General features: G+C 44.3%; 10 protein-coding genes across 10 annotated transcripts; 6 read left to right on the forward strand and 4 right to left on the reverse strand.

Moving 5' to 3' along the window:
• The first annotated feature begins 4,550 nt into the window (after positions 1–4,550).
• LOC117851691 (cationic amino acid transporter 8, vacuolar) lies at positions 4,551–7,011 on the forward strand. The gene has a single exon (XM_034733560.2). It carries the CDS (start codon positions 4,944–4,946, stop codon positions 6,741–6,743), a length of 1,800 nt encoding a protein of 599 aa, XP_034589451.1. The 5' UTR covers positions 4,551–4,943; the 3' UTR covers positions 6,744–7,011.
• A 1,609-nt stretch (positions 7,012–8,620) lies between these two features.
• On the reverse strand, positions 8,621–9,638 carry LOC117853919 (non-specific lipid-transfer protein 1). Its single transcript, XM_034736196.2, has 2 exons — positions 9,165–9,638; positions 8,621–8,886 (listed from the first exon to the last, which is right to left on the reverse strand). Exons 1-2 carry the CDS (start codon positions 9,614–9,616, stop codon positions 8,877–8,879), a joined length of 462 nt encoding a protein of 153 aa, XP_034592087.2. The 5' UTR covers positions 9,617–9,638; the 3' UTR covers positions 8,621–8,876.
• Positions 9,639–11,610: 1,972 nt separating this feature from the next.
• LOC117853876 (non-specific lipid-transfer protein 1) lies at positions 11,611–12,438 on the reverse strand. The gene is made up of 2 exons (XM_034736156.2): positions 11,921–12,438; positions 11,611–11,820 (listed from the first exon to the last, which is right to left on the reverse strand). The coding sequence occupies exons 1-2, from the start codon at positions 12,259–12,261 to the stop codon at positions 11,811–11,813; spliced, it is 351 nt and encodes a 116-aa protein (XP_034592047.1). The 5' UTR covers positions 12,262–12,438; the 3' UTR covers positions 11,611–11,810.
• A 3,195-nt stretch (positions 12,439–15,633) lies between these two features.
• On the forward strand, positions 15,634–16,957 carry LOC117853812 (uncharacterized). The gene has a single exon (XM_034736099.2). It carries the CDS (start codon positions 16,004–16,006, stop codon positions 16,430–16,432), a length of 429 nt encoding a protein of 142 aa, XP_034591990.1. The 5' UTR covers positions 15,634–16,003; the 3' UTR covers positions 16,433–16,957.
• A 3,049-nt stretch (positions 16,958–20,006) lies between these two features.
• Positions 20,007–22,356, forward strand: LOC117853764 (nuclear intron maturase 1, mitochondrial). Its single transcript, XM_034736052.2, has one exon. The coding sequence runs from the start codon at positions 20,022–20,024 to the stop codon at positions 22,143–22,145; it is 2,124 nt and encodes a 707-aa protein (XP_034591943.1). The 5' UTR covers positions 20,007–20,021; the 3' UTR covers positions 22,146–22,356.
• A 6,596-nt stretch (positions 22,357–28,952) lies between these two features.
• LOC117852307 (polyadenylate-binding protein-interacting protein 8) lies at positions 28,953–35,486 on the forward strand. The gene is made up of 10 exons (XM_034734334.2): positions 28,953–29,531; positions 30,005–30,118; positions 30,226–30,270; positions 31,535–31,607; positions 31,693–31,805; positions 31,884–31,943; positions 32,942–32,989; positions 33,094–33,162; positions 34,941–35,002; positions 35,104–35,486. The coding sequence occupies exons 1-10, from the start codon at positions 29,094–29,096 to the stop codon at positions 35,159–35,161; spliced, it is 1,080 nt and encodes a 359-aa protein (XP_034590225.1). The 5' UTR covers positions 28,953–29,093; the 3' UTR covers positions 35,162–35,486.
• Positions 35,487–46,863: 11,377 nt separating this feature from the next.
• On the reverse strand, positions 46,864–48,439 carry LOC117853967 (uncharacterized). The gene is made up of 2 exons (XM_034736244.2): positions 48,104–48,439; positions 46,864–47,313 (listed from the first exon to the last, which is right to left on the reverse strand). The coding sequence occupies exons 1-2, from the start codon at positions 48,437–48,439 to the stop codon at positions 46,864–46,866; spliced, it is 786 nt and encodes a 261-aa protein (XP_034592135.2).
• Positions 48,440–48,987: 548 nt separating this feature from the next.
• LOC117853018 (probable transcriptional regulator SLK2) lies at positions 48,988–50,460 on the forward strand. Its single transcript, XM_034735363.2, has 5 exons — positions 48,988–49,059; positions 49,618–49,718; positions 49,863–49,956; positions 50,041–50,110; positions 50,240–50,460. Exons 1-5 carry the CDS (start codon positions 48,988–48,990, stop codon positions 50,458–50,460), a joined length of 558 nt encoding a protein of 185 aa, XP_034591254.2.
• A 1,812-nt stretch (positions 50,461–52,272) lies between these two features.
• LOC117851355 (arogenate dehydrogenase 2, chloroplastic) lies at positions 52,273–54,785 on the forward strand. The gene is made up of 6 exons (XM_034733157.2): positions 52,273–52,956; positions 53,360–53,527; positions 53,663–53,745; positions 53,829–53,898; positions 53,980–54,054; positions 54,193–54,785. The coding sequence occupies exons 1-6, from the start codon at positions 52,366–52,368 to the stop codon at positions 54,361–54,363; spliced, it is 1,158 nt and encodes a 385-aa protein (XP_034589048.1). The 5' UTR covers positions 52,273–52,365; the 3' UTR covers positions 54,364–54,785.
• An 811-nt stretch (positions 54,786–55,596) lies between these two features.
• On the reverse strand, positions 55,597–56,864 carry LOC117851356 (heavy metal-associated isoprenylated plant protein 28). The gene is made up of 3 exons (XM_034733158.2): positions 56,698–56,864; positions 56,512–56,587; positions 55,597–56,422 (listed from the first exon to the last, which is right to left on the reverse strand). The coding sequence occupies exons 1-3, from the start codon at positions 56,701–56,703 to the stop codon at positions 55,974–55,976; spliced, it is 531 nt and encodes a 176-aa protein (XP_034589049.1). The 5' UTR covers positions 56,704–56,864; the 3' UTR covers positions 55,597–55,973.
• Positions 56,865–68,947: the final 12,083 nt, after the last annotated feature.

Here is a 68,947-nt window from a genome sequence, read left to right on the forward strand (position 1 = left end):
CTGACTAACCAATATAATAGCCTTTCCTGGAACTATATGATAGCTTTTTGGGTGTACTGGCTAACACACTTTTTGCCAAAAGAGCTTACTACAAGTGCGTCCTTAACTTTATCTTTTATTCTAATTAAGTTATTACCTAACCATTTTGAATGATGACAAAAATGATTATTTACAAGCAACAAGGTATTAAGTCATACACCAAAACATTAGTGGAAAGATGTTGCATTCATGAATTTATACTACGATGCTCAACAGTGATCAAGTGCATTCATAACCGAGAATTGTGGCGATCCGGATCAAATTATATCCTGAAGGAGAGTACCTTGATTACCAGTTATGTACGACTGTCCAGGTAGTACGTAACGACCTTTCGATTAGCAAAACCAAGGATTGGGAATAAGACTACCCGGACCCAGGGACGCACCCCCACATAGGACCCCACGTCTGGCCTGATCTCCATGTGAGTTTTAGGCTACACCCCTGCCAATCTCCAGCACGTCAAGCACGGGTACGAAGTATTCCCGATCAGAGGGTTTACTAACCTACCGGGCTTTACTGGTCCCATACCCAGCAAGTAACCAGGTGTCATTCACTTGATCAAAGGTTAAGACAACGATCGGGCCTTAGCCAAATTAACCTAGCAGACAGAACTACATCCTTAGCTTCTGTCCGCTTCTTCACTTTCAAGCTATCCTTCCATAATTTAGCATGTATGACCCAACATGTTACCTTAAGGTTCGGTAAACAAATTACTTAAGCGACTAAGCATTTCTAGACATGGGTAGTTTACTAAATGTTTGAACAAGTGGCAAAGATGTCCTTAAAACAAGGTATGATAATGCACAAGAATGGGTTTCAATCAACTCCTAGACTTAGTGCATTCATAAAGAAAATAACCGATAATTGGACACATGAAATAATAACTCCAAAATAATTAGGTATAATGCACCGGGGCTTGCCTTGTTCTGCAAAAAAGTTAGCACTGTCTGAAGGATTGGCCTCGCAGGGGACCAACTCAATGATCTCTTCGAACTCCGAAGATCCTTCTAAAAATTCCGAGAAATCCCCTTCCGGTGCTTCGGTGTCTATGATAAAGCATATGCAGGGGTTAGTGATGCAACTTTTTGAATACAAGACTATACAACTTTCCTTCATGATAAAGTTGCAAGCCAACAAAGGGACTATACAATTTATCATGATGAAGTTGCAAGCCAACACACAAACCCGAAAAGATTAACCCACCATTTTTATTTGTTTTACTAACCTTACCTTAGGCTTTTTCTTTTATTTCTAGAAAATGTTGTAATTATCTTCTAGTCTTGAAACCTAATTTCCTATAAGTTAACAATAATTTGTGATTATGAAAATGTTATTCCATATTTTATGCATTTAATAAAGATTAAGTATTTATTTAAATACCTTAAAGAAAAGGCATTAAACAAATACCTAATTTTTTTTATTATTTCCCTAGGGTATAAAAATTTTAATGCATAAATGAAAATAAACCAATCCTAACAAAATTGGTTTCACTAATTTTGGACACCCCTAGAAATTTCTGTGATTTAAATGGTGATAACCGGATTTAATCTATTATTCTACAAAAGGAAATCTAAATTTTCCCGGAAAAACCCCCGGCCTACTTTTCTCATGCATCCTTACCCTACCCTCTCTCTCTTACGCTGGGCCTGCGGCTCGGACCCACCCCCTTCTCCTATTCACTCTACCCGCCAGCCATTCCTCCTTGGCCAGGCCCTACTGGGCCGATTTCTTCTCCTTTCCTCTTTCCTTTTCTTGATTCGGCCCAGCGACCCAACTTCCTCCTTTCTTTCTTTCGCGCAACTTTCGGCCTGCCCTACTGGCCCATCGGCCTGCTGGACTCTACAAGCCCCCAGCCTTTTCCCTTACTGGCCCTTTCCTCGCACCGGAGCTTGAGCCAACCAAACCCCGGCCCACCAGACTTCTCCGCCTAGCCGGCCTCCTTCCTCCCCTTTCTCCCCTGACGCATGGGCCCGCAGCCACCAGAGTCTTCTTCTTTCTCGCGCCAAAACCCGAGCGCGGCAGGAGGGTGGTGCGGCTCGCCGGCCAGCGCCCCACCGGCGACGGGGCTAGGCCGGGGAAGCATCCCCATGCCCTAGCGCACCCGTGCGCGGTGATAGCTCCCCGGGAGGTGGCCGGAGCCATCCTCTCGACGGCGGCGGGCGGCGGAGATATCAGCCGGCCGTGACTAAGCACGACGACGGCGCAGCCTACTCTGGCGACTACTTCTAAAGCTTCCTGGCACCCCAAGCGCCTACCTACGGCTTACCACAAAGAAAAATAGAGACGGCAAGAAGGTGCTCACCGTGAGCAGGAGATGCGGCGGTGGCGAACGAAGATGATGGCGGTTTAGGGCACGCCGACGGAGGGGCTGGGCAACAAGATGCTAGGGTTGCTGGTGGGGTGTGAGTGGAGGTGTGGATGGAAGGAATCGACGAGAGATGCGGTGTGGTGGAGGAATTTTGCTCGACGGCGGCGGAGTGACAGAGAGGGGCGGCGGCGGCAAAAGAACAGACGGTAAACACGGCGGCGGGAGTGGTAGTTATTCAAGAGACTTACCGCGCGCATGGACGACACCGTGGCCTAGCCATAGACTCGCGTGGCGCGGAAGTGGCCTAGCTGTTGAGCTGGACAGCGGGGCAGGAGCGCCGGCGGCGACACGTCATGCTCTGCCCTGTTCCTTTTCCCCCTTTGCTTGCCTTCGTCACAAAATTCAGACCCTCCCCACGGCCAATCTTGCATCCGACGGTCCCAAGGTCCTATAAGCAAAGTTGCGGATAAACTTGAACTCTCCAAGTTTTATTTTTGCTCTTGCCCGAGATAAGCATCCCAACATGGTTGAATTTGAATTTCTTTTCTCTGCTTAACTGAAACACTATGAAACATTAAGTTCAGTTCGTCAGTTACCCTATATGGCCATATTTCCATCTGTTGATCCACTTTCAGTGACCCAAACTCATTCTTTTTAGTCCAACTTCCATCCATTCATGTTCTACAACTTTCAAAGATTCCATTTTGCCCATAAACACCTATACCCTTTGCACTACATTTTTCTGAAATTTGCTCCAAACTCAGCTATTTATCACTGTTTTCAGACTTAGGAAAATTGGCAGCTTCAGTGACTCAGCCGAGATTGGCAAAGTGCCAACTTTAGGCCCTAAATTAAATTTGTTCCCTTTGTAGTTCCTGATCAACAACACCCTGGTATACTTGTCCAAAGTCTATACTTCAATACTGTATAGTTACCTTGGTCCACTTATTTGGAAAATTTGGTAGAAAACAATTTCCAAAATGGACACTTGTGCTGTTTTTCTGAAATCCTATTTTCGAACGGTGAACAGTACACTTCTATTTTGATTTTCCTTTGGCTTTCTTGGGATGTTTTAGGACCAGGTTTTTGTCTCCAATCTTGATCTCCAAGTTTTAGACACTCTTATCCTTCCATTCCATATTTTTCCAAATTTTTCTGAATTTCGAATTCAAAATTCAAATTTCGGTCAAATTTGACTCGAATTTGACTTTTAGCCAATTTCTTCTCTTTTTCTTCATAACTTGCCTTTAATTCTTCTGAATTGCTTTTCATGGCTAAAACACCAGGTGTTACACCCACCCCGCCGCCCGTCGCCGCCCAGCCCGCCGCCCGTGGAGGGTCTCCCGTGTGCGGCACAGTGCAGTGCAAAAGGGGAAGAAGAAGATGGGATAGAGAGGATGACAAGTGGGGCCTTAATTGGAGGGCAACAATGGCAATCCACACTGAAATCGATCTTTTTTGGAGCTGAGAGTACCCATCAATCCAAACACCCCATTTTTGTTCTAAAGTTTTGGAGCGGAGCTGGCTCCATGTGGAGTTCTGAAGTGGAGCAGCTCCACCCGAAGTTGGATCCATGCCAAACAGGGCCTAAATATTTTCCTTTACAGGTTGATTCGTCTTGTTCTAACCCTACCAGTTTCAACTGCAACTACAGAGCGTGCATTCTCGGTAATGAAACTTGTTAAGACAAGGCTTCGAAATAAAATGGGTGATGAATTTCTAAGAAATTGCTTGATAATCTACATTGAGAAGGAGATTGCAATGGAGTTCACAACTGACACATTTATTGATGACTTCAATGATATAAAGACCCGTAGAGTAAGACTAAAATGAAAAAGTAATTAGATCTGCATATTTAGTTGAAATATTCCTCTTCTGTTTATATATTTCTCAACATTTTAGTCGTAACAATCTATCGGTCATGTTTGACCGGTCCCTCTAAGTTGCATTTCTGGCTACATCATTGTTTGTGTGTGTATCTATATTGCATTTCTGACTATGTCACTGTTTGTGTATGTAGTTTGTAGGTCTAGCGGTGCACATGGATGTACGTGAGGCGTGTGTAGGCGAAGTGTGTGTTTGTGTGTACGTTGTACTACCATAGTTGTCCACGCTAAAAAAAACTCGGCGTCGGTCGGGACTCGGACGAGACGGGCACGCACAACAAGAGCGTGGAGAACAGAAGCCACCAACCGCGTGCCACGAGATAACGAAAGCAGAGGTTCATGGCACGCAGACGCTTGTGGGATGGAGATCACCGCACTCTGCTCTGCATCGCCGTACCTCAACTCCCTCCGCTTCTCCCGGAATGAATCCGCTCGTTTAGTTGATCCCTCGCAGAATCCCGCGATCGCACGCGCGCCCGATTTGCAGATAAATGCGGCTGGCTTGGCAACAACCTCACCAGTCGCCATCTATCCACGCGCCTTACCAACTCATTTATCTCCCTCGTTCTCTCGAACTCCCCGCACCTGCAAAACCCAGCAAACAAACCGCAAAGCAACAATCTTTTTGATAGCCGAGCGAGATCAGCGATGGCTTATCTGGGGTTCAGCTAACACGCAACCAACCAATCTATCTCCGTTCGCTTACCGCGATGGCATCTGCGGCGGAGGGAGGAGAACCGGCGGCGGCGGGGCCGGGGCGGCGGTACTGGCGGTGGAGCAAGGGGGACTTCTTCCCGGAGCCGTCGTTCCGGAGCTGGCGCGCGTACGGCGGCGCGCTCCTGTCCACGGGGCCGCGCCTGCGTGACCGCGTCACCAGCCGCTCCTCGGAGGCCGTCGAGGCCGGGACGCTCCTCGCCCAGAGCGAGAACCCGCTCCGCCGCTGCCTCTCCTGGGTCGACCTCGCCTTCCTCGGCTTCGGCTCCGTCGTGGGGTCCGGGGTCTTCGTGCTCACCGGCCAGGAGGCGCGCTTCGACGCCGGCCCGGCCATCCCGCTCGCCTACGCCGCCGCCGGCTTCTCCGCGCTGCTCTCCTCCTTCTGCTACGCCGAGCTCGCTACCGAGATCCCCTCCGCGGGGGGCTCCTTCTCCTACCTCCGCGTCGAGCTCGGGGACCTCGCCGCGTTCCTCGCCGCGGGGAACATCCTGCTCGAGGCCGTCGTCGGCGCCGCGGGGCTCGGCCGCTCCTGGACCTCCTACCTTGCCGCCCTCATCGGCCGCGACAGCGACGCGCTCCGCATCCACGTCCCGGCGCTCGCCGACGGGTTCAACCTCCTGGACCCCATCGCCGTCGTAGTCCTCTGCGCCACCTCCGCGCTCGCCGTCTCCGGCGCGCGACTCACGTCCACCATCAACTCGATCGCGTCCGTCGTCGGCATCGCCATCATCGCCTTCGTACTCGGCGGCGGGTTCGCGCATTTCGACGCCGCCAACCTCGCGCCGTCCTTCTTCCCCTTCGGCGCCGCGGGGGTGTTCCGCGCCGCCGCCGTCGTGTACTGGTCCTACACGGGCTTCGACATGGTGGCCACCATGGCGGAGGAGACCAAGAACCCGGGGCGCGACGTGCCGCTGGGCCTCATCTCCTCCATGTCCGCCATCACCGTCGTCTACTGCGCCATGTCGCTGGCGCTCGTGGGGATGCAGCGTTACAGCGAGATCGACGCCAACGCCGCCTACTCGGTGGCGTTCGCCGCCGCAGGGATGAAGTGGGCGCGCTACGTCGTGGCGCTCGGCGCGCTCAAGGGCATGACCAGCGGCCTCCTCGTCGGCGCGCTCGGGCAGGCGCGCTACACCACCCAGATCGCGCGCACCCACATGATCCCGCCCTACTTCGCGCTCGTGCACCCGAAGACCGGAACGCCCATCTACGCCACCGCCGCCGTCACGCTCGGCGCCGCCTGCGTCGCGCTCTTCTCCAGCCTCGACGTGCTCGCCTCCGTCTCCTCCATCAGCACGCTCTTCATCTTCGCGCTCGTCGCCGTCGCGCTCCTCGTCCGCCGCTACTACGTCGCCGGCGCCACCTCGCCGGCGCAGCTGCGCACGTTCCTCGCCTTCCTGGGGCTGATCCTCGTCTCCTCCATCGGCATGTCCGTGTACTACAACTCCGGCTACGCGCGGCGGTGGCCGGGGTACGTGGTGTTCGGCGCGCTGTGGGTGGCCGGAACAGGGGGGTTGGCGCTGTGCGCGAAGCAGCAGCGGGCGCCCAAGGTCTACGGCGTGCCGCTTATGCCGTGGCTGCCAGCGATGTCGGTCGCCACCAACCTCTTCCTGATGGGCTCGCTCGGGTCCCTCGCGTACATGCGCTTCGGCATCTGCACGGCGGCGATGCTCGTCTACTACGTGCTCTTCGGCGTGCACGCCACGTACGACATGGCGCACTCTGAAGGGCAGGCAGCATCGGCGGCGGACGCTGCCGTCGACGGCGTGGAGCAGGGGAAGATAGTGCCGGTGTGAGGCAGAGGATGTAATTTCTTGGTTAATTTGGCACGACGTTTCATTTTTTATTGCATTTTGCATGCCATGACAGTGTGTGGATTTGTAGGATAGAATAGAATAGATTTCAGGCGAGGCAGGGTTCATAAATTGCTTTGGTTAAATTTTAGTTCCTCATTCAGATTAGCTCACCTGTGAGCTGCAGCTCTGCAGAGAAGGATTTGTGCAGAAGACGTCAGATTTTCGTAATTCACCTAGTTCATTGGGCTCAGACCTCGTGATTCATGAACGTCTTGTTGTCATCAATTATTCAATGCACGCGTGCTTTGATTCAGCACAGTTTGTAGAAAAAAGCGCATATCTGAAAGCTATGTTTATAAATGTAATCCTGGTGGAGATTTGCAGAAAAGAGGATTCAATCATGCAAACGAAGTCTCAAACATTGACGGGAGTCGGGAGAAGATCTGCTGAAGCAGAGTAGTACTCATTATAGTCAACTCTTCATCTGGCAAGGTCCCTTCAATTGATCCTTTTTAACGAACCCTTCAATTGATGCTTCTAAACAAGCAAGCAAGCAAGCTTGCTAATTTTCCTAAAATTGGACACAGTGTGTGTTCCTAAAATTAGAGACAGTGTGTGGATTTGATGGATAGACTAGAGACAGCTTTCTTGAATTGCTCTAGGAATTGGGTTTCTTCATTCTGATTAGCTCACCTGTGAGCTGATTCAGATTAGTTATTTTGCATCAGACCTCGTGATTCATGAATGACATGTTGTGGTCTCAATTATTCTATTGAGTTTATACAAAAGAGCAAATTGTGCTCATAATATAAAATTAAAAAGTAATGCAGATGGAAGTTGGCAGAAAGGAGAAGCCAATCATGGCACTAACATCCATGTTGACATGCGAAGACTAGTTACATCACCTATCCTTTATTCTAACGCAATGCAGGCATGCAGCTGAAGCAGAGACGCGGAGTGCTGACCATCATCATCAACAATTCAACAGCAGTCATCTGGTAAAGGAATCAATGGTACCAAAGTTTGGTACACAAGCATTCTACTTTTCCGTCCTAACAACAAAGCAAAAATGGCTAATTTTCCTTCCTAACAGCAAAGCAATGTTAGCCTTGTTTGGATTGGCCTGCCGGCCCTGATAATGTTAAGCGGGCCATATGAGCAGCACTGCAGCACCCCACCTTTGCAGTTCATTCCTCTCTGTTTTCTGTACCGCTGACTGACTTGAGCTCAGAAAAAGTGGCAAGTATTTTATTGCTAAATTTGCTTTACTATTATCCAGAGCTTTCACGTGTTTCTTATTTTATTGATTTAGCTGTTCCACTTCAGAATTGAGAACTAAGAAATATTTGTTCTTTTCTGAATGTCATGCTCCCTCCGTCCCACGGTACTATTCGGAGGCGTTTGCTTCCCTTTGCTTATTTTTAGCACGTGTCACATCGAATGTTTAGATACTAATTAGGAGTATTAAACGTAGATTATTTACAAAATCCATTACATAAGTGGAGGTTAAACGGCGAGAAGAATCTATTAAGCCTAATTAATCCATCATTAGTAAATGTTTACTGTAGCAACACATTGTCAAATCATGGACTAATTAGGCTTCATAGATTCGTCTCGCCGTTTAGCCTCCACTTATATAATGGGTTTTGTAAATAGTCTACGTTTAATACTCCTAATTAGTATGTAAACATTCGATGTGACGGGTGCTAAAAATAAGTCATAGGAACCAAACACCCCCTCGTTTTGGGTTTTATAGATATATAACTTTTACTTTTACTGTATCTAGATATAATATATATATATATATAGGTAGGTGTATATCAAAAGCTATGTACATAGAAAACTCAAAATGAAATGGTAATTTGGGACGGAGGGAATATTTTCATGCCAGGCTTATTAATCGAGTTGCACGTGCCATGGATTACAGTAGTTACAGTTACAGACACGAGTAAATAATGGCAAGACTATCACAAAGGAAAAACAAATAATGGCTCACAAGATTACAGGCGAATATTAGTTACTTGAACAAATCCATTTATTTATTCCAATAACGCAGTACGTGTAACTGCAGCATATAGCCATACACTACTATCATCACCATCCCTCGTATGGACTCCGGCCGGTAAAGCTTCTTCACTCAATCCTGCCAAAAGCAAAATTGGGGGAAATGTTAATCCAATGTGTGACCGGTTAATTAGCTACCCATCTAATAACTTGCTAAAGACAAGGCTACATGCTATTGTTCGTATTTCTCTGCTTTTTCTTTTAAAATGATCGACCGCAGTTGTCGATAAACAAAGGCTAGGGACATATTTGTACTTGAATTTGTTTCAGGTGGATCAAAGCTCACATGGTGTGTTTCTGGCTCAAAATAAGCTCACAATTACAGTAGATAATAATTTGTTGGTGTGTACTACTCACTCTGAGCAGTCGGTGTCTGGGGAGATGGTGTAGGACAACGGGACCCCACAGAGGCCGGTCAGCGTCTGCGTGGCGTAGAGGTCGGCGTCGACCAGGTTGTAAGCCGACTTGAGGCACTTGCACGTCGCCTGCCTCTCCGCCGCGGTGTCCGCGGCCGCGCAGATGGCCTTCACGCCCTTGCAGCACCGGTCGCCGGGCTCGTCCGCGTCGCCCTGCAGGAACTCCAGGCACAGCGACAGGTGGTTCATCACGCCGGAGCACGAGACGGCGGCCCGCACCGGCGGCACGGCCATCAGCTGATGGACTGCCAGCATCGCGAGCAGGAGGGCGGCGAAGGCCGAGGTCTTCTTCATGGCTGAAGGCTCATCTGTGTCGAGACTGCTATGAGGTAGTGTGTAGTATTTGTAGGTAGAGATTACGTGGAGCCGTGGAGGTTTCCGATTGCTGTTCATGTTTTGAGCATGGGACGGTGTTGATTGCGGGTGGTGCAGAGTTTTCTTCGTCACTGCTATGGTATTGGTTCTCAGCGAAAGGGGAAACACGCTGTTTTGGTTTTGGTTTTGGTTTTCGGCATGAGTTTCTAGAAGAAACGGGTTTGGTAACTCGGGACTCTCTTGAATTAGGTGTTCTGCGGAGTACTGGCCAAATACCACTATCTTTTTAGGGGGGAAAATATCCTGGATGAGATTTCAGAAACTCTAAAAATACGATTTTTAAAACCACAATTATTTGTTACATCCGGAGACCTGCTAGTTTTCTTAAAACAATGTAAACCCTGCAGCACAAATCATCTGTGCTCGACGAAAATCCCTCTCATCTTACTCCGATGGGCCTTGCTGCTAGTCCGCGCCCACGCATCACGAGTTCAGGACACGATTTCCAATAGCCCTAAAACTTTTTATTTTTTGGGAATTTTATTTCCGTAACTTTTGATTTTTTTAAAGTTATAAATTCATACACAAAACCTTTTAGGAAAAAATGATGAGCATAACCTTTTCTTTTGACATGAAAACTTTATAGAGACTTTCTATTTATTGACACTTTTATGTACAACTTTACAATTATACATATAAATTTTTCATTGTTCACTTGTCAAAAAGAACTCTTTAAAAAAATTACATAATTACTTTTTGAACTACTTTTTGCGCAAAACATGTCTATATTAGAGGAACTTGTCCAACTAACTTTTTTACAAAATTTGTTCATTCAGAACAAGTCACTCAACTAAGTTTTATTAGAACAACTTGATAAACTATTTTATGTACAAATTTGTTCAAATAACTTTTCATTTGGGCTCTATCCATCTAAAAGAAAAAAAAAGAAAGAAAAGGTACAGAGGAGAAAAATGAATGAAAAAACAAAAAGAGAAAATGGGCAAGGAGGCTTCCGTCACGCGCCAGCAGCCAAGCTAATGTGCAACAGTGTCTTCCACCTGCATCCTCCTACGGATCTTATTAGGGGAGTTCAAGAGAACTCCCAAGTCCCAAGCTCGATTTTCCCCTTTAGAATAACTTTGTTCTGATCACTACCCTTTGTGATACATGTACTAGTAGAGTTTGGCTTTTTTAGGAAAACAGAGGGGACTGGTAGATTGAAAATCAGCCAAGATCCATTTTCCCTTCTTTGGACAAAATTTGACTAAATTTAAAATTTTGAATGAATTTCATCTGAGCAAAAAACGAAATTGTTGGTATACATCAATACATGTGTTTATTTGGATCACCGATTGAACCAAAATTCTCACCTGTTTCCAGCCGAATTTTTTTAACCCTACATACCTGTTCAGACTCTGTTTTTAAGGCTTGTTTCCCTTTCTCTCAAGCTTACTTTGCTAGCTCGGAATTTTCCTGTTGGACGACAGCAGATAGTTCCTTTCTCCCTTTTGCAAAAAAGAAAGATAGTCTCTTTTGCTTCCTAGATTTGCTTATGAAGGATCCATATCGTGCTGGAAAAAATTATCATGAAAGGTTTACGTTGGTAAATTCAGTTAAAAAGTGTGTCACCACACCAATGCTGCAGTAAAACAAAACAAAATAGACCAAATCGATTTGCAGGCATTAAGAAGACGGAGGATCCCTACAGCATCGAGATGTATCACATCAAGGTTTCGCTGATTGACAAATGAGATGTGCTAAAAACTTTTACTCATTTTCTAGTGATGCATTAGTCGGTTGATTGCTCAGATAACTTTAGCATTAATTTACCTACATATGCGATAGATCTTCGATTATGTTATCTTCTGTTTTACACTTGGCAATGTCTTTTGTACAGCAGTATTGATACCGCGGTAGGTGTCTGCGGAACCTGCAATTTTGTGGGTTCGTTTACGAAGTTGAGCAATTGACTAACCAGGGAAGCAGCGGCTACATGAAAATGCAATGTAGTTTGGATCTAAACACCTGTGTTCAGTGAGAACGGCCCATGCATAACTTGAACACAAGCAAGATTCACACATATAACACGAACATGTTTATAGTATATAGAGGAGCCACTGATGGCTCACACACGATTACAGTCGACTACTGATTCGTCATCACCAAATCCTTTTATTCTAAGAATAAAGCAGTGCTGCTGCTGCATATTAGAGCGCTGATCATCATCCATCATGCATCATATGGGTTCTGGTAAGCAACAAACGGTGTCCCTTCACTCAATCCTGCAAAACCAAAGAGGGGAAACATTAATTAGTTCTGATGTAATGTTTGATTTGCATGCATGGTGTGCTGGTAAATATGTGTGTGGTGTTGTGTACTCACGTGTTGCAGTCGATGTCGGGGGTGATGGGGTAGGACAGCGAGAGCCCGCACTCCTCCGGCAGCGCCCTCGCGGCGGAGAGCTGGGCGTGGACCTGGCTGTACGCCGTCTTGAGGCACTCGCAGGTGGCCCGCCTGTCGGCGGTGGTGTCGGCGGCCGAGTAGAGGGCCCTCACGCCGGCGCAGCACTGGCCGGATGGGCTGGCGTCGCCGCCCTGCAGGAAGGACAGGCACGGCTCCATGTCGTTGAGCACGTCGGGGCACGCGATGTCGGCGCGCGCCAGCTGCTGCTGGACCGCCAGCGCCGCGAGCAGGACGACGGCGATGGCCGAGATCGTCTTCATGGCTAGTTCCTGGGGTTAGCTCTTCCGGTCCTTCGGTGGGATGGCTGGGTGACTACGAGTGAGAGGACGGTTGATTGGTGTGTGATGCTGGTGCTACTGCCAGTACATGGTATTTATAGTACGAGATCGGTCATCAGGAGGTTTCCGATGGTTGTTCAAGTTTGAGAGCGTGGGAAGTGTTGAATGTTGGTGGAGCAGCTGTGTTCTTTCTCAGTTGCTCACTGATCAGTTCTCATTTTTTCAGTAAAACGCAACAGTCTCTAATTAGTTCAGAAGCATCATGCATGAGGTCAGAGTTGAATGCTATTGGTGGAGGAGAGTTCTTGCTCCCTGATTCAGTGCAGATGCATGAGTTTCTAGAAGAGACGACGACGGTGTGGTAGGTTTTGATCGCTAAGCTTCTCTTGAATCAGGTATTCCGTTGGAGGACGTCGAGGTTCTTGGGAAGATAGCCAAGATAAAACAGCGAGACTTGAGGCATTCTCAGCTTGCATTGGTTGGCAACAGACATTTCCAGGTGCTCTGGTCTGTGTGTAGGCCTCGCTCTCGCTGGCCCCTGCATCCCCGGCTCATGCCGCCCACGTCGCCCATACCAGCGGCGTGTCCCAGATTTGCTCTGCCCACGCCATTGTGCCGCTCCCGCCTCTTCCAGTAGCAAGAGGATGACTTCAAAACAACCGTATCCAGATTTGAGCGTTTGGAAAGAAAATGGAATTCCGTCAAGGCAATAAGGCCTAAAGCAGATGGCTTAAAGAAACATGAAGTACATGGGCTTTGCTAAGCCCAATCCGCAGATGCGTTCTAGAACATGTTGGGCTCGAGGCATCGGCCCATATTTATCCAATAGGCCTGTGTGCGCGTAAGCTCTCACATCTTTTTTTTTTCCTAAAGAAATATGTTGGGCTTTGTCTGCTGGGCTAAAGTAGTCCGATGAGGCAACGGTATGGCCAAACATTTCTTCTATTTAAAAAGAGACATCATAGACATGTTCAATGATGTTGCTCACACATTTTCTTTTCAAGAAACAGTGTACAGATTGAGACCTTATACACACGCATTCCCCACACATAATTCTTCTTACATTATGCTTTTACAGCCTTCTAGTAAGTAGTAACTAGTATACTTCAAAGCGCGCGTGTATAACTCAGTTATGGTGAAGTCTTTCTCTGATGGGTATGTTTTCATGAAACTACTTCGTACCTACAAAAGAAGTATGTTTTCTTTACTTGTATCTATTTGCATATTGCTTATAATGGCGATTGCTACATAAGAAATCAGAAAGAACCGACATGAGGAAGGCCTGTTCAAGCCATGGAGGTGGTGACCAAGGAGTTTTTGGGCAAGAATGAGTAGTGGTTTCATCATAGACTATGTGCTTGATGAAGTACATAGTTTTTTTTTTGTTTATTTCATATTCCGATATGATACAAAAGGCTGGAACTGTATCCTTTTAACTAAAAAATGGTTAATTCCACAGAACACGCTAATTCTGGACCGGGCGTGACGTACTTCTAGCTTTGCAGCTCCCGTCAGCCAAAGGTGGCGAAGTGGTAGTACAAGTTGCACCAAGCCGCGGCGGCGCCAATAGCCATGCCGGTAGGCGGTAGGTGTGCTGGGCTGCAGCTAGCCTTGCCGGCGACAGGGGACCTGGTCGCCGGGGCATCGAGGTGGAAGATGAGACGACGCCGATCAGGATGGCTTCGCTGCTCTGTCCTCTGAACAGGACTCCGATCGATTCGCTAATTGCTATGAACCCGACAGCTGTGACATGAAGCGAGAGCATTCAATCTTTTCTAGGATTCCAGTTCCCTGAGGCTGCTGACACGCAAGAACGCGAAGGATTTATAAGGTTTGTTCGGTTCCAGGCTAGCAGCACACCGCAACCCAACCTGGTGTAGTGTGTGTTGGATGATGTTGTGACACCAACGGACTGTAGTCCATCCAGGATCCGGCCTATCCTGTACACCGGATTAGAATAGGGCTCTATGTGTTAGCTTAGTCCACATATATGTAACATGAGTGCACGCGTAAACCATCGTATTCCACCGTAACTATTCAATCTATCAGTGTGTAGCCTTCCAGGAATGCTGGACGAAGTGATGATGGGATGTGCTCGTCTGAATTTATCTCAGCAAAATCAGTAATTTATTGTGCTTTTTGGTTTTAACTCCATGTTTTAACTAGCATAGGCAGAGCAGGGTTTCATTGCTTTTGTGTTCAGTAAAATATGGTTTTGAAGAAAATTTTATTGTTTTGGTCGCAAAAGTTTTAATAATGTTTCCTCGAATAGGTGTGGAACTTGCACCGTTTCCGTTTTGCGTAGAGAACTGAAAGTGATGCCTGTTTCCGGCCGGTAACTCTCATGGTGTCCATCAAGAATGAATTCAAGAGGACAGGCTGCTTGAGGTGTCTGTTTAGCTGGCTTTGTACCGGTGGCAGCCGGCAAAAGTAAGGCAAGTACACGTACTACACCAAGTTTATAGCCGCAAGGACATCCAAGAACTTGGGCGATGTGTTCTCTTAGCTGGAGATGGCGTTTACTCTTGTGAGTTGAGTTCCCATACCATTGGTATTCAGGCAAACCAGAAAATGATTTTGCGTTCCTTACAATAGACCGCACAGGGTGTCCAAAACTTCAAGTAATGCTGCAGGTGATGACATTTGGTTTTTGTCAGGGCCACGTATGAGGGTATGAATGAGTGACGTGCCGTTCGGTTTCCTTGTGCTGTTAGGATGCACAGGTGTGCACTACTGCATCTTTTAAGGCTGCCACCTTGTATAACGGTGCTAACCTCCCGGCGTAGGAAATGGTTGAAATGTTGCATCACCAGCAAAAGTTACGGCGACTGCATTGGTGATGCTTATCGACAGACTTGAATCTGTTTCAGTGGAACAGAGTTTGATCCGAAAGATGATGTCTATGTAGGCAGACCATTTTTTTTTTCTGAACATCCTTGGTGAAAACACATGCACCACAAGTTCAGGAAAAAGAACATTTTTCAGACATAATTACGTGCCGAAAAACTATCTTTCTCAGATGTAAGTTAACTATATGTGCTGTAAATTCTATCTGAGGCAACTGGTTATCACCGGTTATGGAGATATATTGTCTGATAAACTTGAAATTTTGGGGGTGAAGTGACTAGAATTTTGAATATTCAAATTCGATTATTTCCCTTACACTACCCAATGATTAATATTTTAGAAGTTAGAACTCACCGGTAGCCGATGATGTATCGCCAAGTCACTGGTAGTCTAGTACTAGCACTGATGCGAACTTGTAGCCTACCCTACCATCATGCTGAATGCTGATGTGTCTCCGAATCTGTGTGCACCAGGATCGATTTCATTCTTCCAACAAGATCTCCCCAATCGAGCCGGGATCTTAGCCCTCCTCTGCCCCCTGGCGCCAAGAACAATGCCTGTCAAAACTCAAATCCACCCATTTCACAGTTGAGTTTCACCTCCAAATACAACCTGAACTGAAACATCAAACATGGCAAGCATGCTATAAGAGGCACAACCCTCTTCAAATGCAAGTCTCCCTCCCTCCCCCCGGTTGCTGCACCGGAGACGAAGCGACAGCAAACGCGGCCTCGTGCTCGACGACGACGACGCCCGTTTGCATATAGAGTCGCCGCGCGCGCTCCCGGTGCTCCCGCCACCGCCACCGCCACCGCGCGCCCCGAGCCTCGCCGTCCATGCGCGCGCGAGCTCCTGCGTCTCCTCGGCGTCCCTACTGATGGCTCTTTCCTCGCCGGCGCGGCGCCCTCGGCAACCCCTCCTCCTACTGGCTCTGCTCCTCGCCGCGCTCTCCTCGCCCTGCGCCCGCGCCGCGGCCTCGGAGCGGCGCCGCGTGCTGGCGCCGGCGGCGTTGCCACCGGCCCTTGCCCCCGGGCGAGCGTGGCAGGAGTTCCACGTGGCGCCGCCTACGGCGCCGCGGCTGGGCGCTGGCGTGTCCAAGAACGGCGAGGCCGCGCCACGGCCAACCAGGGAATGGCGGCGGCGGGTGCGCCGAGGCCGCGGCGGGGGCACCGGCGCGTGGACGTTCTCGGCGATGCTGCCCCGGGGGTTCGTGCCGCCGTCGGGCTCGTCCACGTGCCACAACGACATGCCGGCCACCGCCGCCGACGCCCAGTTCTTCGCCTGCAGCGGCGCCGGGACCCCGTGACGATCCATGACGGCGACGCGCGGCCGTGTCTCTGCCTGCCTGCTTCGACCAACAAGGATCCAAAGTCCAAGAACGGTTCCTGAAATCGCAGGATTCTCCTCTCTGCTCGTTCCTGAGGGGTTGTTGCAGGCAATTGTAAATTCGGTGAGGCTTAAAGAACTTTTCTTCTCCAGAGTTCGTGAAATAGTCCAGGCTCTATATCGGATCAACGGATCGGAAGCGAGCTTGAGTTCCTATTCCTAGTGAGTTGCCGTTGTTTCCATTTGTTTCCTCTTCCTGCCCCTGTTCTTGAACATGTGCCAAGACGAAACATCCATTCAATTTGCACGCAGAGTGTTTGGACATTTCTTCTCTCTTTAGCTACCCTGCTTCCTCTGTTTCGGTTTAGTCCCTTTTTCTGTTTTCTCCTCATTTCCATGACACGGTAAAGAAATCGCTTACTCGCGAAGCTCTTTGACAGATCAGAGGAGAGAACAGTGTTATTGTTCTTGAGACGACAACCGTAAAGCTTTGCATTTGATGTTACTCCTTGCTTCTTCTTCTTTTCCTCTCAAACACGTAGGAAAACTGCACGTCTTGAATCAGCAACGAAATTTGGGCTACAAACATGAGTTCTTTGGTTACTGGACGTTTCTTGCTTTAACTTGTCACAACTCACAAGAACTGCAACGCAGAGGGTTCGGAGCAAAAGCACTCAAGCCCTCGATCTGCCATTTAGCTCACGAGCTATCCTTTTCTTTCTTGAAACTACAGCAGCTGATCCTGCAATTTTATGGCATCATTAAACTAGGCTTAGAGTGCATGTTAAGCTCGGTGTTTCTTGGAGGCGGTTGATGCTTTTGGTGCAGGGGACTGTGGTGGTGTTCAGGCGTGCGGATTAAGAATAGGCTAAGAGGGTGGGATTACAATTTACAACAACCAAATCAGCCGGCATGTGGTCTTCGCATGATCTAGGGGGATCATTTCAGGCTGGTGATTGGCGAGTTCCCATGAACGTGAACTAAAGCAATTGTATTTTTATCGCCGTTCCGTGGCGTCTACTCCATGCACCCTCGCGCGCCGAACGCCCTTTAACAACAACGTCGCGCCGCCTCGATCTCGTGGTGTTACCGTCCATGTGTGATTATGAAAGTTTCGATTCATTCCCAAGCTAAGCTTGGTTAGCTCTTACCTGACTGGGCGACCGAAACTGGAAACAAAAGGGTTGGTGCCATCATGTGGAATGTGGACCATGATCAGGACGTAATTAGTTGGCCATTGACTGGATTTGTTTAACTACTGTCCTCTCCTGCTGATAAAAAAGAGGTGGTACCAAATATCCAACCACTAGTTTGTATTTTTTTCCAGTGATCTACTAAAATAACAAAAAAATTCTGATTATAAAGACACAATAGCTAAGCTCACCGCTTAAACACTACACTAAGGGAAATTTGATGTCTAAGTATCAAATCCGTCACACAAGTCCCCTAAGTTCCCTTGTTGGGTTTGAGTAGTTTATTGGTTAACATGCAATTGCCATGTGAAGGATCAAGGATACAGTTGGTTTTGATAAATTGCAAGAAACCAAAAAGGAATACTAGTGTTTCTGTCTCCGTCTCTTTGCTTAGTAGCAATTAAAACAAGTAACAACTACACAATACATGCTACATCAAGGTTTGCAACACTAAAGTGACATGCAATAATTTAATTTCTAAAAATATAAATTTCTTAAAGTAAATTATACAATAAAACTGAAGACAAGAAATAACCGATTAGATTAGAAGACACAAATTTATCTTGTGGTATCGGTGGCCTATCAATCATACCTAATCTACATTAAGATGAATTCAACCCACTATCAAGTCACAATTCGATCTTCAACTGGATCGATTAATAGAACCACGTAATATCCCAATTTTCACTAGAGTTGCACTTCAAACGCTCTGGTGAGAAATACACCACAACTCTTATAATCACAATTGGCCCCTTTCACAAGCTTCATGACGGGTTTCCTCCATCTCCAAACCATCTAGGAGGTGGTAACCTCCACGAGTAACAAATTCATCCATACACGTATCTTTGCATCTCCTAGTTCATTCTTAAATTATAGGACGACAGACGCCGGGGTTGGGGCCACCCGCGTCAGGGTCAAGCCGGCCTCACCTGGACTGCGCCGTCTGTCGCCATCATGGAGCTGGAGCCGGCTGGCCACCCGCACCACTGGTGGCCACGCCGGTCGCCTGCAACGCCAGGACCGGGGTCGGACCCGGGGTGGCAGGCGCGGCGGCGTGCCAGAGAGGTGGGAGAGAGAAGAGAGAGGGAGGAGATAAGGTTGGTTGGTTGAGAGGGAAGGGTGGGAGGAGAGTTCGGCCAATAGGAACGCTCGGTTTCGGAGTTGTGGATCGATGATGTGGCAAATGTGTTTCTTCTCTGGAGTTATAACACATTTTTAGACTACTAAACGATCTCAAATGAAAAGTTGTTAACTACAAAGTTTAAAATCTCATCGAGCTCTACAATTTTAATATAAAGTTTGTATTCATCCAAGATCGTATGCAAAAATTTGTATTAAAAAAATACAGCCTTCAAACTTAATCATTCTCATTCTTAGCTTTGTTTCTATTTACGGAGCCCAACAACACTTGCGCCGTCATCATCATCATACATCTTGACACCGCTCCCATCGTAGGTCGCCTTCTACTGCGACAATGGGACTCCGAACGGTGGTATGCTACTCGGAGTTGTGGCCGCCCCCGCTTACGTCGGAACGCACGAGTTCCATGTGTGGGTCCCACGTAATAAACAGATGGCATCAAACCACCCACAAATATCTTCTACTACTGTACTTGCAAAGAGAGGACTATTGGGGATAACACACCAACATATTGTGAAGCAAAGCCAACATATTAGGAACAAATGAATAATAACATGAGAGCAAGTAAGTATCAACGGATGAGTATTTCTGCTAGTAATTTCCTTATATCTCGACTAAACATCATATTTGGGTCTTTGGGTGGCTGAACCAAGCCCCATGCCGTTTAAACCACCCCCAAGGTCGAGCTCCACGTCATGATGTGGAGCATGTGGAGCTCGACCTTAACTGTCTTAAACTTCATCACCCTATTCTCGTATATATTTTTCACGGGCGAACTACCTCAATCTTTACATGGTCGAACTAACACCGAATGAGTCACGATGAACAACATGCTATTTAAATATATAATAATTCATTAAAAATATTATTGTTTTTTAAAGAAAAGGATTTAGCTTGGTCACGGTGAACACCATGCCATCTAAATATGTATGATTAATGCACAGAGCATCGTATCAACTTAGTCAGTGAATTTAATAACCGTGATTTTTTCTTATCGATCTAAAATATACTAACAAGTATCATCACCATTCAACATTCATGAATTTTACTCGATCACCTCTGAAAATTAGCAAAAAGTTAAATTAAATCGTCCTAACACGCGCGTCTTGATCTAGCAGTTCGCGGGCCGTGGGTTCGTGGGATACTCCCGAGTCCTAAGCGAGGGCCCGTGACCGTGAGAGCGCTCCATACACCCACCACCCGCTCGACCAAAAACCCAAACGCGCCTCCCGCGCCATGCCGCCGCGCCCGGCGGCGCTCCGCCGCCTCCTCCCCACCCACCTCCACCACCCCGCCGCTCGCCCCGCCCCGCGTCGGCCGCCTCCTACGTCCCCACCGGCCGACCAGGGCCCGCTCCCCGACCCCTACGCCCTCCTCGTCCACGACCCCATCGACCTCCTCTCCTCCCTGTGGCGACGCGCGTTCGCGCACCCGCTCCCGTCCCCGTTCCCCAACCTCTCCGGCTACGCCTCCCGCCTCGACCTCTGGCTCCTCTCCTACCAGCGCGCCTGCGCCCACGCCACGGGCACCTTCCCGCCGCGCCAAGCCGTCCCGCTGCCCACCCTCCACTGCCTCCTCCGCCTCCGCGCCGCCGCGCTCCGCCGCCACCCCGCCTTCCCCTGGGGCGCCTCCACGCACCTCCTCCTCCGCTCCCCCGCCGACCCGCCCTCCACCGTCCCCATCTCCCGCCGCAAGCTCGAGGCCCGCTTCGCGGACGCGCCGCCGCCGTTCCAGGACCGCGTCGTCCAGGAGCTCCTCCTCCTCCTCCTCGAGCCCGCCTTCGAGCCGCGCTTCTCCCCAAAGTCCCACGCGTTCCGTCCCGGACGCGGGCCCCACTCCGCCATCCGCTCCGTCCGCTCCCATTTCGCTGCTTACCTCTGGTTCGTCTCCGCGGACCTCACCTCGGTGGTCGATGGACTCTCGCCGGAAACCATCCTTTCATGTGTCCAGAAGGCTGTCTCCGACCGCAAGGTGCTGTCGTTGCTCAAGTCTGCCCTCAACGCCCCTGTTCGGCCTGGGTCTGTGCCACCACCAGATAAGGACCTCGACGGGCTGGCCAAGAAGAGGCTGAAAAGGAAGGTGCTCAGGAAGAGCAGGAAGAAGAAGGTGCTTAACGAGAATGAGCCGAAGCCTGACCCTTATTGGTTGAGGCTGTTCTTTGGGTTTGCTCCTGAACAGGCATGCCATGTGCCGAATTATGGGCATTGTGGTATAATTAGTCCTTTGCTTGCTAATGTGTGCCTTAACGAGCTGGATTGGTGGATGGAGGAGAAGATTAATGAGTACTTTTGCCCGTCCAAGCATGATTCGATTTGGAAGGAGGCAGGTGATGAGGGGTGCCACAATCCCGCTTGGCCTGAGTTTGTTCCATCGGCTGGGAAGGAGAAGACAAGGAAGATGGATTTCCTTCGATTTGGTTCGCATGTCTTGATTGGGATCAGGGGGCCAAGGGAGGACGCAGTTGAGATAAGGAGACAACTGATGGAATTTTGTGAGAGAACATTTGGTTTAAGGCCAGAGAATTCGATGGTGGAAATCGAGCACATCACAAGGGGGATTGAATTCTTGGATCATGTGATCACGCGCAGGGTCATCTACCCGACCTTGCGATATACTGCCAGTGGAGGTAACATTGTCAGTGAGAAGGGTGTCGGAACATTGTTGTCTGTAACAGCGAGCTTGCAGAGGTGCATTAGGCATTTTAGGAAACTTGAGCTTGTAAAGGGGGACAGGGATCCTGAGCCATTGCCATGTTCACCAATGTTGTATTCTGGGCAGGCACACACTAACTCGCAGATGAACAAGTTTCTCGAGACCATGGCTGATTGGTACAGGTATGCAGATAACCGGAAGAAGATTGTAGGGTTCTGTGCATATGTCATAAGGAGCTCACTGGCAAAGCTCTATGCGGCAAGGTATAGACTGAAGTCTCGAGCTAAGGTCTACAAGATCGCTTCACGGGATCTTAGCCGTCCTTTGAGAGAAAACACAAGGAATGATGCACCAGAATATTCTGATCTTTTGAGGATGGGACTGGTTGATTTTATTGAGGGTGTACAATTTGCACGCATGTCATCAATTCCATCGTGCGATTACACACCTTTCCCTAGAAACTGGGTACCACACCATGAACTTGTATTGCAAGAGTACATTAAGCTGCAAGATCCAAAGTTCTTTTTTGAACTTCACAAGACTATCAAACGTCAGGAAATAAGTTCACCACAGGATGATGTATCAAAGATGGTGTGGTATTATAAAGTTCATGGTGTTTATGATGACAAAGGATCTTTGATGAGAGCCAAAGAATTGAGAAATGGTGAAGTTGTCAATGGGTACAAGCAACTTCTATTGGATACATAGTCTGTGACTCCTATGTTCCTGATTGTTAATAGAAATATTGATGGGTATGCAATGGTGCATCAGGCAGATTCTTCTGTATTTTTTGTTGTACGAGTGACCCTATTCTCATGGGTATCTATGAACAGCATTTCAGCTAAAGAAATGCACCAAAATCATTTATTATGGCATATAAGAGTATAAATTTGAATGCTTACAGCAGCGGTTCACCTTATATCAAGGTAAACTCATCTGCTCTCATGTCATGCCAACTTTACAGTTTATTTTTATATTCCTGCTTCTAACAGTGGAGCACTTCTGAAGCTTCTAGATGCCACTTCCAATAGCATTCTTTTGGATGAACTTCTCTATAGAATTATACAGAAAATGAGAAAAAGATAGCCCAGTTCACGGATTTCTCTTAAAAGTTTTTAGAGCAAATATATACGAAATTCCTGTGTTTTTTTCCTTCTTACCATATTCCATTAGACATGACATCTACTTTGTTTACTAATACTATTTCTGTGTCTTTGTATTCTTATACTTCAAATTGTTGAAAGCTTTGAGTGAGGTACTGACATAGTAAAATTTCAGACTTCCACACATTGGTCAATTCAATTGTATTAGGTGTAGGGGTGAAGCACACCGCACTGGACAGGTGCAATCATGCAAGTTCCTGTGTTTCTTGGTACACTTCTGGAGAAAATAGAAATTACATTTGCCTTCCTAATTTTTCTGCTTAAATAATCATTACATTTTACTAAGTCTTTTCAAACTCTTAAGAACTCAGTAGTGCATAGTTTCTTTAGTATTTATATGCTTTTTTTGGACCTCTAAACTAAATCTCTTTTGACTTTTTGAGGACCATTCACTGATAGAAAGCTCATGCTCAAAAGCTAAGCAATAATCAATTGAATAATTAACAAAGCAAATCTTAACCTGATTTCTGCATTCCTGTCAGGATTCTCAAACTAAGGACTGTGAAATGAAATGTGGAATGTTCTCACTGGGATCATTCCAGTCAGTTTTTCAGAAAGTTTCCGACTTTTGGTTTCTGTCTTTTCTCCTACACATCCCTTAGTATTGATTCAGTTTCTCCTTTGTTGGCTAGACTCGTTGTTATTCATCATGACTAGACTCATTGTTATTCAGCATGACTAATTAGTTCATATTTGAATATCTGTACTGAAGAAAACTAGGAATTGACGTAATTGTGCATGAACTTGCTAATTTTTTATTATACATTTTGTGTACAGTAATCCTTGTTGTGGCCAACTAATTCTCGTCTTAACTCCTGATCTTGTTATACTTAATTGATGTTACACTAGTATTCTTTCTTTCACTATTTCATGTGGTTACAGTGGATCTTGTTGGAGAGCATAATTACCCTTCGAAACAATAACCTTTCATGATTGCTATTGTGGAAATATCGCTGATGAGTTTGCTAGTACATTTCTAGCCACCAGTATTTTAGGATGACAGCAGCATCCATTTCAGGTGCAACTATTGTTCTTATTTTATCCTTTCCAAACGAATTCTTTGTCCTCCTTTTTCATTTGTATTTTCTTTTAGAAAAATCTGGAAGATTTTACCATCTTAGACATGGTTAGTCTGCAAACTCCTTTTCCATCATTGCATTTTTTAGCTGCATGCCAACTTCTGTAGTTGCATGTAATATTACTGTTCCTAAATTACTCATTCAATTGACCATGATGTGTATATCCTTTTCTTGTTATTGTTGGTTGGATGATAACAAAATATGCTCTTGTTTAAGTTATCACTGTGCAACCCTGTGTCTCTCTAGCAGCATGGGCATGTTATAATGATTGTCTCAATCGTATGGTAGTTCTGATGGTGGTCACAGCTATCATATCGTTCCTTCTATTCTTTTTATTATTTTGAAAATATTTTTTCTTTAGTTAAACCTGTTGTGAGTTGGAGACTTGGATGTCTAATATTCTTGACCAAAGTATTCCATCCTAAAAGGATCTTATTTAAGTAGTAATAAACCTCCCCAGTCTGCATTCCTCAGGAGGACAGAAAAAGAGATCCATCAACCAACCAGTTCATTAGTTTGTATCTGGCTCTGCACCCACTGAAAGATAACATACAAACATAAAGTCCTAAGTAACATTTTGCAAAAGCTACTTTGGTGTTCATGACAAGTAAGGAACTCCTATAAACTGATTGTACCTTGTTTTGTTATGTTAACTGCTTGGAAGCTCTTTGTGATATCATTGATGGTTTCATGCTGATTTTGACATTTTGGGCCCCCACATAGCGAAGTAGGTAGAAGTTGGTTGGTGCTAAATGCTAGATGTAGGACACGAAACAATGCTTTGTGTTCTTCTTGGCAATTTGTAACCTTATATAGTTTTGCACCTTGTAGTTTATTTTGTGGCCCAGGAACTAGGGAAGTGGTATCTATCTTGATGTACATATCTTGTATCTGTTCCAGTTGCAAAGTAGGAGCATTCAGGCTAAGAGAGTTCTAGTAATTAAGGGATGCTACATTAAAATGTCTGGATGGTTTAGCTGATCTAGAAAACTAGGTGCCCTACTTGTACTAACGAGATTAGTTGTCTACTGGGTTTGTGATGCATTAAGCATGTCATGAAAATATGATTTGCCAGGGGTTATACTTCTTCGTTCTGTTAACAGGGGATTTGGTTTGTGAACCTTGTAATTTTGGAATCCAGTTCACAATAGTGCTTCATGGCTCGTGAACCTTTAGTTTTTGGTTTACTAAACCCAATTTGTAATAGCACGCTGTGATATGAAAAAACGATTGTTTAATGTCAATAATTCCAAAAACCACTTGCTAGTACCAAGAGTCAACTAACAGATTATGATAAGACATGTATAACTTAATGTCTTCATTCTGGACTAAAGTGACAGTAACAGATCATAGTAGGGTTCATTATTTGTTTCCTTTGGCTATCCTGTGAGAGCACCCAACAGATTCATGTTGTAGTTGGACCCCTCCATTGATGCTTTACCAGTGCCTCAGTTATTCCCTACCACATAAGCCCTCATTGGCCTACACCAACTTGGAGGTGGGGTTGCTTATCAAGTACCACGAATGGTATGATTTTTGCGGGTCATGGGTTTCCTTTATTGTAGGTCATATTGCAACTGACAGCATGTGGTGAGCCTGTTTCTTCCTGTACAGGATCATTTGCCTACAACCACTGGAAGAAGGTAAGTGCCACATCCTATTCATATGCTACAGGAAATGCTACTTGATGTTTGCCAGTGCTATGCTACATTGCTACAATGCTACTGTCACTGCAAAAAGATTGTTACTGAAATGAAAATACCTTGCTGCGCATATGGTGTAGGTGTAGAACACCTTTTTTCATTGGGGAGCATATATGATCATTCTCTTCCTGTCCTTTCACAGATTCATTGATTGAGGAGTATTAAAACTTCACAAAGTTTTCTTCAAATTTTCTAGTGTTTAAACTAATAGTACAAGTGGATCACATTCAGTTAGCATGGGCTTCCATAGAATTCCTATCTTTCAAGTAAGGCAGATGGTTGCCCTAGAATCTATCCTCCTTATCTGTTGACTTTTTCCCCCTTTTTATGTTTCCCCCTCTTTACAAATTCTGAAGACAAATATCTATATGTATAGCCCAAATGGATGTTAAGAAGATTCACCAATAGGATTTATCTTGCCTTTGTTTCTTCAAGTTTATGCAGGCAAATAATCTGCACACACTATTTATATTCACGTCCCATCCTGTTCCCGCATGTTTCTTTTCCTTCTTGAATGTGGGGGCGTCATAAGTTGCTGTTGTTAGTTTGCCATCGGATTGTTTAAGCATACAGTATCTTGGTTATAAGTTGGGAAGCATTTTTCATATGGTTGGAACGCATATGTCAGCTACTACCTGTACTGGATGGCCCCTTGCAATTATTCAGATCAAGGATTTTGTCCTGGCTGCAAAGCTTTCACATGTGTCGACAGCGACTCTTTTTCCGTTAGCTTATCGTGCTGGTCTTTTATTCTATTTTTCATACATATCTTCAGTGATACACCCGTCCGTTTTTTCCCTTCTTCATTTGCGTTATGGATTTGTTTTCGTATGCTATCCTCAGTGCTGGAGTCCCCGTTGCCATGCCAAATATCCTTGCGTGCTGATCGATCTGCTGTGGTTCAGTTCTTTTTTTCTTTTTTCTTTTTCTTGTGCGGAGGGCTCGGGTTCTGTCTTTTTCATGGCAATATTGATGTGAATAAAGTTGCATTTGTTCTGAAGAATATGACATATTCGCGATGCGAGAAGAAGAGCCCTATCTTTTTCCCCCCCTCTTGATGATAGTCCTTGATTCTCTCCAGTTTGGTCTATTGGGATAATCATGAATCCGTATAGAGAACAGTGAGGTAACCTTGAAAAGTTCCTCCTTTTCTTTCGGTCACTGGAGATTGAGGAAAAAGGGAAGTCCTTTGTTGAAACTTTTTCTCCAGATAATTCAGGTCAGAAGCATTTGATCACGAATTCTTGGTAAATGTTAGTTTAGCAGTTAATCTAGAGCAATGTGGAATTAAATGTCGCGTCAGTTCTTGAACCGGACCGGAGAAATTGACCAGAATGTTGAATTGATGTGATGCTTACATTAGTACATGATGGAGTAGTACAGTATGCTAGTACGACCCCTTCTTTAAGTTTAAATTGACTTCTAATCCACTGACCAAATTTAATTTCTACCATTACGGATTCAGAACAGTAATCACGCTCCAGATGTCAATTTTTTCGGTCTGCTACGATCCATTCTCCTTACGTTTTTGCCTTTTGTTTTATATTTCGGAAATTTTTGTAAAGGCGTTTGTCTTTTCCCTCAAGAAGAAGAAAGAAAAACAAGGAAAGAGTATATCTTCTTCGTGAGCAATTACGCGCATGCCTTTTTATCTGAACTCACGTGCGTCAGCACATATTAGAGGCCCGAGACGTTGTGATCCCCTGCAGCAGCGAAATTTTATAACCCCCGTGCGGCAGGATCACACGTGACGCCATCGCGCCCGAGCAGCATGGGACAACACGAACTAGCTAAAATATTGTTTGATCCTTGTCGTGAAAAACTTGCGTCCAGATCAAATAGGACAAAAGTGCAAATGTAATTAGGTCCCGTTTGTTTCTTTACCGGCTCCTAAAATTCCTGTCACATTAAATATTTAGATGCTAATTAAAGTATTAAACATAGACTAATTATAAAACCAATTGCACAGATAGAGGCTAATTTACGAGACGAATCTATTGAGCCTAATTAGTTCATGATTTGATAATGTGGTGCTACAGTAAATATGTCCTAATGATGGATTAATTAGGCTTAATGGATTCATCTCAGAAATTAGCCACCATCTGTGTAATTAGTTTTATAATTAGCTCATGTTTAGTCCTCTTAATTAGCCTCTGAATTTTCGATGTGACATGAATTTTAGTCCGGACTAAAGATCCAAATACCCCCTTATTATCGAATGGGGTGTATAAGTGGGCACCAACGATTTAAAACCTTATGATCTTACTTATCCTACAGCTGAAATCATAGTTCACGAGCTCTATCTAATTCTCTTTTATATAAATTTCATCTTTTAGAGATGACTTCGCAAAAAAAATAAATTAAATTTATTGGTAATAAAGATTTACAAGATGGCAAATTAAATCATGAACTCTACCAAAGCGATATATACATTCGCATTTTTGAATTCTAATAAATCTGTTGCGATGATTACGATTCTAGATATGATTTTGTTAATCACATGTGGTGCTATTCAATCTCCCATTGGAGATCAAGATTCTATAAAAAGTAAGATGTACAACCAGACAATTCGCGGCACAATAACTCCATATGTTTGCAGGATAACGTCATACCATTGCACCAAAGTTTATTGACCTTATATCGAGCATTTGCTGTGCTCATTTTCTCTCCTGGAAGCTGCAACTTTGTGGAGCACGACAATCGGCTAATCTAGTTATAGCGTAATTAGATTATCATAAAATAGAACCCACAAATCAAGTAATGGTTTAACACAACAACTAACAAACTCTTATTTTGACAAGGTTTTGGGCACATCGTATTTCAATTTTCGCCGGTGCACAACTAAGTACCACATTGGTTAAGAGATTATCCATGATTAAACTCTTCAATGCCGTCCTTAATTTCATATAGAACAACAAAAAAATAAAAGATTCTTTAAAAAACGCAACACGATCTCTCATTACATATCACAGTCAAACACACCTTTACTAACGGTGTCTCCACCAATTTAGCTTAGAGCTAGTAGAACTAATTTTTTTTCATTGAACACACCTTTACTAACGGTGTCTCCACCAATTTAGCTTAGAGCTAGTAGAACTAATTTTTTTTCATTGAACAGTGCAAAAGATAAAAGGCTAGCTAGGAGTGGAGAGATAAGCTCGCACAATATTCAAAACCGCCTGCTGCACGCTCTTACCGGCACTTAATCCTCCCAAATAGCCACGTGGCATATTCTTCCCTGTTCCACCGTATACGTACACCAGTGACCAGTCAAAAGTCCTAGAAAAATCCTAGAGCTCACACAGCAGCCATAGAAGATCCACACCGTCCGCGTCGCAAGCCCGTGCCAGGGCCGCTCATCCCGACGCCGCCGTGCCACACTCCCCACGCCCCCCTTCCAAGTCGCGAAACATTTCTTTCCAAAAAAGAAATCGATTTCCTTATCCAAATGAAATTATTTTCTAGCTGAGAGAAAATACGGGAGCGGAAGGAAAAAAAATTGGAGGAAAAGGGCGGAGGCTTTTGCCTCGGGCTCCTATTTATAGCCAACCGCCCCGAAAGCGATCTCGCCTCGGCTCCTCGCGTTTTTCTATTTCGCCCCCTCCACTGTTCCAATAATAATAAGGAAGATTCTCGATTCGGCTTCCTCGCGAATTCTTCCGGCCAGCGGCGGCGATCGGCCTCGATTCGGCCCGGCTCGGCGGAGCGGAGATGGTTGCCGTGGCGGCGGAGGGCCCGATCCGCGGCGCGGACGCCGTGCCGGCGGCGGAGAGGGAGGCGGCCGCGGCTGAGGCGGCGGCGGCGGCCAAGGGCGGCGACGGGGAGGCCGGGAAGGAGGAGGTGAGGGAGTACGAGAGTGACATGAGGAAGCTGGAGGACCTGCTCTCGAAGCTGAACCCCTCGGCGGAGGAGTTCGTGCCGCTCTCGCGCCGCCGCGGGGATGGCGGCGCCCGCCGCCTCTCGGCCGACGCGCCCGTGTTCGTGTCGCCGGCGATCGACTACTACGCGCGACACCACCAGCTCCCGCCGCCGCCGCCGCAGCAGCAGCCGATGCACGTGCTGCAGCTCGTGGGCGGCGGTGGCATGGGCGGCGCCGGGGGGAGGGACTCCAGCAGCGACGGATCCGCCAACGGCCAGCCGAATCGACGGGTAATCACTGAATTGCAGAGTCCGATTTGTTGCGGGTCTCTCCGCGGGTAGGGGTTAGCAGTGGACTGTTTCTGGGTCGATCGGTAGGTTTGGAGGTTTCCTGATGTTGATGGCTTTGGATTTTTAGCTACTCAAGTGCGATCGACTCGAGAGCTGATCTTTTACTGGGAGGGTTTTAGGTCTAGACTGGTTGTCATATAAAATTTAATCAACCTGGTACCATTAGTTGATTTTGATATTTCCCTATTATAGATTCCTGTCGGTTGATTATTCTCGGATCCTTGCTCTGCACATGTTTTTTCAGTAATTGGATTCACTTGATCGTTTCGTTCTCTTTATTTGTTTCTTTTGTTGTAGTTATATTTTCCCGACATATTGTTTGCCAGTGCTATGAATTGGGTAAATGGGTAGTACAGTACAGTGAGGGTAGTGTCTTGAGAATAATCAGCTGCATTTGACCTGTGTGGTTATAGAGAAGGAATGGCTTCATTCAGGGGAGGAGAAGGATGATGGGAGGCCGCCCTCGTCGAGCTGATAGGGAGGCCAGTGTGCAGCGAACAGTCTATGTCTCTGACATTGATCAGCATGTGAGAATATCATAGAGTTCTGTTTTGTATATTTTGTTATAAGAATATCATAGAGTTCTGTTTGGTATATTTGTTTTCCTTTTTTTTTGATATATTGGGATTTGCAGGTAACTGAACAGAAACTCGCCGAAGTTTTTTCAACCTGTGGGCAGGTGCGTTCTAAGATTCCTAATATCAACTCCACTTGAGGTCATTAATTTTTTGTTGCCTATATCCTGAAAACAAAAAATAATTGACCAAATATTTGTTTTTGTCTCTCCTGGAGGTTCAATTTTTTTCCTGCATCTTAGAAATTAATAGTTTAAAGTTGTTTTTTGACATATGCTTTGTTTGATGTTATCTACCTTGTCAGAATACTGACATTTTTGCCTATAATGTGTCGTAACAATTGAACTCTTGAGATCTGTAATTTCTAGGGTAGCTGAACGAAGAATGAAGTTGCATTATGACTTAAAAACAAGTAAATCAGTTACTTGCCATTTGCACTGAATTCCAATATTTAGGTTTGCCTTGATTTCTTTCTTGTTTTCTCCATGAAACTTCTAGGGTTTCATTCCCTGAATGTATCATGCATGGTTGTTTGAAAAGAGAGGCAGTATGGGTTCTTGAAGTATTCCTGGGTGGCTACTAATCCTAGAAAAGATCAACTTTGTAAACTAATTCCCAGTTCTTCCTAAGATTGGTTAGACACTTGAATTGTTAAGGAAAGATGGAAGGTTGAAATAGTTGGTGATCAGGTTGATAAGCGTGGAATTGATCGTCTTCATATACCATTCCAATATGGTGGTTAGCATAAAGCAGGGGGCACATGGGTGATGTTCTTCCCCTGTCAAACTTGCATAATTGATATTTGTAAGCAGATGGCTTTCTCGGACTACGTATTAGGCCACACCCTACTAAGTTAGTCATAGTGATGCTTACTAGTTTTGAGGATATGAAAGATACATGAGACCATTGTTCCATTAGTGATGCGGCTGTTGTGATGTTGCTAGCAAATGGTCTGTTCTCTGTTGTGATGTTGCTAGCTAGTAATTTACCACATTCTGTTAGGTACGGAACAGACGACCATAGAGAATTGCTGTCTGCGCTGTTTTAGTTATAACTGATTCAGTTCATATTTGCAAACTTAATGCATGTACTAATTTTTCTATAGCTCTTGCACTCATTTTTAGTTATTAAAGATCAGTAGTATCTTTCATGAAACATGATTAATATCCTTATGCAGAGTTTAAACTTAAAAGACATATGATATAACCTGGTAGCTCATACATGGATTTATCATTGCTCCCCCTGTCCTCTCTTGCTTTAAAATACTTCATAATGTGGATGGTGTTGGGTGTTTCTTGAATTTTTACTAACTTCGTTTCACATTTATCTCTCTATGGTTTACTTCTTATGACACATCTTCTCTTGTAGGTGGTAGATTGCCGTATCTGTGGTGATCCTAACTCAGTGCTGCGTTTTGCCTTTATCGAGTTTGCAGATGATGGTAGTAGCTTCAATACACCAATTGTTATTTGATAGTCCTATGTTTGTGTAAGCAGCAGTCCTGAATGAAGCTGCTTTTTCTGCAGTTGGTGCAAGAACAGCACTAACACTTGGTGGAACCGTTCTTGGTTTTTATCCTGTCAAAGTTTTGCCATCAAAGACAGCAATTTTACCTGTGAACCCCAAATTTCTTCCTCGAGTAAGTAGACAGATATAAATTATATCATCTATTGATGTTAAATCTGTAACAATACAAGCAAATCTCCTTTTCCTTCAGACTGAGGATGAGAAAGAAATGGTATCCAGGACTGTATATTGTACTAACATTGACAAGAAGGTATGCTGTATGGTATAATTATTTTTTATTTCTGTTCGCATCTTATTGTAATTGTATCCTGGAACAGTGCACATGAAATATTTCTAATAGCTAATCTTCACAGTTGGGCATTCTTGTGAATATGTGCTAAGTTTTCTTATCACCACCATTCAACATGATCTGTTAAAGATGTTTGAAATGAGAGAGATGTGTGAATTGATACCAGTGAATCCAGTGTATTTGTTACAATTGGCCAATATTTTGTGTGTAGTAACAAATATTAATCAATGAGTAGTTCTCGTCTGAAGTCAATTTATGATCTCATCTTTCTTTCAAAATGGCAATCCTTTATCCATAAGCTTCAGAAGCTTTTGCACCTTGATGTTTAAGATAGCACTTGACCAGTCAATGAAGCTGTATTAGGTTCACTGTTTTTTTTGGGATAGAAACTCTGTTCACTTTGAAGATGAAATGTTGCATACTGTGTAGTAGCTGTCACTTGTGAATTTTGCTGTTGAGTTTACATTTTTGTGTGGCTGGAGTTGGAATCATGTTGATGCTTGCTAATTCTTTCTGATTTTGAAAGTCCCGTGAGAAAACAGTTTCACCATAAAATTTGAAAAACAGTCAAATTCAAAAGTGGGTTCTAGGAGTTGGTTATGAGCTGATATTTGACTCAGTTCGTACTGAGGATAACACCATTATTTTTTTTAGAATCCCAATGGTTGAGGATATTTGTCAAAGTGGTACCTGAGATGTTGTGATATTTAGAATTTTAGATCCAAGAGTTATATATCTATGTTGTGATTGTATTGTGCCATTACCTGAGTATATATTTGTATTATTTTCTTTGTCTAAGTATTTGAAATCTGAATGGTAGTAGGGTAAATATAAATGGTGGAATTGAGGAAAAAAAATTCAAATGCTAAGTTCTAGGTGTCGTTTTTAGGTTTTATTTTTTTTCTGTTCAAATGTTAAATATAATGATTGTAGTACGACTTATTTCCTTTATTGTGTAGGTTGCAGAAGATGTAGTGAAACAATTCTTTGAGGGAACATGCGGTGAAGTATGTTACCTACTTACCTCTATGTTTTCGTTGTAGGAATGTGTTTCTTTTACATGGCTAAGCATAAATAATTTGGTTAATAGTTATGTTCCTTTCTTACTTAGGTTTCTCGTCTGAGGCTACTTGGTGATTATGTGCACTCCACGTGCATTGCCTTTGTTGAGTTTGTCCAAGTAAGTAAAACAGGAGACTTCAGTATGCTAATTGTCATCAAGAATAAATCAGTTTCTATATCAGAAATGATGCCAATAACATTGGAAAGAACAACACAAACACTTTCTCATGTGAACGAATTCCTGTTAGAAAGGTAAACGTGACAATATTTTGTTTGTCAAACCCATCCAATGGGTAATTTCGGTGTAGCCATTTTGTCTTTAAACTAAGCTTTTCAATCCTTCCAAATCTGGTTTTCTCATGATTGGAGGATTCACTTTCTGATTTATCTCAGATTCTATTTCTTCAGTCTTACATAGTTCATGTTTGGATTATTTATTTGCTTTGCAATTGACATTATTTGCTAAGCATTTAAGTTATTCGAGTAAAATAAGGCTGTTAACATGCGTTTGATTTTTTTTCTTGTTGCGCTGACAAGGCTTTCTACTATAGTACAAAGCCCTTATAGATTCTCACCATGTAGAACCAATGTCGTGCTATATGTACTTTCCATTTCCTCATGGGTAAGTTGATTGCTATTAGATATATCACTAATTCACAACACTGATATTATAGATCCATATGCATCTTTCTGCTCCTAGCTGTATCTCACCTTTTTCCTACTGCTTTTATTCTGGCAGCTGTCAGTCTTCTGCTAACTTGCTAGATATTCTGCATCCTCTTTTACAACACATGTATCGTTACAAGCATAATTTCAAGATTGCTTGAATTATTTATGCTAGATAGTCCTAATCATTAGAGCATTCTATGCCTAGTCTCACAAGCTTTTGAGCAAAATACAGATGAGTCAAATTACATATGTTTGTGGTAGTTTCTGATTTACAGAAATACTAATATACAAGTGCCTGAATGACAAATTGTGGGCTTACTTTTAACTGGAGATGTGCTTAATTAAGCCAACTTTGCTCACCATGTTGCAAAGCAATTACCTTGCAAGTCGTGCACTAACAAACTAGGAGCTTCCTTAATGTTTATGATCCCTTCAGCTATCTAAAATGGTGCTATAATCATTTACTTTGCATGCAGGGAATTGAAATACATGCTTGTAGGCTGAAAATTTTTGAACGAAACATGTAGTTGGACTGGTCACCCATGGACTTAACCTCAACCAGTCATTTGTGTCAATGGTGTTGCCAGATCTAATAACACTGCCACGTTTTAACCTGGGCTAGTCATCTGTGTTGGTGATAATCTTGCATTATATGTTTAGACCTAATCAAATTATAACTTATGAAAGTCTTTTTTAGAAATATGGAAAAAAATGTATGGTTGGTCAAAATTAAAATAGTTCATCTGCACGCATCCAAAAACAACCTTTATTTTTTAGTGTTCCCTGAAGGCATGACGCTAGACAGGTGGCTCTGTCTTTGTCTACCTCCTGCAATCAGGCAGGCCTGGTTTGCTGTGTAGAGTAGTGTTGCCTAGTGCCTAGGAAGGCTAGTGACATCTTAGGTAACAATTACTCGATACCAGATGAAGTGAATTTGTTGCCTAATGCCTATCTGGTGCCTAGGAGGGCTAGTGACATCTTAGGTAACAATTACTTGTTTATCAGATGAAGTGAATTTCATAAAGATAAATGGTACTTATTTGGGTGGCATTTGCAAAGGAAGTGTAGTTACCAGAAGAATTTACATTGATTTTCTCAATTATGTGGGCTGTACATTGCTGAATTTTCATTTAATAAGAAATGCTTCTTTTGATACAAAACAAGGATGCAAAAATTATTTGTTCATTTTTTTGGAGCTTGGCCAATTTATAAATTCCGTTTCTGCAGGCAGATAGTGCTATTCTAGCTCTGAACTGCAGTGGCATGATTCTTGGCACGCTTCCCGTCAGGCAAGAACATACTTTCTGCATGAGTTTGAAGTTCCTACCATGCTAAGGGTGCCGTGTTTTCCATCCTGTGCTTACTGTATACTGTGCTATTGGTTTTTCAGGGTGAGTCCGTCAAAGACCCCAGTCCGCCCTCGTTCGCCCCGTGTGACGTCGTACTGAATCCCGTGTGACGTCGTACTGAATCCGGCTTATGTGAAGCCGTCGTCCAGGGCAGCAGCAAATTTCCAGGCAACAAAGCGAGTCGCGCAGCCTTAGAGACTGTCGCGTTGCGGATCAGCAATTGTCGTTGAAGAGAGTTGTCGTTGATTAAACCCTAGTTGTCTAGTTGAAAGCCCCTCGCTTATGTTTCTCAGACCCATCTGTATGGTTGCTGGGAGCTCTATTTTGACCTCCTTTTTCTTTCTTTGACCTAAAGGTTGATTATGTATGATGCTATGGCAGCCTTGACAGTCATTCGAACAAATAATGTCTATGGCTTCTGTTATTCGCCTTTGCCTGATCATCTTAATCTCTTCGGATGTAGATCGTTCACAAAATTGCTAGTAGTCTGGGTGGTAGTAGTTCACTATCTTGAGGCGGACAGCAGGCCTATTGGCTTGGCCCGTGTCTGATGCCCAATTTGTGACCTGATGCTGATGGCCGAACTCAGGCTTTCACCCTTTTTGCATTTCTAACGATTTATTTTGTGGGAGCTCTGTGCATATAGTCGATGCCAAATGTAAGTGAGGGAAGCGACGCAATCTTTTAGCCTTTTAGGCATCAATCCTGTTTGGTGTGAGAAATGAAGAGAGATGGTGATACAGTTTTTCTCAGCGCAGAAACACGTATAAATAAATCTAGAGTATGAAATTAGGAGTCTTCTTACCCTTAAAAAACTAGGGTTTCGCTCTCCTCTGACGGAGCCGCCGTCGGAGTCAAAAACAAATCTCACGTCGAAGCCGACGTGATCATCGCTACTTTCAAAGGATCTCTGGCAGTGCCCACGCTCGTGGGAGGTCTGTGTCTCGGGGAAGGTTGCATGGCAAGCCAAGGTGGACAGGAGAAAGGAAAAGGGAAAACCATGGAAGATGAAGATGGGGTTTCAATCCTGGAGAAACATCTGGAGGACATGAAACTGCAAGGGGAAGAGGAGGAGGACCTTGATCTCTCGGGAGAACTTGAGGATCTTGTGAAGGAAACACGTTGGTTAGCCCTTTTTAGGGTCTACACGACGAAGCCGTTCAGTCATGCAGCTTTATTTAGCGCGATGAGGAACGCATGGGCAGCGGCGAAGGAGGTGACGTTCAAAGCCCGAGAACCCAACCTGTTTGTGGTCCAATTTCACTGCCTAGGAGATTGGACGAGGGTTATGGAGGGTAGACCATGGCTATTTAGAGGTGCTGTGATTGTCATGGAAGAATATGATGGTTTCTCCGATGTGAAGGCGTACAAGCTAGATAGAATTCCAGTTTGGGCCCGGATCCAAGGGATGCCGGAGGGTTTGATGAAAAAGAAGGAGCTAGCAGAGAAGGTGGCGAAGAAGGTGGGAGATCTAATCACAGTGGTGGTGAATGAAGGGAAGATTAACTCAACACCTTTCCTTCGGATCAGGATCTGGCTAGATCTAAAGAAACCATTGGTGCGTGTGGTGCCAATTATGCTTAAGGAGAGGATGATGTATTTGGTTCAATACGAGAAACTGCCCAGTTTCTGTTTTTTCTGTGGGTGTTTAGGGCATGAAGTTTCAGAATGTGGAGATGGTGTTCATCCTAGAGAAAAATGTGATTGGGGGGACTGGCTGCGAGTTCCCTTTAATTTTATTGGTCCTGGACGGGATGATAGGGGAGGTCGAGGTAGAGGGAGAGGAAGGGGACGTGGAAGAGGTGGAGGCCGCGGTGACTGGAACGACGATGAGTCTTATGAGACAAACTTGGCAGGAGATGATGATGATGCAGATCGGGATGGTGTCCTGAATATGCATGGAGAAACAGAGGATGGTCGTGAGGGGCAAGTGGCTAAGCAAGTAGGCCTTCTGGAGAATCTAAACCAGAAGGAGGCTGCGGTAAGTCCAATGCCAGCTCAAGAAAAGAAGAGGCAACGGACATCTGAACAAGGAAAGAAAGTTGAACAAATAAACCCCAATGCAAGATCGGCGCTCTCCCTCGAGGAGAGTGGCCGGGCACAATGAAACTCTTAGCTTGGAACTGCCGGGGGCTCTTGAGTGCCCGTGCAGTTCGCTCGCTTCTGGAGGTCCGGAGGCGAATAAACCCGGATGTGTTGTTTCTGTCTGAAACACATCTGGACAACGGAAAGGCAGAAAAGGTGAGAAGGCGTGCGGGGTTTGATCAGATGGCTGTACATGAAAGTGATGGAAGGAGCGGGGGATTGTTACTGTTGTGGAATAATGAGACTAGCATCAGAGTGCAAGAAATGACCAAAAACTACATTGACGTAGTTATAGAGGAAGATGGAGGTTGGAGGTTTACTGGGATATACGGTGAACCAGATTGGAATCGGAAAGATTTAACTTGGGAAGCAATTCGAGCAATCAAAGGGGACATTACAGTACCATGGTTGCTGATGGGTGATTTTAATGAAATCCTATACAATTCAGAAAAGGAAGGGGGAAGACCGAGAGCACAACGACATCTCCAATCCTTTCATGATGTGCTATCGGAGTGTGGCCTTAATGACATGGGATTTATTGGTGACATGTACACTTGGAGAAGAGGTCACATAAGAGAAAGGCTGGATAGAGCGGTTGCTAACATGCAGTGGTCAGACCTGTTCCCTCAGTCGACTCTGATAAACAGTGAGAGTACGAGATCAGACCATAGACCGATTGTGATGGATACTCTTTATCTTTCACCAATTCAAGGAGGTGGGAGCAAGAAACGATTCGAGGCAAGATGGCTGCAGGAGCATACAGTGGAAGAGATGATCAAAGCTGCATGGGCGAGAGCAAAGGCCCGAGGCGATGGACCATCGTTTTTGGAGAAGGTGAATGACGTCCATGAGGAACTTCATAAATGGGATAAAGAGGTGCTAAAGGCACCGGCAAAGAGGATATCCGATCTAAAAAGGGAGTTAGAAAGATTGAAAAGGGGACCGATGAATGATGCCAACACAGAAATCCAGAAGGAGATTATGGTCCGCCTAGAACTCATGCTGGAGCAAGAGGAAATTCACTGGCTCCAAAGAGCTAGAGCAAATTGGCTTAAGCAGGGTGATAGGAACACAAGCTTTTTTCATAATTTTGCAACGAAGAGGAGAAAAAAGAACACAATTAAGGGATTGATGGATGACAATGAGACAAGGCAGGAAGATGGCGTAGCTATGTGTAACATAGTTCAAAACTACTTTGAGATTTTGTTTACATCAGAAGTGGGGGATCCGGATCCTAGTGTGTTGTCAGATGTCCAACGATCTGTCACACATGATATGAACATGGGACTGTTGGCGCCGTTTACCCATGAGGAAGTTAAAAAAGCTTTGTTTCAGATTGGCGATTTTAAGGCCCCAGGGCCTGATGGTATGCATGCTGTTTTTTATAAAAGATTCTGGGAGCTGTTGGGAGATGACTTGGTGATGGAGGTGCTTGAAGCGGTGAACTTAGCAAAAATACCAGATGGGTGGAATGATACGACAATTGTTCTAATTCCTAAGGTAAACAACCCTACTCTGGTCTCCCAATTCCGACCTATAAGTCTGTGCAATGTGGTGTATAAGATCATATCAAAAATGCTATCAAATCGGCTTCGGGTAATTCTGTCAGATGTTATTAGTGATCACCAAAGCGCATTTGTGCCAGGGAGACTCATCACTGATAACATTCTCTTAGCTTATGAAAGTATTCATACTATCAAAAAGAAAAGAGGCAAAAAGGGGTTATGTGCAGTGAAATTGGATATGCATAAGGCATATGATAGGGTGGAGTGGGGTTTCCTGGAAAAAATTATGATGAAAATGGGTTTTGATCGAAGATGGATAAAGTTAATCATGGCCTGTGTAAAATCTGTAAAATACAAGGTCAGAGTAAATTCAATGGAGACAGAAACCTTTTGTCCTACAAGAGGTTTGAGGCAAGGGGATCCATTGTCCCCCTACCTATTCCTAATGGTGGCTGAGGGTTTCTCGAGTTTGTTGAGGGGAGCAGAAAGTAGGGGGGAATTACAAGGTGTGCGTGTATGCAGGGAGGCACCAGTTGTTTCACACTTGTTATTTGCTGATGACTCCCTGATATTGATGAAAGCAGATAAGGAAAATGCAGAGATGCTAAAGAACTTGCTTGATAGATATTGTACCAATTCAGGACAAAAAGTCAGTGATGCAAAATCTAGCATTTATTTCAGTGCTAATACAGATGTCGAAGTTAAAGTGGAGGTGTGTGAGACCCTTAACATCATGACCGAATCACTAAATGATAAGTACCTTGGGCTCCCAGCCATGGTAGGGGCAGATCGAAGTGACTGTTTTCAGTATTTGGTTGATAGGGTCCGGGGGAAAACGAAAGGTTGGAAGGAGAAGCTACTAAGTATGGGAGGAAAAGAAATCCTTATAAAATCCATTGCTCAAGCCGTGCCTGTTTTTGCGATGATGGTGTTCAACATCCCGAAAAACATTTGCAAAGGGATAGCAGACGCCATATCTCAGTTCTGGTGGGGCGACGGTGAGGATCATAAAAGGATACATTGGAAAGCTTGGTGGAAGCTCTGTATTCCAAAGAATAGGGGTGGTATGGGCTTCAGAGATATTGAAGCTTTTAATAAGGCCCTGCTAGCAAAACAAGTTTGGAGATTATTGTCAGAACCAAACTCTTTATGTGCAAGAGCACTAAGGGCAAGATACTATCCAGATGGGAAACTTCTGAATGCAAGACTGAAGAGTGGGAGCTCGTACACATGGCAAAGTATTATAGCAGGACTAGAATGTTTCAAAAGAGGATACATTTGGCGAGTGGGGGATGGAACACAAATCAACATATGGGAGGATCACTGGATTCCATCTAGTCATAATATGAAAGTACAAACATTGAGAGGAAACAATTTGATCACTAGGGTGGATGAGCTGATCAACCCAGTAACAGGCACATGGGATGAAGATCTGATAAAGGCACTGTTCTGGGATATTGATGTGAATAGAATTCTGCAGATTCCCCTTCGACAGGGAAGAGAAGACGTAGTGGCGTGGCATTATAACAAAAATGGTTACTTCTCGGCTGGGTCAGCATATCATCTGCAATGGAATCACAAGTTTGGAGCAAACAGGGTTTTTGACCAAGCTGGTGGAGCAGGTTGTGAACAAGTCTGGTCGAAGCTCTGGAGCTTAGATGTGCCTTCAAAAATAAAGATTTTTGGATGGAGGGTTTTGCATGGTCTGATTCCCTGCCGAGGGATCCTTGCAAACCGACACATTGAGGAAAATAGCAGTTGCCCTGCTTGTCATGAAAGCTGTGAAGATATTAGACATGTTTTATTTACATGTTATCGAGCAAAGGAGATTTGGCGTATACTTGGTGTTGCTGATGAGATCAACGCAGGTGTATCGACTCACCGATCGGGTTCAGAGGCAGTGGCCGAGATGATCATGGTACCTAAAATAGTCGATGGGTTAAACCATGTGGGTATGGCCGAATTGATCCTAACGGGTGCATGGTATATCTGGTGGGAACGCAGGAAGTTTGTACATGGAGAGTCTGTCCAAAATCCGACAAGAGCGAGTATGGCAATAGCAACATTGACAGCAAATTATCAGAGATCAATGAACAAGAAGAGTAAGAAAGCAGATGGATGGAAAAAGCCCCCAGAGGGCAGGATATTGCTGAATGTTGATGCAAGTTACAAAGCTGAATCGAGCACAGGCAGCACAGGCGCAATCATTAGAGATTCAACGGGAAATTTTATGGGAGCCAGGGTCTGTTACTTTGAAAATATTGTAGATGCTGCTATGGCAGAGGTGACAGCTCTTAAGGAAGGCCTGGTGTTGGCGCAATTGTTGGGATGCAATCGAATTATGATTCAGTCAGATTGTGTGGAGGTAGTTGAGACGATGAAACAAGACGGCATCTCAGCGACAGCTAGTGCTCCGATTTATGATGAGTGTTTCATACTATGGCAAGATTTTGTTTCTATTTGCATCGATCATTGTAATCGGGAGGCGAACTGTGCAGCACATGAGTTAGCTAGAGAAGCAATGAAAAGCAAATTATCTTGTAACTGGGTCGATGAACCCCCTAGTTTCATTCTAGGAGCTTTGGCGAACGATGTAACTATTATTCAATATCAATAAAGGGCGCCAAATGGCATCAAAAAAAAAAATCTAGAGTATGAAAATGTCACCTGGAAAATGTAAATTGCAGTCGACAACACGTAAGCCATCTTCTAACGGTTTCGATTTAAACGGTCTTTTTCTTTTTTTGTAATAACGAATAAGTTTTATGGGTTGGGTTTGTGTGGTGACGGGTTGGATACTTGGATTTCTATGTTGATTGGGTAAAAAAAATGTATTTTTCGTTTCTTAGTAATGCAAAAGTGTGACATTCATTCCTCATGTTTCATTTGATGCAAATCATTCTCTTAATTAAATCGGTGCTTTTATCATTCCTACTTTAGTTTAACAATAGTTTAGTATCATATAATATAGATTTTGATCATCTCTAAATCACTTTTTTAGCAGCTCCAGGGCCCGTTCGGCAAGTCGAACATAACTTGTGTTCGATAGCTGCTGTGTGAACATTGATTGGTGGGATCTACGTATCTCTACCTAATATTAAAATGCAGTTGTTTCTTCCAACCATCGTGGTTGTTTTGAAAAAAAATCCCTCAACTTTTTCGTACTCAACCCGCGGTTCTTGGAAGAGTTCTTGACGATGGAAGGCTGGAACTCTCCCGTCGTGGTTGGCCAGGACTCATAGGCAGCAGAAACAATAGGGAGGCCACCCTCCGCCGCCCACTCACCTTGCCCCATGCATGCTGCTTATTATTGCTGCTCCCCTCTATGTCCATCTGCTTCAGCCATGAGCCCATGGTGCATTGATCCTCAACGTGGTGCAGCGAGGGAAAACGACTACAGGAGTAGCTCGTGAGGCTACACGTCATGCTTGAGCTCACCCTCAAGGCCCTTGCATGGACATGCTGCACTAGCAACCACAAGAAGACTTGGAGACGAGTAGTTGAGAGAGGGAATGAGAGAGATGCAGGTGGAGCCAATGCTTGGCATGGGTGCTCTGCAGTGCAGCTGCCATTTGCCTATTTGAATGATGAAGGAGCACAGAAGAAATTAAGAGAGAGGTAGGGATGGTGCTTGGTACGATCGCCTCTTAGATGTGCTTCGTGTTTTGGGCAAAAAAAAATTTAAACTGTGAAGTAAATTTAACTATAAAAATTAGATACAAATGAATAAGAAGAGAATTAAATAGCAATAAAACTAATCCAAAGAATAAAAAAAAATTGTAGTTCAAGGATCTTTCCATAGATAAAAAGTTAGGAACTGAAGGATTTTTTAGAACACTCGAACTTAATGTGCGAATAATTAAGAATTTGAGCGAGAGCTCTATATTGAATCTTTTTGAAAATTAGATGCCAAAAGAGATGGACCATATCCTCCACGGTGAAGTGATGCCACTCTTGATTGAAGCACCTACAAAACGCTCCTTGATGCAGCTCATGTGGACGGCTGAGTAAGGTGAAAGTCGAGTGAGCAAAAGTGGTGGCAAGGTCATGACAATCAACGATAGCAATTGTGTTTAGCCAATGACGGTGACTTTACGCTCAACAAATGACAACTGAATATCATCAAAATAAGACAACTTGTGAATAGCAACAGTTGGATGCTAGATTTTTTTTCCCTACGTTGCAACGCACGGTCATATTTGTAAAATAGGGCCTGTTTGGCAGAGCTCCACGCAGCTCCAGATCCTCAAAAACAATAGCTCCACCACAGAGCAGCTCCAGCGTGGATCTATGCTCTCACCGTGGAGCTGAGGAAAAGTGTTTGGCTGAGACAACAGCTCCAGATCCAGAAACAGAGTTTTTGGTTGGATTGTCCACTAATGCCCTTGGTGTTTTTCCAATTTTTTTCTCATTTTTTTCTCTTCACGTGGTGTTTTCCCAGAAATAGAGATTTTCGCTGTACGTGGTGTTTTCTCAATACAACTTTGTTCCAAGCAACATAATTTAACCATTGTTGTCATATGACATAAAATTAACCTTGTTCATACATAAATTAATTTTTCATACATAGAAAATTAATTGCTCAAGGCATCGGAGGATCGTGAGCCGTCACCCTCTACTTCATGATCACGAAGAAGCTTCAGGCTGCTGCTGAACCCAAGAATGGTAGTCTCTCAGCAGCTGCTCCCCCAGCATGGGAACAAGCTTGTCCAACAGGCCTTGCATCAACCTGCAATAAAATTTAGTGCAAATGTCAAATCAAAGGATCACTAGTAACTGTGAAAATTGATCTCCTCACAGTAACATTAGCCAGCATAATATGAGATGTATTATGCTGTCTACTCGGTAAAGCGTCTAGACAGAGTCTTTCAGAGACAATTTTTATTAAGATAAGATTCGGGTGGGAACTGGTGCTCACTTTCAGAGTTTGTTCTTTGTGAACTTTTATTTAAGAATCTGAAGAATGTTGCAAAGGCCTACGTACAGGTTGCCTGGTTTCTCCACTGCTGACAATGGAAGCATGCTGAACGGCTTAGTGTAGACCTGTCAATTTATAATCAACAGATGAGCTTTTACCTTTCTTTGAAGTTGATAAAGAATATAAGAAATTTTACAAAAGAATTTGCTCGTATATAGATGTTATATGCTACACAATTTGCTGAAGTACTGAATGCAGTAAGCACATCATACAGAATGCTCCAAGAACTGTGAACTAGATCTGGAATGGTTGATGCACATCTGAAGAATGCTCTCAAAATGCACCTCAGGGGGTGTCAATTTGCTCCAAGTTATACGGTTACTCATAAATGCTGCAAGAATTCAGTAGATTCGGAAACTCAAAATGATGGTTGAAGAACAGACACATCATACATTTTGCAGGATAGCTAACCGATGGCATTGTTTCGCAGTTGCACGACAGCATCTCGATGGTGCAGTCAGTGCTCGTCGGGGCGACGCGGAGGTCGAGCACCGGCGCGACCTCAAAGCCCAGGAACCCGATGTGGCGGAGCGCGCACGTGAAGGTTCCGCAGCCGGACCCCGCCGACGCGAAGCTCTCTAGCGCGCGGTGTTGAGTAGGGACTCCACGCCGTCGGGGTGCCGCAGGAACTCGCCGACGTCGCCGCTGGAGACGCCGTCTGGGAGCTGCACGTGCTCCCGCCGCCTCGCCGACAGCTGCGCCCGCCGTCCTCGCGCCCTTCTCGGCGCGACCTGGCCCGCCCTGGCATCGTCCTCACCACCGCCGCAGGGAGAAGGAAGCGTCGCGCAGGGAAGAAAAACGGAGGTGGCGGCGGAAAGAAAAGAAAACAATGCGAACCGGTACGAGGGGTGTGTAATCGATGATACAGGTGGGTAATTTCCATCAACTCCACAAGGAATTACAAAATTAGCATTTTGAGAGCACCCCCTAAGGTGCTTCGTGGATTTGGTGGATCTAGGAGCTAGATTTGGGTTTTTTGCGGATCTGAATTTTACGGAGCTGGACTGTTTGGTTGGAAAAACTAGGAGCGGAGCTGTTTTGAGGATCTAGAGCTGCGTGAAGCTCTACCAAACAGGCCTAAAAAACCGCTTTTGCGTCTGCTTTCTCTCGCTAGAACTGACGTAGTGGCAGTTGCGCTGCTCCCGCCGCATCTGCCGTGTTGCTGATTTTTTAATGCGCCTCGCGTCGAACCGAGTTTCGTGGTCGATTTTCAAGTCTCACAACGAAATGTCCTATCATTATGTGTATGGTTCGATTTGAACTGCTCACTGTTCTTCATTAAAAAAAAACTGCTCACTGTTCGATTTTTTCACGCACTGGAGCTTGCCTTAGCCACGTTTTATGTCAAAATAGGTGTAGGTGTGAGTCGGTTCCGTTAATTTTCTAATTTTTTTTTATGGATAGCTATTTTAGAGGATTTACAATTTTTTATAAATTATATATTTTTTATCTTATTACATCGCTAAATGGTAATTAGATAGATAATTATGTGGCATAAATCACTATTAGATAGCACTGAATCATTGTTATTGTTAAGTCGAGGTGGGGATGATTAGTGCACTGATATTTAGTTATGGGATCGTCGCACCAATTAAAATATGAGGGACGAATGCCACACTTTCATAAGAAAAGTGAGAAAATTTCTTATTTGGCTCTAGTAAAGATGATGTTTCCTTATTTGACCCTGAAAATTTTGAACTTCCTTATCTGACACTGAGTTGAACTTTCGTTCCGTATTTGACACTGCCGTCTATTCCGTTAGTTAACTCGCATGAACAGTAACTTATAAATTCTTCCTCCCTATTTTCTTGACCAAAATGCTATCCAAATCAATAGATGGAGATGAACCAAGTTTGCATAAAAACAAATATATACCATTTAACATCTTAAAACTAAAATTCACCAAATTATGCTACTTTAAAAGATTATCTAAATTTTTTGAGCACAAAAGCTTTCAAAAAATGTCTAATATTTTTATTGTGGGATGAGGTGAGTTATAAATTATTACCTATCATAAGTGACACGAAGACATTTGTATTTATTAACAAAAAAGTACTTTTTATTACAAACTTGAAATGTCTCTTTGTCACGTATGATATATAATAATTTTATAAATTACTTCATCCCACAATCCAAATATTAGTTATTTTTAAATAATCTTTGGAAAGTTTTTTATACCCTAAGAATTCAGATAATCATTAAAAAGATCAAATTTGGTGAATTTTAGTTTTAAGGTTTATTAAGTGCTACATATTTGTTCTTATGCAAAATGGGGTCTTCTCCATCTATTGTATCACTATTAAAAGTTTCATGAAGTTTAGAAATGATTTGGATGTTGTTTTGGTCAATAAAAGAGGGAGAGAGAATCATGGGTTACTGTTTACCGTAGTTAACTGACGGAATAGACAACAATGTCAAATAAGTAACGAAATTTCAACCCAGACAATGTCAAATAAGTAACGAAAGTTCAACCTAGTATTTCTTATAGTGTTAGATAAGAAAGTTCAAATTTTTCAACGTCAAATAAGAAAGTCTTATTTTTACTAGGACCAAATAAGAAATTTTCTCAGGAAAATACACTTTTTCAAAAAAAAAAAGGCGGACACTTTAATGGCCTGTTGGTTCACCAAAACACTACCACCACGACAAAAAGGGGTCCATGACTATCATCTCCTTCCAGAATTGCATTATCTTGCGTGTATAGGCTTACCAACTAGCGGAGTAGCATCTAGCCTGTGTTAAATCATCTGGAAAACTTTTAGGGCCCGTTTGTTTCGTAGGAATTGAAACTCATTCCAAGAAATACATTCTAGATATTGGATTCCACCGGAAATGAATTACTCAGAATTTGATTCAATTCAATTTTTTTGTTTGGGTGTTGATGAAATTCTTTTCCATGAATCTAATTCCATATTCCGTTTGGATAGCTAAATATGGAATTAATTCCATATTCCGTTGGGATAGCCCAGTTTGTCACAGACAACCGCATCACAGATATTGGATTCCATATTCATGTTTGCCCAGTTTGTCACAGACAACCGCATCACAGAGGAATACCAGTTTTCTCTACTGGTATGAACAAAGAAGATCAGAGAAAGATAACATGAGGTCCAGTAGCAGCAAACAAGGTTCAGTAGCAGCAAAGTCTAAACAAAGTCATACATTATGATCATACACACTCAAAATGACATGACTAATGAGCATAGTGATGGTAATCAGCATCTAAGCATGCATCACTTTTTGAGTTGCTTTAAGAGCCACCTTTTCCTCATCCCCACTGGAAGTGCCAACAAAGACTCATACTTGCGTGCATCACCGGTCAGGATATCAAATAGGTCCAACAAAGTGTCTTCATCCAATCCTTGTACTTCATTCAGTGTGTCTAGAATTTCTTTTGATGTTGGTCCTTTAGGGGCTTCCTCCTTTAGTGCTTCAGCGAACTTGTCCATTTTTTCAGCTATCATAGAGGTAAAAGAGTCACCTGACCGTTGCCTCTTTAAACTTCCTGAAGTTGCCGATGATGTGGGCTCTTTGTTACTAAGATCTTCCTTACTCATGTCTTTTGAGCTCTCAGCTGTAGTCCTTGCCGCTTCACCGGTAGCATGGTCTTTGCCAAACACCAAGCTGATTGAGTCCCAGTACAAGACAGTCTTGTGCCTATACCCAGAAGCTTCTTTGTTTTTCTACAAAAAACAAATGGTTAACACATGTATATCCAACCTAAACTCTGTTTTATACTGCAGAGATAACACTGCATAGATAATGATGATATTTTGTAAAGCAAGTATATCTTCTGACTAAAATTGTAGGAGGACAACTACAATCCAATGGTTATGTTAAAGACCCAAATAATCCCCTCCACTATTATGACTAAAGAAGGTTCAGGAGTGCCATTTGCACTGACACATCCAACTTCAAGCCACATGGAATAACAATGAACATATAAACATATGTTGCTTAAAAAGAACAGAATAAAATTGAATGTGCATTCTATAGCACGGAATACCCTTTGACATTTTGCTAACTGTTAGACATTTTGACTAACTATGCTAGCTATGGGCAATATAATGAATAACCACTTTTCACATGGCAATCATGCAAACAAATATCCAAATGCAATCAGGTCTATAATAAAAGCAAAAAATTGAGCAGCCAATCTCCAGACTCTAAAGGATAACAATATTTAAGATCTTCATTTTGCAGAAACAGCATGAAACTGGGAAGGACAAAAGGCAGAAATCATATCATTGTGAAAAGTCAACACACTGAATGCAACACACTGAATCATTATGTACAAGTGATTAGGCCTCATTCAGTGTGTTGACTAACTATGCTAGCTATGGGCAATCATTATGTTAACATACAGGTCCTATTTTAAAAAGTCTACATATTAGGTCTACCTTAACAAGTGATAACCTAAGAAGTTCTGAACTTAACACAAATTTAAGTAAATCAGTGGTTTTTGAAACTTACCGCCACATATTCTTCCCATACAGCATCACTATCAACAGATGTTTTGTTTTTGTTCCAATCCCAACCAAATCCACTTGATTCCAGCATACCATTGATGATAGTGTAGTGTTTGTCAAAGGTCTTGTTCCTCGCCATGATATTGTCTTTTGAGATATCCACATTACACTTTTCTCGGACATTCTTGATAGCAGCTGTATAGACATGAGACTTCCACCCATTCTGGCATCTGTCACCCTTGTTATAGTACTCCACAAATGTGTCAAGAAGAGCCTTGTCCATGTCATCATTCCAAGAAATGTAACCCCTGCCCGAGCCTGACTTCTTGCCCTTCTCCATATCCTACAGGAAAAATGTTCACAAAAGGTTATTAGTAAAATATTAGGAGCAAAACCAAATATCATAAGTTTAAGCATGTATTGATGATAGAATTTATCATACATTGACCACGTCTTGCTTGGTAATCAGCAAACATTTGGTTAGCTTTGGTATCCCTAAAATTGCTCCATTCATTTGTTGATTGAACATTGGTAATCATACCCACTTCACTTTGAACTTCATGAGGTTCAAAAGATATTACTTGATCAACTTGGTGTATAAGTAAATCATCCATATCTCTCTGTCTATTAATTACAAAGTTGTGCAATATGCAGCAAGCATTAATGATCCTAATCTGCAAGAATTTAGTAGAAATGAGTTGCATGCTAGCTAGGGTCATTCAGAGATGAATTTCAAGCTAGGTTACTAACTACGGAATACCTGATTTTGCAAGTCAAAATATGAGTTGCTTCTTAGTATAGCCCACCTCATCTTCAATAGCCCAAATGTTCTCTCTATCACATTTCTAGCAGTTGAATGGCGCAAATTGAATAGTTCTTTGGCAGTGGATGGGTTATGCCCTTGAGCAGCCCACTCATTCAAGTGGTAGCGAGTGGATCGATATGGAGCAAGAAAGCCTGGTCCATTGGTGTATCCCGCATCTACTAGATAGTATTTCCCACTTGGAATAACAAATGCATCGTCCCGAGACATTGCATCACGTAGCACACGTGAATCTGAAGCTGATCCTTCCCATCCCGCTAAGACGTAAACAAATTTCATGTGACGATCACAAACCCCTAAAACATTGGTGGTAATCTGTTGCTTCCTATTCCTATACCTCCCTTGGTCAGCCAAAGGCACAAAAACGTCAATGTGTGTACCATCTAATGCTCCAAGGCAATCTTCAAACCACTTCCACTTGGAATCCTCAGGTTGTACAGCTGATGGATCAGGAAGCTTGATAAATTCATGGCATAATGATAGAAATGGGGAAGTGGATCAATCATCAAGCATTGGTGAACTACTCCCACACAATTGTTTTGTCTCAGAGGACAAATCATCAAGCATCTAGTTGTTAGTTTATTATTTGCATTGCCAAATTTATAGGCTTTTACTATGTTAATTTTATCTATTGTAGCCAAGCATCATCAAAATATAATTTATTTACTAATAATTTGGGTTTATCTGTTGTACAGGTTAATAATCTGCTGCAAGTTGCCCAGAAATACCAAACTGCTGTCAATGAAAGTGGACCAGCTGGGATATCAAACAATGACGCACAAACCATCTGTAACATGTTAGTGAGCCTATTTCACCTTCAGTACTTGACATGCATTTCTGTAGTGCTCTTTTGGCACGGTAAATGAAAAATCTTGTGCGTCATTGTGTACAGAACAAGATTGTTCTTGGTTATCTTATCCTTTTCCTTCTCTACTGTTAGGTTTGCCACTGCATCACGGCAGCTAGCAAAAAATCTAGAGCATCACACCTTGAATGAACATGGGCTTTCCAAAAGATATGTACGCTGCCTGCAGGTAATTAGAGTTCCCCTTTTAACTTTTACAGTTCAGTACATACATAATGCGTGTACCATGCTGATGGTCGTCTTTCCTTGTCAGATATCGGAGGTGGTGAATCACATGAAGGACTTGATTGAGTTCAGCCACAAGAACAATCTTGGTCCGAAAGGTACGATGATCGTGCACATTTTACCTAACAGTGTCTTCAGTTTTATCTAGTAATAACTGCTTACCGTCACTTCCTAGTCCCCCCATTTACCTGTACTGCAGTTCTAATATTTTCTGTGTTCATATGCAGAGAGCCTGAATAGTTATTCTAAAACTATTGCGAAGTTTCAGAATATGCATGATTCAAGACAGCTCATGGCTGCTGCTAGCCTTGCCAATAACCAGAGCAACACCAAAGTAATGGGGGTCCAGCAAGAGGCAAGTGCTTTATCTAGTAATAAAATTTATATGGGTCAAGCTATGCGGTCTAAGTGTCAAACAGTCCAGGTCTCCAGGAAATCATGGGAATAACAGAATATGCTACCTACTGTAAGATTCTCTATGCTAACATACAGGCTACATTGATCGTACATCTAATTATTCACTGAACGCAATAAAGGCTAACTATGTGCTAGAAAATAGTCAGTAAAAATGATACAGGCAAATAATCAGTTAACATTTTGGATAATTAGTAACTTCATGTGTTACAGTTTAATCAGTTAACAAAAATAATACTGGCAAATAGTCTGAACTCTGGAGCGCCCCAATGCCTAACCTAATTTCACTCTAGGAGATGCTCCAGGTTTGCACTAAAATGGCATATATTCCTACAAAACATTGGGGATAGGCACCAGGTGTACAAAATAGTTTTTATTCAATGTCATCAGCTTGTCACTGCCTGATTACAAAGCATATCACCATGTTGGCAAATTTAAAAGGGCAAACAGTTGGGACATGAAGCACAACCAGTACATTTGAGGTGAAGAGAAGAGGCACGGCATCGATGGAGCAAGGAGCTGGTGCAATTGTACAAGAGGATCAATTGCAAATGTTGAAAATACATTGGACTGTTGCTGGCACTCAAAATTCTGCATATGCAGCTCATGTATACTAGTACTACTCATCCCACCCTCCATGTTCTATTACAACTATCCAAGTTCAATGAAAGCATAACAGTGTATAGTGTATGCACTATGCAGCATCGTTTAAATCTAGATGCGCAGTTCAAAAAGTAACGGGCAAAGAAATGGTGATGTTCTAACTAGCCTCTGTTGTAACAAGAACACATAGTCAGTGAATTCTAAAAAAAGAATAGTTTTCTTAGCATTTTTGGTACACCAATGGCCTGTACAATCTCCATTTACTACAATATAACATCCACGCTACTCGATTCAAATACCAAAACAATGAAAGCTTGGTGATTTGTAAGATTATTATGAAATGAGATGATCCACCTGAATTTAGGGATGCATTAACAGCTTAATTAACTGACTACACTGAGATCCGCAACGGCTACTCAGCACTCAGCAGAGATGAGTAGCTTGGAAGCGGATCCCGAGCGAAAACCCAGCATAGAGCAGGTAGTTGGCGTTACCAGGGGACGACGGGATCGGAGGCGGAGGCGCGTCGTGAGGCGGGTCGCACGATGGTGTCCGGAACGCGCTTGTTGAGGTCGCGGAGGATCTCGACGAGCGGGCGCGTGATCCCGGACGGCGCGGCGTCGAGCGGCACGACGTAGTTGGTGGTGGACGCCGCCGCGCCCGGTGGCTTCCGCTCTGGCGCCGCGGCGGCGACGACCGCCACGCGGGTGGGGCGGCGCAGATTCGGGGGTGGCGGAGGAGGGGCTGGCGGAGGGGGCGCCGGAGGAGGAGGCGGCAGTGCGGGAGGTGGCGCACGGAGTCGGGGGCGGCGGCACAGGGGCGAGAAGTCGGGAGGCGTCGGGGGGGAGGCGAGTCGGGAGAGTCGAGGAATTGTTTTCCTGATATTTTGATCGGAATGTGGGGGAAGGAAGGATGGAATCACCAGGAATCCCTCTTTCCAATTCCGGGGGCAGCCAAACAGGGTGATTTTGGAAATTAATTCCAATTCCAGCAGATTCTAATGAAACAAACAGGCCCTTAAGGTAATTTTATAAAATAATATAATGTGAACACAAGCTCCAACTTTTATCATGGGGTCTAAATCAACCCACTGCCTTTTTTTATAAGAAAAAAACTTGTTAAACTGCCACGACCCGACACCCTGATGTGTGGACCCCACCCGTTCACCAACTGACACCTACTCCGTACCATACGCTTCGCTTCGCGGTGCACGACGCGCGAACCGTCGGATCACCGAAGAGAACCCTAAAGAACACGCGCACGCAGACATCGGCGTTCCGTCACGCGGGCGCTGCCGCTACCAACCAAACCAAACACGCCGGTCGGTCGATCGCCGATGGCCTCCTCGCTCCGCCATTTCGCCGGCCCCAGCTGCTTCACCGCCACCGCCGCCGCGTCGTCCGGCGCCAGCGGCTTCCTGCGCCGCTACGCCCCCAATTTCTGCGCCTTCGCGGCGCTCCGCCCGATCAGGCCGGCCGCCGCCGCTGCCTTCTCCGCCGCGGCTGGCGCGGCAAATCCCTGCGCCCCTCCGGCGGCCGAGCACGAGCAGCACCAGCTCCGCCACGATAGCGATCAACCGACCCCGTCGCCGGCGCCGGCGGCCCCCGCCCCCGCGGCGCTGCGGGTGGGGATCGTGGGGTTCGGGAACTTCGGGCAGTTCATCGCGGGCGGCATCCAGCGGCAGGGCCACGCCGTGCTGGCGGCCTCCAGATCTGACTACTCCGCCTACTGCGCGGACCACGGGATCCGCTTCTTTGGGAGCGTCGACGCGCTCTGCGAGGAGCGCCCGGACGTGCTGCTCATCTGCAGCTCCATCCTGTCCACGGAGAGCGTCGTCAGCGCCATCCCGTTCCACAAGCTCCGCCCCGACACCATCGTCGCCGACGTGCTCTCCGTCAAGCAGTTCCCCCGCAACCTCCTCCTCGAGGTAAATTTGCAGTTGCAGAGCCGGATAAATTAAGCGCTGTAATTAACATCTAACAAATTTCAACACCTACAGACCTACTACCAACCAATGCAATATTGCAATGCAGTAGTGAGACGAAACTGTTGGTAGCTGGCTGAGGAGGTACGTAGGAGTAGGTGGCAAGCTTGAGTGGCGGAGAACACTATGTCAAATCCCCCTGGCCAGAATTCGTAGCTTATGGATGGATTCCTCTGTACTGACTACGACGTTGGCCTGGTCTTTCAGAAAAAAAGACTACAGCGTTGGCCTGAATGCCTGCTGTTGGAACTTCAACTGCACTTTCAAAAAAAAAAAATAAAGACTGTGTGGTCCATTGCTGTGGATTGAGGATTACTGTTTTGTTGATGTAATGCCAACTTGTTAGATTCTTCCACCGGGGTTTGGGATAGTCTGCACGCACCCGATGTTTGGGCCGGAGAGTGGTAAACATGGCTGGGGCAAGCTACCTTTTGTTTACGACAAGGTCAGGGTCGCAGAAGGAGGAGATCAAGCAACCAAGTGTGACCAGTTCTTGAGCATATTTGAACAGGAGGTAATTCTATTGGGACCATGAGCATTTTATTTCTTTGATGTTCACAATGGATAGTACTTTTGTGTGAGAAGTAGCAACTGACTAGAGTTAACATATGAAGCTTTTGTTTCATTTTGTTCTAAATGATTCTGGTAGGGATGTAGGATGGTAGAGATGTCATGTGCGGAGCATGATCGCTACGCCGCGGGAAGTCAGTTCATCACGCACACAATTGGGAGGCTAGTGACATTACGTATCTAAAATATTTATACAATAACTCGTCATTATGCAACCGCTAGCTGACTAACATTGTTGACTACAGAGTTTTGTCACAATTGAATCTGAAGTCAACCCCAATAAATACCAAAGGTTATGAGAGCTTGCTACAACTTGTAAGTATTGAATGTCATGGTCTTGTCCACTATTGATTGCCAAGAGCTTATTTGTGACCTTGTTGCCTATACCCTTTGCAGACACATAACACCGTAAGTGATAGTTTCGATCTATACTACGGGCTCTTCATGTATAACGTTAATGCCACGGAGCAGGCAAGTAAACTCTCCCGTCTTCTCATGATGCACCATCATTATCCTTCACCTACGTTACTACAGAGTATACGTAACATTTGCTAATAGTATGTGCGCCTAAAGGCTCCAACATCACGCCTTTCATAATTTTACGCACAGCTTGACAATTTGGAGAGGGCATTTGAGAAGGTGAGACAAATGTTGTATGGTCGGCTCCATGATTTACTACGAAAGCAAATCGTGGAGAGGGTCCCTATGCCGGTGGTTTCTTCAAGAAAATTGGAAAATGGCAGGTCTAATTCTTTTGCGGGCCTCTCTTATCGCCTCTAACTACAAAAGAGAAGAAACATGTATCCTCCGATCCGTTGCTTTTGTAGCCTCTACTACTACACGTCAACCGATCGCTTCCATCCCAAGGCAATGCTAAATCCATGCCTCTCCCTATTGTTGTTTTGTTGTGAAAGTTGTATGTGTGCAATTAACATAGTTGTTAGCATCAGTGGGAGAGTAAGATCATTGCTACGCTTTAGTTGTTATGACTCCTGATCTCTCCCCTTCCTTTCAGACCGCCTGCCTAATGTAATAATACAATTCAAGAGATGTGATTAGAAATGTTCATTGTAGATTGAGAGGACACGAGGGATGAGGCAGAAAGGATATCTTGTTTTATATATTATTGTTATAAATAATGAACATGTTGCAGCCACTATAGTTTGACAAAAGAATCATGCTACGTAGTGTAAAAGTAGTTATTGTTGTGTACAATTTATAGGGGTGAGTGTGTGCATGTGAGCATTTACATTTGTGATATGCTTTTTATAGAAAAAGTTCGCATTGTATTTGTGTGCCATAACAACAATAATATCTTGCAAACATGGTGCGACAAAACGACATTGACGTTGTGGAGGTGTGCACCATGATCAACCATCACGTTATCGCACCATTGTCTCAAGGAACACATGAGATGGATGCACAATTGTGTGATGAAACTAAGAGGTGGAGGTGTGGGACAAAGTTATTTTGTTTGTTTGTGTCGGGGGTGGGAGGCAAGAGGCATGGTGAAAAATGATAATCTGATCTATACTTTGCCATGTAGAGATCTATATCCTAAACTCTTTTATTGTTGTTACAAGTGTCAGGACTAGGAAGACTCATTCCAGTACAAAGTGGTCACGAGGGAAACAATACTTGGGGTGTCATAGTAAAGTTAGCATACTAGTTATAATAGTCTAGCTACACATTCTTCAAAACTAGTATGTTTCCACAGGTAAACAGGGATATTGAACGCTCCCTGTGTATTGAAGTATGTTATAGACTGTCTACTAAGTTGTAGCGAGCTTTTCTTTCCCTCCATTCATTCTTCCTGCCATGCAGGATAGGTTGTGATGTTTGTGCGGGCGACCACAATGTGGTAGAAAAATATTCCATAGGCAACATTATATTCCATTCAGCCACCTATACCATTGTATAAGTAGTCCATACAAAGAATATAATAAAAGTCACCCATAGCACTATGGGCTGCTCATAGGGCATTTAAAAATTATATTTGTATACTGCAGCTAATGGGGTAGATGATTCTTTTTTATTGATACTGTGTCAAACAATCCCAAAAAAGAACGGTGTGTGTGCGTCTCTAAGTCCAACGAATGGATATAGGCCTCTGGGCTGTAACCCAAACCAGGCACAGAGCCAACCAACCAGACCAGCCCAACTAATAACCGAAAACGAAACAGAGCTGGTGTGGGACTGATCTGAAACATTGAACCCACTGAGCTCGCACTTGCACTATTGCAGGGAACAAGTCAAATATGTAGCATGACCTTTGAAATTTACATCACCACGCGTCTTCTTCCCCGATAAAATTTAAAGTACTCCTGTACAAGACACAGCAGAGGCCGGCGGTGAATCAATCAGACGCGGAGCGACCGATCACGATCACATCACATGATCGAGCAAGCACCAGTCGGGTTCTCATCGCTGAAGTAGTTCCGCACGGCGGCCGGCACGACGCCGGGCTGCTCGTGGTAGTTCCCGTAGAGCTCAGAGTCGTAGTACCCGTGCACGTGGTAGTTGTACGAGCTGGCCTTGCCCTGGGGGTACTGCGCCACCGGCATCCTGGCCGCCGACGAGACGCCGCCGCGCGGCACGCTGCTGAAGTAGTGGTGGTGCTGCGCCAGCGCCTGCGCGGGCTTGGCCTGGTAATGGTTGGGGTAGTAGGCCGCCGCCGGCTGCGCGTAGGCGTGGTGGTACGCCGGGTTGTTGTAGGCGGACGGCCACAGCACGGCGAGCCTGCCGGAGCGCCGCGCCGCGCGGAGCACCTTCTTCTGGCTCACCGACCCCATCACCGTCACCTTGCCGTGCATCCTGTCTATGCTCACGCTGTGCACTCCTGATCAAGGAAGAAATGAAGCGATTGTAAGGCTGAGGGATTCTAGTGTTGTTGACCGATGGATCTGGGTGAACAATTTGGTGGTGTACCTTCAAGCTTTTCCAGGGACCTCCTGACCTTGCCCTCGCAGCCGTCGCAGTCGATGTTCACACGCATCTCCACGATCTGCACGCATGCAAGTTTCAGAAGCATATACGAGAACGAACACGAGAACTTCTCAAGAAATTTGCATCAAACCAGCAAAATGATGAGATGCTACAGCAGAACAAACTTACCGTCATGGCAGCTGCTCTTTGGGTAGAAGACGCAAATCGAAGCTAGTTAATTGAGAACTGCGACCTTGCCGATGGCAAAGTATACTCACTTCGGGGAGTTCACTAGGACAGTGTACTGGTGTGTATATATGCACAAGGAACACTACTGGAGTTGCAGCCGGAGATAAGCCAATAGAAGAAGCTGTGTCGATCAAGTCACCGAAGTCAAGTCAAGATGCTTGGTGATGATGCGTGCGTTGATGACGTGCGCGTAAACAATAATGCCAGGATATTGGCGGCTAATTTCCGCGTTGCTGTAGCCCGCTGAGCCCGAAAAAGCGATGGTGCAACGAATAGTTGATCTACATGCAACTGTGGCCTATACTGGCCTCAATTGCCGTGACGTCGCTGGCCGTGCTGATCCCAGTATTTCTTCCCTACGAGAATGACTGGAAGTTGCCTGCCATTACTTGGATGCTTCGGTCATGGACAACGACCAGTGAAGTATAAACTATAAAAACTAAGTTGAATCGACGCAGCAGGGATAGTGTTGGTTAAGATAGATATCTGCGCAAATTGAGCAAGTAGGCAAACAAAAATATCAGGTCGCTCTTACTGCGAGATACCAGCAAAGTTTTTTTTCTTTTCCAAATTATCAAAAGGAGTCAGCAAAACCTATTGATGATGTTTTGGAACACACCCGCAAAGAAAATGATATTGTCGACAGACACAAACTATATTGATCTATTCATTCACTAGTAGAGAACTCACCTTCAGTCTCCTGATCGGTAGGGTGCATATCTCCCGAAAATTCATCCGGAATAAACCAATAGAGACAAAAGGGAGGTCTTTAGTCCTGGGTCCTTCAACCGGGAGTAAAGCCACCCTTTAGTCCCGGTTGGGTTTCCCAACCAGGACTAAAGTTCTACTTAAATTTCAGGCGCGCGCCATGCAGGCGCCTGCATGGCGCCTATAATTTCATGCATCACGTACGTACCCGGCCCTTTTATTAACCTTTAGCAGTTGAGACTTTTTTATAATGAAATTAACTAGTATTTAAACGAATGAAATTAGTAATTATACAATTACTATATACATACACAATTCTTAGTATATATATACAATTCTTAGCATACTATACAAATCGATCTTAGTGTGTATTATATATACAAATCAAACTATATATCTACAATCTTCCCGTCTAGGTGTTGCTCAGAGCGTCTAAATTGCCGCTACTCTTTCCTTCTTCAAGAGTCCTTGTTGAATATTTAATGTCTATAATTTGGAAATATGTGAATGTTACACGAACAATTAAATATAAGGAGTTAAAAAATAATTAACGAGCGACGTCATCTTTAGTCCCTTGGGTCCCATAAAACTGTGCATGTGCTCACAGATGTAGTAGCCACATAGATTATTTCTGGGTTTCTGTCTTAAGCACTTCAGTGGGGAAAAATAAGTCATGAAATATTCGTGTTATACAATGTAAAAAAGTGCAAACTTCATGTACCGGGAAGTCTGTGTTCCATGTAAGTTTTTCTTTGAATGGACCTTTGTGTGTCCACATAAATTGTTTTCATGCGTTGCGGATTAGAATAATGAATGATATAGTGTAACCGGGATAAAATGTAGGAAACCAACTTTTGCATAGAGATAAAGATCCAGAATTCTTACAAGCCTAACATATCTTGCATGTCTCGGTACTCCATCAGATCTTTACTCAACGAATCGAAGACAGTGACGTGGCTTGTTTCAGGCTCAATTATAATGAGGATCCAGTGAAAGCTGCGTACGTAAATGTTCATACATATTAGAGCTAACTAACATTAATCAGGTAAAGAAAAAGAAAACAAAAGTAGATGGCATACACACACTTACTTGAAGTTGTATGGAAGTAGTATGAAATACTTGAATTTTTGTTTGTCTAGGAAATTGTATACTTCCACCAAAGTTTTTTTCGGCGATACCTGTATCTATTTTTGGTTAACTGCGGATGGATCCATGAAGCTAATATGTAGGTACGCTTCTCATCGGCACGTCTGAATTAGCATCCTACATAAAATGGAAGACGAAGTTAGTACGGTGACGCACGCAAAAAAAATAATGATATGAGCCAAAATTTACATGTAGATAAACGAACACTTACAGAACCCAGGCACTGATCAGAGAGACGTCCAGGGCATCATGATGGTACACTTCGTATATATCCTTGAATTCTAGCCACAGAACTTTCTCGCCTTCGTCGTAAAAATCTATCGGTTTTACCTTAAGGCCGAACATCTCCCTTGAGTCGGCGGACACCTTCACGTACCATTGATGGAATTCGTACATCTTTGTTGATAGCTTCCGTACCAACTCAGGCCTTACTAGAGACTTGCCTAGCTCAAAGGTCCATCTCAGTTCAACTGACGATGCAGCTGGCGGCTCAACTTGCCCTAAACATTCATCAAGTTTTTCTTCCATGAATTTCAATACTTGTGCTTGTTGATCTAAGAGCATTGCTGCTATCTTTTGAGCGTCTTTTTCTGGTAGATGCCCGAGGTCGGGGACAACACCACTGGAAGATGATTTTCCTTTCCTTTTGTCCCTCTTATCAGCCTTGACTAAAGCCCATTCGTAGTTTGATAGTAGTGGTACCCTCTTCTTGGCTCCTTCTTCCATCCTGATAAAAAAATTTAAATCTCTTTGATTTACTGGCTGTGGCTCCATCTCCCTTGCTTTTTTTTCTTCGATTTGTTTCTTGAACCACTCACTGACCTCTGCTTGGATTTTGGCCCTTTGTTCCGCATGAGTCATTGCCTCCCAACGTTCCTTACGAGTCACTTCAGGCTCCTTTCTTTTCTTCTTTCTCTATCTTGGCTTGGGAGGCGGTGGTCGTGACTTCTTAAGTGGTGCTGCAGGTTCCTTCATCGGGGCTGCTCTTAGTCCCGACGACAGTGATCGGGGAGGGGTGTTGTTATTGTCATTGTCACTCCCACCACTAGGATGTGGTGGAGATGGACACCTTGATCGAGTAGGAAGCAACGGTCCTGGAACAGGTTGTGCAGGAGACGACGGTCTTGAGCTTTGAGGAGAAGGTCGCTGCTGGGGATCTGTGGGGAGCGGTCTTGAGCTCTGAGGAGATGCCTCCATGCCGGGAATGATGATGTAGCATTTGCGCCATAGAATGATCCCATGAAGCGCATCTCCTAGTGTCCTTTCCCCGTCGCCTCCCGGGAGGTCGAGCTCTAGGACTTCATATTGGCTATCAACAAGCTGCTCTACGCCGACGTTGGCGTAGCTAGGTGGAATCTCCATGCCATGGCTTGTCTGCCCTGCCAGGATTGGTAACGCACTCCTGTACACCACCTGTACATATAGCAGAAGTAAACAAGTTATTAAACTCTGATCCTGAGGCGTGGATCAATTGAGAAGATTGCATAAATATTAGGTCTTGTTCCATCTTCTTCCATCTGGGAATTGCTCTGCCATAACCACCTCGCCCTAGATGATGATGATACTACTTATGACCAGCATTTATAGTGTTGGTCTGGATCTTTTTCACACCGTCTTCGCTCCTCTTGTATTCAACAAATGTCTCCCAGTGGTCTCTCAACTTTGGCCACACATCGAAATCTGGAGTTCGGTCCTTCTTAAGGTAGTTGGCATCCAACATCTTTTTGAATACCTGGAGTTGTGTAGCCATCATCTTCAGCGTCCACGTTTTCACATCCTTTTTAATATATCCTTCGGGAAATGTGAAATGTCTTGTGACATCTTCCCACAACATATTCTTTTGTTTATCCGGGAGCGCGTACGGATTAGTGCTTTTGACCTTCCATTCCCTGATGTTGATAGGCACATTATCCCTTACGATTGCCCCGATCTGACTCACGTGCTTCTTTGCTACTTTTTCAGGAGCAACCGACCTGCCCTCTTCTGTGACTTCCGTGATGACAAGCCTCCCATCCATCACCCTTGTACAACCTCGGGTCTTCTGACATTTTGTCGATCCAGAGGGCTAACAGTTCAAGATTCGTTAATTAGTATATAGTAATAACAATGGGGTAAAATAATGGAAATTATATATACCTCGCCGGAACCTTCCACCACGGTAAGGTTTTGCAGGGCCTCGGGCTCTTTGCCATCACCGGAACCTTCCGCCACGGCAAGATTTTGCTGGGGCTCGGGCTCTTCATTGCCATAGCTGGACATGTTGAGGAACATGTCCGCCTGGGTGCCCTCTGCATCGATGTACGATATGGGAAGGTTAGAGCCACTAACATTACCAGCAATAATCTGCTCCATTAGATACCTTGCGGTCTCATCGTCTGTCATCTCAACTACTGATTGAAACGTACATGAAAGCATACATGACAGTCATGAATCATAGAATAACCATGAAATAGGCAACTCACACGAAACTAAACTTACATGAAATTGCCTTAGTTAAATGTACGTTAAGGTATATACATGAAATCATACAATAACATGAATCCCACAAAGTTTGGAATGTTTATACAAATTTCTACAAATTAGTAGTAATTTGTAAGAATTTATACCAACTTTATACAAATTTCTAGAAATTTATTGGAATTTCTAGAAAATTTCTACTAATTCCTACTAATTTTAAGAATTCCTATAGAAATTCTTCTTATTTCTAAATATTTCTACTAAATTTCTTCAAATTAGTAGTAATTTGTAAGAATTTCTACAAAATTTATACAAATTTCTAGAAAATTATTGGAATTTCTAGAAAATTTCTACTAATTTTAAGAATTCATACCAAATTTCTTCTGATTTCTAAGTATTTCTACTAAATTTCTACTAGTAATTTGTAATAATTTCTACCAAATTTATACAAATTTCTACTAATTATACTAAGTTTCAACTAATTTTCTATTGATTTTTTTACTAATAGCGAAACTAATCTATTGATTTTCTACTAATATCTATTGATTTTCTAATTAAAAAATAAAAAAGACGCTTGCGTCAACAAGGGCTGTTCGTTTCCGGCGCCAGTGCCGGCGGGGATCGGTGCCTAGCTACTGGGGCGACAAGGCCGTACGCGGCTAAGGCAGCGGAGTGGCAATGTGCACGCTGGCAGAGGTGGGGACGGAGCGAGGTGGCCACGGCGACGAGGGGCGGAGGTGGCCGGCGACGAGGGATGGAGGCGGCGCGACGGAGGCGGTGATGAGGCGGCACAACGGATGAGGGCATGGCGGCGACGGAGGAGGTGGCGTTGACGGAGGCAGCGACGAGGACAGAGGCGGCGATGAGGCGGCACGATGAAGGCGGAGGCGATGAGGTCGAGGGGGCGCGATGGAGGAGGAGGCGGTCTGGGTGCGGGTGAGGTGGCCGGGGCGGCGGGACGATGGCGGTCGGGGCGATGGGCGACGAGGACGATGGCAGCCGGCGAGGGAGGGCGCGGATCTTCGTGGCGGTGAAAATTTTGCCTGAGTGTAACTAGCGTGGGAGGGGGGAGGTAGAAGAGGCTACAATTGCTTTTATCCCCTCCCCTTTTATCCCGGTTCGTAATTGAACCTGGGACTAAAGGCCCTTTTGTCCCGGGTGCCAGTACCAACCGGGACAAAAGGTCCCCCCTTTTATCCCAGTTGCAAACTGTAACCGGGATAAAAGGGTACGTTCCCGGTGGAAATTGAAAACTACCATTTTGTCTCGGTTACAGTTTTCAACCGAGATAAGGGGGGTCTTTTGTCTTGGTTGCTATTGGCACCCGGGATAAAAGGGCCTTTTGTCCCAGTTGCTGTTGGCACCCGAGACAAAAGGACCTTTTCCCACACTTTCATCTCCCGCCTATTTTTTGAAAATGGATTTTATTTATGTTTTCACTGCATTCAGGATGCAAAAACAAAAAAACTTTACATATTTTGAACATACAAAAATATATTAAATTAGCAAATATATTGACAATAGTGTGGATGAGTCATTAATGCTATACCAGTTCTTTTAGCTTCTAAAATAATTATTTTACTCCATCGCTATGATCAAGAAATTATTAAATTAAATAATTTCAATGCACGAAAAATTCAATTTATGTATGTGGTTAACTTTGTTCATGTTTATCTAATAAACCTTCACCTCAACTAATTTAAGCACACATAAAATCATACATATGTCAAATTAAAAATTGTATCAAGTAGTACATAAAGCTGAAGTAAATTTAGCGCATTACAATACAACATTATAAAATTTCTTATTCACGAAAGTTCCTTGATCATGATCGCGGCATAAGTATGAAGCCTCTTCTTTGGATAGCAGGATGCTTGGGTCAACTTCAACAGCGAATAGAGGCATGCCATCAAACTGATCATAATCATCTGATTGGTCTGTTTTATCCTCGACTCCGTATGTGGCGCTTTGGCTCCCATGGCTCTTCTGGATTTCTCTTGGGTTTGCTGACATGTCCTTCACATAAAAAACCTGATGCACATCATTGGAAAGTACGAATGGTTCATCACTGTATCCAGTCTTGCTCAGATCCACTATTGTAATTCCGTCCTAATCTTTGGTTACGGCAGTTAGCTTCACCCAATTGCAAAGAAATAGAGGGATGTAGAGCAGTCCGTATTCGAGTTCCCATATCTCCTGTATGAAACCATAATACGACTCCTTACCATTGTTTCTATCTATGGCATCTATGCAGACACCACTATTCTGGTTTGTGCTTTTCTGGTCCTGGGCTCTCGTGTAAAATGTATAACCATTTATCTCATAGTCTTGGAATTTCACGATTCTGCTACCAGGTCCCCTGGCTAACCAAGCGAGCTGTGGGTGAATCTTAGAGTTACCCATAAGTTGTTGGCACAACCAGGAGGGAAAAATTTCCATGTGATGACGTGTAAGCCAAGCATCGAATTTCGTCGGGTTTTTGGAAACTACCATCTGCGTGTTGCTCGATATACGGAGCCACAAAGGATGACTATTGCAGAATAGGGTAGTGTGCCTTGTTGAACAAATCAGTATCATTGCTCAAACTTGATTTCCTTCTAAGGGTGCCCATTCCCCGCAGCTTCCCTTGTGGCGTGAAGTTGGAACCCCAATCGAGTCAATTGAGTCAATAAAATCAACACAAAACTCGATCACCTCCTCTGTTCCATATCCCTTGGTGATGCTTTCTTCTGGACGGGCACGATTAAGAACATAGTTTTTTAGACTGACATGAACCTCTCGAAAGGCCACATATTGTGCAGGTATACAGGTCCGAGAATACCAATCTCTTTTACTAGGTGAACCAGTAAGTGCGTCATAATATTGAAGAAAGATGGTAGAAATACCAACTCAAAACTGACAAGATATTGCACCACATCGTTCTGTAGCTTTGATAGGTTGGATGGATCGATTGCCTTCTGCAAAATCGCATTGATAAACACGCATAGCTTTACGAGCGACAATCAGACATTTTCTGATAGAACACCCCTCAGTGCAACCGGAAGCAACTGGGTCATCAACATGTGACAGTCATGGGTCTTGAGATTTGTAAACTTTTTTTGTTTTATATTTATTATTCCCTTTATATTTGAGGAGAACCTAGATGGGACTTTTGTACTATTCAAGCATTTAAACATGCTATTCTTCTCTTACTTGCTGAGAGTGTAATTGGCAGGATGTAAGTAGTGCTGTCCGTTATCTCTCTTTTCCGGATGTAGGTCATCTCGTTACCCCATGGCTTTCAGGTCCTGTCGTGCTTCCAATGTATCTTTCAAAGTCCCATAAACACCCATGAAGCCTAGCATGTTCACGCAAAGATTCTTCATTAGGTGCATCACATCTATTGCGTTGCGGACCTCTAAGATTTTCCGATAAGGTAGCTCACGAAATATTGATTTTTTCTTCCACATGGGTGCATGTCCGTTATCATCGTTCTGAACAGGTTGGCTACCCTGACCCTTTCCAAAGACTACATTTACATCCTTTATCATCTCGAAGACATGCTTTCCATTACGGTGTGCAGGTCTTTTACCATCGTCTGGCGCCCCTTTGAAATGCATTCTGCTCTTTCTCAGCTGGTGGTGAGCAGGGAGAAATCGACGATGACCCATATAGACGACCTTCTTACAATGCTTCAAATACATGCTGTCTGTGTCGTTTAAACAGTGAATGCAGGCCACATATCCCTTATTTGTCTGCCTCGAAAGGTTACTCAGTGCAGGCCAATCATTGATGGTTACGAACAAAAATGCTCATAGATTAAAGATCTCTTGTTTATCCTCATCCCACACACGTACACCTTCTTCCTTCCAAAGCTGTAAAAGTTCATCAACCAACGGTCTTAGGTACACGTTAATGTTGTTGCCGGGTTGTTTTGGGCCTTGGATAAGCGCTGACATCATAATAAACTTCCGCTTCATGCACAGCCAAGGAGAAAGGTTGAACATACATAGGGTCACACAAGTACTATGACCATTACTCAACTCACCGAATGGATTGAATCCATCAGTACTTAAACTAAACCTTATGTTCCTTGCTTTACTTTCAAAGTCCAGGAATGCTCTATCAATTGATCTCCACTGGCCCCATCTGCGGGGTGTCTCAGCATCTCATCTTCCATATGTTCTTCTTTGTGCCATCGCATCAACTTAGCATTCCCCTTGTTGCTGAACAAGCACTTCAAGTGTGGTATTATAAGGAAATACCACATCATCTTCACGGGAACTCTCTTCTTGGGAGATTGCCCCTCGACATCACCTGGATCATCTCGCCTAATCTTATATCGCAGTGCTTTGCACACGGGACAAGCATCCATTTTCTCATTTTTATCACCACGATAGAGGATACAGTCATTAGGGCATGCGTGTATCTTCTAAACCTCCAATCCGAGAGGGAAAATAATTTATTTAGCTTCATATGTTGTGGACGGTAATTCATTATTCTCGGGAAGAATCTTCTTGGTAATGTTCAACATCCCCTGAAATGTCTTATCGGACACACCATTTTTTGCCTTCCATTGCACAAATTCTAGTGTCGTACCTAGTTTTTTATGGCGCTGCTGGCAATCTGGGTACAACAATTTGGTGATCATCTATCATGCGCTGCAACTTTACTGCTTCCTTCTCAGTTTCACAATCTCTTTGTGCATCTCGTAGCACCTGACCAAGGTCATCAGTAGGGCCATTTTGTGCAAACTCATCTTCATCAGCCTCGCCCATTGTAGTATCTGTAAAGTTTGGCCTGCAGCCCAGTCCGAAATGTTGTCATCATCCTCTTCCTCTTCGCCGTCTTCCATTACAACCCCTCTTTCACTGTGCTTGGTCCAAACCAAATAGTTAGGCATGAAACCGTATCTAAACAAGTGGTTGTGAATAGTCCTCCAGGAATCCTTTGAATAGTCCTTCTTGTTACTGCATTGGAAGCACGGACAACATACGAACCCGTTCTTTGGCTTGTTCGCTTTGGCCACTTCGAGAAAATAATGCAAGCCATCAATAAATACCTTGCTCCGTCTGTCTGCATTATATATCCATTGCCGGTCCATCTGCATGGTATTACGCATGAAAATAGATTACGCGTGAAAATGGATTACACTTGAAAATTGATTACACATGAAAATTGATTCACTATTGAAAGCATGTCAAATGTTGTAATGCAAATAATGTTGAAAGTTTAGATATAGATAGAAATACACATATTTAAATTACAGATACAAACAGCATGATACACTACGACAAGCCATCCACTGATTATTATCTAGGAGGACTTTGAGCATCCTTGGGCGGTGAAGACGAAGGTTCTGCTGACCCAGACTCATCATGTGGTTTATTTGTGCCTCCTGGAACGGTAGTACTAAGTGGACGTGAAACACCCGGGACTGATGGTGGAGCATAACGACCACCAAAAGGAGGTTCCTAACCCGCCGCAATAGCATCTTCATGAAGTTTCTGCAAATAACGAAGCATTGCTTTCTCCAATGTGCTCATTTTCTTTGGTTTATCCTGAGGGCCAACTATGATTTTTCCCCTTGTCGCAAGAGGAACGACGATCGCCCCCACCATCGCCACTTACTCCAGTAGCAGAGGCCATCTATGTACAAAAATTCATACCTTAGCACTGCAGAACTTGTTGAACTTGAAGACCATGATCATCTGCCGAGCATGTTCTCAACTGGGTGGCACCATACTTCATCATGGAAGAGTTTTGATTCTATGAAAAAGGGGACATGGTGTTCCACGATGTCTGTATCTGCTCTTTCTCGTAGAATCGGAGCTCCTCCTTGACGTCCGTTGCTGCTCGGCGGAGAACATGCAAACCGAGATGAACACGGTAATGCAAGTTCAACAAGTATGGATTCGAAAAACCATATTGAATTTGACAAGATAAACCATCTAGACAAGGGTAGCATCATTCTTAAACCACTACAAGGATACATACTATATATGACACATCAATCTCCCTCACATTCTAGCTCAAAATCCTCTCCATTTTCTACTTTACATTCTAGCAAATAAACTATCCATCTCCATTCTACACATCAAGTTGTTTTAGCTAATACGAATCGTATATAACAAGCAAACTATCCATCACATTCTAGCTCAAAAACATGTATAAATACAAATCCTCTTCATTCTCCCTCTTTCTAACAAACAAACTCATTTTTCTTCCTCTCTAAAGCATAAATCAAAGCATAACACGAGGATGAAGTAGCAAACCTTCACAACACTTTGGATGAGTGAAATTCCCACGAAAATAAGGAAAAAAAACTTCGAGCAGCACCTCCCTTGCTTCGGCACCACAGGAGAGTAGGTGAAGCTCAGCTCTCTGTCTTTGTGGTGGACTGGTTTGGGCTGGAGGAGGAAGAAAGGCCTCTGTCTTGGTATATAATGACGGATGAGTTTTTATCCCGGTTGAAAACTCCAACTGGGATAAAAAGGAACACCTTTTATCCCGGTTGAAAGTTTATTCCCGACTGGAGGCTCCAACCGGGACAAAAGGGACATGCCACCGACGCTCGGGAACTAGCTGTTACAACTAGTCCCGGTTGCAAATACCAACCGGGAGTAAATGTTCGCCCATTCCAGCCTACCGTGGCGCATAACCTTTTCTCTCAAGTCTAGATTAAACCGGAACTAAAGGGGGAGAATCGAAAGTTAGTTCTCTACTAGTGATTGGGCCTTAGTGGCCACAATGACCATTAAAAATTAAAATCTTTTGTGGCTACTTTGCATTTTAGCCATATGCGCCCGATATTTGATACCTTAGGTGGTGTTTGGATCAGTAGTTCATGGACTAAACTTTAGCTCCTAAACTTTAGCCCCTAAAATTTAGTCCTGCTGGGCCGTTCGGATCCATGGACTAAAATGGGCTAAAATCTATAAATGTTGTTGAAAAAGACACTATTACCCTCTTTGCCTGCCCCTGGCGCATACACCTTCTTCCCCAACCTTTGCACTCACCGCCCTTCTTCCTCCTCCAAATCCGCAACGCGCACGGCGACCAGAAGCCACCACCGCTGCTGACGGTCGCCCACCACACGCGACGCTGGGTCGCGTAGCGAGATCCGAGGGCCTGCGCGCTATCGCCCTGCGCCGACGGATCTTCGCGCGAGGCGAGGCGGAGGCAGAAGAGGAGGCGGCGGCTTGGGCTCGGTGGAGGCGGAGGAGGCGGGGGGCCGGAGGCGGCGGTGCCGGTCGGAGGAGGCGGGAGGCTGGTCGGAGGAGGCGGGGGGCCGGAGGCGGCGCGACCGGCCGAAGGAGGCGGGCTCGAGCAGAGGCAGCGGGCGTGGGAGGCAAAGGAGAGAGGAAGTGCAGGAGGAGCAAGGCACCACGCGGAGGAGAGAGGAAAAGGGGCAGGGGTGGAATTTGTGGTCCTGGGAGCACTTTTAGCCCCTTTTAGAGCTTCTTTGGGGGTTAAAATTTAGCTCCTAAAATTTAGTTATTTGTCACTTTTAGTCCTCCTGTTTGATCCCAAGAGCTAAATTTTGAGCTAAAAGTGCAAGACTAAATTTTAGTCCATGGATCCAAACAGGCTCTTAGTATATTTGTTTTTCCCCTTTAAAAAGGATGATCCTGCTGCTGTCTTGGAGGCTATGGTTTGCAATGAATGTGGCCCAAGATACATCTATATACGCATACCTAAAGTATGTGTGGTTTCGGACCGTCTCGAGGTTGTAAAGAACTTAGCAGCTCCAGAAGTTGCCATTGTGGTCCATGGGAAGCGACTACGTAACATCGCCCCTAATCTCTTCATTATCTCGAAAAAGGAGAAAATACCTTCGCAACAGGTTTTGCTAGGGAATAATTGGATTCAGGATCGGAACTATCAACCTCCAGCACCC

This window comes from Setaria viridis, chromosome 4, assembly GCF_005286985.2.
Source record: "Setaria viridis chromosome 4, Setaria_viridis_v4.0, whole genome shotgun sequence".
Taxonomy (NCBI): domain Eukaryota; kingdom Viridiplantae; phylum Streptophyta; class Magnoliopsida; order Poales; family Poaceae; genus Setaria; species Setaria viridis.

Coding starts and splice junctions, on each gene's coding strand:
- LOC117851691 (XM_034733560.2), top strand. CDS start 4,944: ATGGCATCTGCGGCGGAGGGAGGAGAACCGGCGGCGGCGGGGCCGGGG.
- LOC117853919 (XM_034736196.2), bottom strand. CDS start 9,616: ATGAACAGCAATCGGAAACCTCCACGGCTCCACGTAATCTCTACCTAC.
- LOC117853876 (XM_034736156.2), bottom strand. CDS start 12,261: ATGAAGACGATCTCGGCCATCGCCGTCGTCCTGCTCGCGGCGCTGGCG.
- LOC117853812 (XM_034736099.2), top strand. CDS start 16,004: ATGGCTCTTTCCTCGCCGGCGCGGCGCCCTCGGCAACCCCTCCTCCTA.
- LOC117853764 (XM_034736052.2), top strand. CDS start 20,022: ATGCCGCCGCGCCCGGCGGCGCTCCGCCGCCTCCTCCCCACCCACCTC.
- LOC117852307 (XM_034734334.2), top strand. CDS start 29,094: ATGGTTGCCGTGGCGGCGGAGGGCCCGATCCGCGGCGCGGACGCCGTG. Junction 33,163..34,940: donor CCTTTGTTGAGTTTGTCCAA/GTAAGTAAAACA, acceptor CCGTTTCTGCAG/GCAGATAGTGCTATTCTAGC. Junction 35,003..35,103: donor CTTGGCACGCTTCCCGTCAG/GCAAGAACATAC, acceptor TTGGTTTTTCAG/GGTGAGTCCGTCAAAGACCC.
- LOC117853967 (XM_034736244.2), bottom strand. CDS start 48,439: ATGGAGAAGGGCAAGAAGTCAGGCTCGGGCAGGGGTTACATTTCTTGG. Junction 47,314..48,103: donor TATGGGAAGAATATGTGGCG/GTAAGTTTCAAA, acceptor TGTTTTTTGTAG/AAAAACAAAGAAGCTTCTGG.
- LOC117853018 (XM_034735363.2), top strand. CDS start 48,988: ATGGGTTATGCCCTTGAGCAGCCCACTCATTCAAGTGGTAGCGAGTGG. Junction 49,719..49,862: donor GCACAAACCATCTGTAACAT/GTTAGTGAGCCT, acceptor CTCTACTGTTAG/GTTTGCCACTGCATCACGGC. Junction 50,111..50,239: donor GAACAATCTTGGTCCGAAAG/GTACGATGATCG, acceptor GTTCATATGCAG/AGAGCCTGAATAGTTATTCT.
- LOC117851355 (XM_034733157.2), top strand. CDS start 52,366: ATGGCCTCCTCGCTCCGCCATTTCGCCGGCCCCAGCTGCTTCACCGCC. Junction 52,957..53,359: donor CCCGCAACCTCCTCCTCGAG/GTAAATTTGCAG, acceptor CCAACTTGTTAG/ATTCTTCCACCGGGGTTTGG. Junction 53,899..53,979: donor ATGAGAGCTTGCTACAACTT/GTAAGTATTGAA, acceptor TACCCTTTGCAG/ACACATAACACCGTAAGTGA.
- LOC117851356 (XM_034733158.2), bottom strand. Junction 56,423..56,511: donor GTCCCTGGAAAAGCTTGAAG/GTACACCACCAA, acceptor TTCCTTGATCAG/GAGTGCACAGCGTGAGCATA.